This window comes from Drosophila sulfurigaster, unplaced genomic scaffold (genome assembly GCF_023558435.1).
Source record: "Drosophila sulfurigaster albostrigata strain 15112-1811.04 unplaced genomic scaffold, ASM2355843v2 ctg54_pilon, whole genome shotgun sequence".
Taxonomy (NCBI): Eukaryota; Metazoa; Arthropoda; class Insecta; order Diptera; family Drosophilidae; genus Drosophila; species Drosophila sulfurigaster.
The window spans coordinates 45-72,133 of NW_026909719.1; the positions used below are offsets into that span (position 1 = coordinate 45).

General features: G+C 37.2%; 4 protein-coding genes and 1 long non-coding RNA gene across 9 annotated transcripts; all 5 read right to left on the reverse strand.

Moving 5' to 3' along the window:
• Positions 1 to 30,050: 30,050 nt before the first annotated feature.
• On the reverse strand, positions 30,051 to 30,745 carry LOC133849955 (uncharacterized). The gene is made up of 2 exons (XM_062285945.1): positions 30,407 to 30,745; positions 30,051 to 30,333 (listed from the first exon to the last, which is right to left on the reverse strand). The coding sequence occupies exons 1-2, from the start codon at positions 30,736 to 30,738 to the stop codon at positions 30,063 to 30,065; spliced, it is 603 nt and encodes a 200-aa protein (XP_062141929.1). The 5' UTR covers positions 30,739 to 30,745; the 3' UTR covers positions 30,051 to 30,062.
• Positions 30,746 to 30,754: 9 nt separating this feature from the next.
• Positions 30,755 to 32,178, reverse strand: LOC133849958 (uncharacterized). The gene is made up of 3 exons (XM_062285947.1): positions 31,921 to 32,178; positions 31,681 to 31,751; positions 30,755 to 30,785 (listed from the first exon to the last, which is right to left on the reverse strand). The coding sequence occupies exons 1-3, from the start codon at positions 32,176 to 32,178 to the stop codon at positions 30,755 to 30,757; spliced, it is 360 nt and encodes a 119-aa protein (XP_062141931.1).
• LOC133849953 (uncharacterized) lies at positions 31,992 to 33,859 on the reverse strand. 4 transcript variants are annotated; one of them, XR_009895538.1, is made up of 5 exons: positions 33,685 to 33,859; positions 33,347 to 33,431; positions 33,142 to 33,281; positions 32,846 to 33,054; positions 31,992 to 32,717 (listed from the first exon to the last, which is right to left on the reverse strand). XR_009895538.1 is itself a non-coding variant. In XM_062285944.1 (5 exons), the coding sequence occupies exons 1-5, from the start codon at positions 33,835 to 33,837 to the stop codon at positions 32,694 to 32,696; spliced, it is 618 nt and encodes a 205-aa protein (XP_062141928.1). In that variant the 5' UTR covers positions 33,838 to 33,859; the 3' UTR covers positions 31,992 to 32,693. The 4 variants fall into 4 exon arrangements, 3 of the variants coding, with proteins under 3 accessions (XP_062141928.1, XP_062141927.1, XP_062141926.1); XM_062285944.1 differs by having other exon boundaries at positions 31,992 to 32,732; positions 32,873 to 33,073; XM_062285943.1 differs by having other exon boundaries at positions 32,846 to 33,073.
• Positions 33,860 to 34,010: 151 nt separating this feature from the next.
• On the reverse strand, positions 34,011 to 34,910 carry LOC133849956 (uncharacterized). Of its 2 annotated transcripts, none has more exons than XR_009895539.1 (4): positions 34,797 to 34,910; positions 34,345 to 34,500; positions 34,142 to 34,273; positions 34,011 to 34,090 (listed from the first exon to the last, which is right to left on the reverse strand). It is a non-coding gene; the product is annotated as an uncharacterized LOC133849956 (long non-coding RNA). The 2 variants fall into 2 exon arrangements; XR_009895540.1 differs by having other exon boundaries at positions 34,345 to 34,491; positions 34,810 to 34,908.
• A 6,342-nt stretch (positions 34,911 to 41,252) lies between these two features.
• Positions 41,253 to 56,248, reverse strand: LOC133849959 (uncharacterized). The gene is made up of 7 exons (XM_062285948.1): positions 56,124 to 56,248; positions 50,556 to 50,718; positions 50,190 to 50,469; positions 43,390 to 43,652; positions 41,859 to 43,264; positions 41,645 to 41,805; positions 41,253 to 41,554 (listed from the first exon to the last, which is right to left on the reverse strand). The coding sequence occupies exons 1-7, from the start codon at positions 56,150 to 56,152 to the stop codon at positions 41,253 to 41,255; spliced, it is 2,604 nt and encodes an 867-aa protein (XP_062141932.1). The 5' UTR covers positions 56,153 to 56,248.
• Between the last annotated feature and the right edge of the window lie 15,841 nt (positions 56,249 to 72,089).

Genomic DNA, 72,089 nt, shown 5'->3' on the forward strand with positions numbered 1-72,089 from the left:
CACAATATACCAGATTGTCGGCCAAAGCAACTAAGACCCCTAGTAAGTAGGCGTTTTGCCCACACAAAAGTATTTCTTTAATAACTTGCACAATTTTTATCTGATCGCAAACTACATTTTCAGGAATCATTAATACTATTGTTTTTATTGCTTTAAAATTACGCTTGTTATTCAATTTTTGTTGATTTGAGGAGCGGAAGTGGACGTGGCAAAAATTTGAAACAAACTTGATTTGCGTGCAAATATAACAAATGCTGTCGAAAAATTATAGTCTATCTCTTATAGTCTCTGAGATTTATATTAATTGATTGCCAACGTTCGTTGCTACGTTTGTGAATGTTACGAATATATTTACACTAAGATTAATCAAATGAACCTTTTACTGTTTATTGCTGTGTACCTAAGGTCTGTTGTGAGTTTCCCGAATTATTCTGGGTAGTTCTCATATCTTTTGTATTAGCACGGCCTCTAGAGATTCCTCAATATTGGCCTCTATTATTATTGTTGCATTATTTTTATAATTATTATTTTATCTATTACTATTGTTTTGGTAATTTCAAGGTTATACACTCGATTGGGTAATTTCTTTTGTTGCTGCGCAACATATAGGACTGTATTTGAATGTCCTACTGCGTCTGTAATACTAATAATGGGCATAACGTGCTGAAATTTATAACAAAAATATAAATAATTTGTCTAAGCATATAGCAACAAAAATTGGACATATCGAACGTCTATATCCTATAGCTCCTATAGGAACAATCGATACATAATTATAAAACATATTTGTTTAATCTAATTTATTAAGATTTTGTTATTTATATAGATAAAAGTAATATATTAAGAAATAATGGAAGATATTTTTCGTAGTTATACATATTCTTAAAAACAAAAATAAAAATCAACAAAAATTAATAAAACAAAAAATTATAAAGCATCATCAAGTAATTCATAGCCAGATGTAAGCAAACTCGACCTATCTTTTTAAGAAGTTGCCTCTGTTCTGTTGAAAATGGATCTGAACGCAATAATAAATAGTTCATGACACCTGTGTTTGTTAAAGTACGAGAGACTTTCCGACTGTGTTGAAGTCTACATTTTTTATTTCCTTGTTATTGACTCTGCAGCTTCCTCTGAAAGCTCTCCAATCGACTCTAATACATGCTCTATTACAGCTGAACCATAAAATAAGACTTTATGGACGGTAGTCAGTAAATAGTAGTAGTAGTAATAGTAGTAGATATTTGGCTGAATCCAGCGCGTGATTTTCAAATTTCTCCACATTGATTTTGAATCCCGATACCATGGCTTGCAATAATGTTGCACATCTGTGAATCAAAGATGCATCGATTCTTGTTATTTCGGATAATCTGCATAACAAAAAGAATTCCCTTGCGATATTTCCGTCGTTTGGAAGATCCTCTCCTCCATCTCTAGGTTTGTCCACTAGTATTCCTATTTTTTCGCGAAATTCCTCCTGAATGTGTTTTTTCCTGTTCAATACTTGAATCTTCTTTTCTTCATCGCGTACTTGCCACATTTTGACCTCTATATTATATGAAATATGTAAAAAGTATATATAAGTAAAAGTAAAAGTATATATAAGTATATATATATTGCCGAGGATAATTCGCTGATTGCGTTGCACACATTTCCATCAACCACTATAAGATGAAAGCTATGCGTAATAAGATCTTTTTATTAGAGACGCTTGATTCCTTTGGCTTTAATTGTTTAATTTTTGCGTAAAAATATTGTGCTTCGTCTTTCGACACTTTCGCGGTCTCTTTCTTAAATTGAAATATTATTGGTCGACAGTAACGAGTCGATGATGGCCGGGGGTTTTTCCAAATTATTGTGTTATCTATTTGAGTAACCAGTTAGAGTACCTCTCTCGTCCAAATCACCGTTTGAAAACTTTTGCTTATACTCGCTATGCACTGTACTTCCATCAAAGCACCATTTTCCAACTAAAGTTAAATTCTTAACTATATTTTCAGGCATAGTTTCAATGATGTTGTTTTGAAGCTATGGTTTGTTCGTTATTCATTAAATTTTGAACATGGCCTTTGAATCTAGTTTTTATTAGGCTGACTGCTATAATTTCATGTGATCCTTTTTGAAGTGAATCCACTAAACTCCGAGCATCAGCGATACTTTGTGGATTCTCAGACTTTCCGCCAAACTTTGGTATCAGTGAAGAGGCTAGCTTAAGAATTTCTACTTGTGACATGGCCATCTTTGATTTTTATACCAGGTAGAAGGGTATTATAGATTTGTGCCGGCAGGAAATGTATGAGTTGATGCGAGCGCATTGCTATGTGAGTGGCACACCTCCGCTCCGCCGACCGAAAACCACTCAAAGCTTTTCCGCTCACTAGCAATGCGCTCAATGCGTAAGAATGCACTCAAGCTCCAGTGCTCTCAGCTTCTCTCTCCCACAACTCACCACCGCTGAGCCGCGCTCAGAATAGATCGACGAAATGCCGTCGGCATTTTCTCTATTGTCAGTTCAAAACCACGTCTCACTTACATCGGTACAATTACCCCCCCAATTGTGCGTTTTCAACAACCCGAAAAGTTTGCAATAAATACATATTTATTATAAGAAAAAACCGCGAGTGTTTTTTATTTCGGAAAAGGAAGAACTTGGAACTTTTCAGCGCCCCTACGTTATCAGTATGTAACAGGTAGAAGGAGGCATCTTCGACCCTATAAAGTATATATATATAAATATATATATATATATATATATATATATATATATATAAAAAAAATAAAAAAGCATTCAACAGAGCCGCAAAGCAGCTGAAAGATGAGCTTTTGAAGCTCGGGCAGAGCTCGTTCGAGGAGTTATTGGCCATTGCCTGGAGACCCCATTCGAAGAGTCGTAATGCTTGACGTGAAGCAAGCCTTCGACAGAGTCTGGCACCCAGGGCTGCTCAAACTTAAGAGAAGGCTGTCTCAACCCCACTACGTATTGCTGCAATCTTACCTTGGCAACAGATGCTTTTACGTTACATGCGGAGATGCGCGATCCACCACGAAAGGATTCCAAGCCGGGGTACTACAAGACAGCGTTCTAGGCCCTCTCCTGTACACGTTGTAAGTAGTTGGAATATTATATACAAATCTAATTATTGTACAAGGAAGTTAATTAGGGTCACCTGTCATTAATGTCAATTTAGGGGTAATTAAAATTCAATTTAATTAGGGTCACCTATTGAAATGTCAAGTGTGAGGTAATAAAGATGCAATTTAATTAGGGTTACCTATTGAAATGTCAAGTGTGAGGTAATAAAGATGCAATTTAATTAGGGTCACCTGTGGAAATGACAAGTGTGGGATTTGTGTGACGAATCGAACGCGACCCGAGACGGGGCGATGAAAGGATCGGGATCGGGGTCGGGGGCGTTTCGTCACACAAATCCTTCGGAGTCGCGGTCGGGGTCGGGGTTGGGGTCGAGGTCGCTTGTCCCGAGACGCCCTCGGGGTCGGGGTCGAGATCGCTTGTCCCGACACGCCCTCGGGGTCGGGGTCGCACTCGGTCTCGCACTCGGGGTCGCAATCGAAAACGATTCGTAGATCGAGGGCGAAAACGTGTGACGAACACGTGCTACGATACGCTCTCGAGGTCGAGACGAGACGGTGAGGGGACCGGGGTCGGGGTCGCAGTCGAAAACGATTCGTAGATCGAGGGCGAAAACGTGTAACGAACACGTGCTACGATACGCTCTCGAGGTCGTGTGTCCCGAGACGAGACGGTGAGGGGATCGGGGTCGCAGTCGATTCGTAGATCGTACTCGAAAACGTGAGACGAAGTCGTCCTACGAAAACGTGATACGCTCTTTAACGAACGTAGCGTATGAACCCGCGAACACCCACCTCGAAAACGTAGGTCGTGGGGCAACGCATCATACTAGATCGAAACGTTACGAAACGAATGGACGGAAACGTGACGCAGCGCCACATCCAAGACGATCGAATACGTGAACGTCTAACACGAATCAACGTTACGAAACGTGACGAAATATGCTCGGAAGCCCAACGCTACCTGAAAAACGGTCGAAGGCGCCTTGCACGTGACGCATCGCTACCTGTAAAACGATCGTAGGCGCCACGCTACCTGTAAAACGAATGAAGGTGTGACGCCCACTTGTCTCGTCAATTCGAATGTATTCGAAATCGGAGCGGAGGAAGGAAGACGTGATGAACGTTAAAAAGGATGGGAACGTGATGTAATTCAGACGAGAGTACAACACAATTTCCAAGACACTTGAAGATAAAATAGAAAATCTGAAAGAAAAACCGAATAGTGCTGTAAAAATTCCATTTCCCTTAAAGATATAGTATTCTTCTTTGCATGTTCTGTATGTAACATAATTTTATTTCCAAATACATTGTTTAAAGTCAATTCTCTAAACTAACATACATTTTTATAATTTGTTATATCGATAAAGTACCACATTCAAAATATACCATAGACGGCACAATATACCAGATTGTCGGCCAAAGCAACTAAGACCCCTAGTAAGTAGGCGTTTTTGCCCACACAAAAGTATTTCTTTAATAACTTGCACAATTTTTATCTGATCGCAACCACATTTTCAGGAATCATTAATACTATTGTTTTTATTGCTTTAAAATTACGCTTGTTATTCAATTTTTGTTGATTTGAGGAGCGGAAGTGGACGTGGCAAAAATTTGAAACAAACTTGATCTGCGTGCAAATATAACAAATGCTGTCGAAAAATTATAGTCTATCTCTTATAGTCTCTGAGATTTATATTAATTGATTGCCAACGTTCGTTGCTACGTTTGTGAATGTTACGAATATATTTACACTAAGATTAATCAAATGAACCTTTTACTGTTTATTGCTGTGTACCTAAGGTCTGTTGTGAGTTTCCCGAATTATTCTGGGTAGTTCTCATATCTTTGTATTAGCACGGCCTCTAGAGATTCCTCAATATTGGCCTCTATTATTATTGTTGCATTATTTTTATAATTATTATTTTATCTATTACTATTGTTTTGGTAATTTCAAGGTTATACACTCGATTGTAAATTTCTTTGTTGCTGCGCAACATATAGGACTGTATTTGAATGTCCTACTGCGTCTGTAATACTAATAATGGGCATAACGTGCTGAAATTTATAACAAAAATATAAATAATTTGTCTAAGCATATAGCAACAAAAATTGGACATATCGAACGTCTATATCCTATAGCTCCCATAGGAACAATCGATACATAATTATAAAAACATATTTGTTTAATCTAATTTATTAAGATTTTGTTATTTATATAGATAAAAGTAATATATTAAGAAATAATGGAAGATATTTTTCGTAGTTATACATATTCTTAAAAAACAAAAATAAAAATCAACAAAAATTAATAAAACAAAAAATTATAAAGCATCATCAAGTAATTCATAGCCAGATGTAAGCAAACTCGACCTATCTTTTTAAGAAGTTGCCTCTGTTCTGTTGAAAATGGATCTGAACGCAATAATAAATAGTTCATGACACCTGTGTTTGTTAAAGTACGAGAGACTTTCCGACTGTGTTGAAGTCTACATTTTTTTATTTCCTTGTTATTGGACTCTGCAGCTTCCTCTGAAAGCTCTCCAATCGACTCTAATACATGCTCTATTACAGCTGAACCATAAAATAAGACTTTATGGACGGTAGTCAGTAAATAGTAGTAGTAGTAATAGTAGTAGATATTTGGCTGAATCCAGCGCGTGATTTTCAAATTTCTCCACATTGATTTTGAATCCCGATACCATGGCTTGCAATAATGTTGCACATCTGTGAATCAAAGATGCATCGATTCTTGTTATTTCGGATAATCTGCATAACAAAAGAATTCCCTTGCGATATTTCCGTCGTTTGAAGATCCTCTCCTCCATCTCTAGGTTTGTCCACTAGTATTCCTATTTTTCGCGAAATTCCTCCTGAATGTGTTTTTCCTGTTCAATACTTGAATCTTCTTTTCTTCATCGCGTACTTGCCACATTTTGACCTCTATATTATATGAAATATGTAAAAAGAGTATATAAGTAAAAAGTAAAAAGTATATATAAGTATATATATATTGCCGAGGATAATTCGCTGATTGCGTTGCACACATTTCCATCAACCACTATAAGATGAAAGCTATGCGTAATAAGATCTTTTTATTAGAGACGCTTGATTCCTTTGGCTTTAATTGTTTAATTTTGCGTAAAAATATTGTGCTTCGTCTTTCGACACTTTCGCGGTCTCTTTCTTAAATTGAAATATTATTGGTCGACAGTAACGAGTCGATGATGGCCGGGGGTTTTTCCAAATTATTGTGTTATCTATTTGAGTAACCAGTTAGAGTACCTCTCTCGTCCAAATCACCGTTTGAAAACTTTTGCTTATACTCGCTATGCACTGTACTTCCATCAAAGCACCATTTTCCAACTAAAGTTAAATTCTTAACTATATTTTCAGGCATAGTTTCAATGATGTTGTTTTGAAGCTATGGTTTGTTCGTTATTCATTAAATTTTGAACATGGCCTTTGAATATAGTTTTTATTAGGCTGACTGCTATAATTTCATGTGATCCTTTTAGTGAATCCACTAAACTCCGAGCATCAGCGATACTTTGTGGATTCTCAGACTTTCCGCCAAACTTTGGTATCAGTGAAGAGGCTAGCTTAAGAATTTCTACTTGTGACATGGCCATCTTTGGATTTTTATACCAGGTAGAAGGGTATTATAGATTTGTGCCGGCAGGAAATGTATGAGTTGATGCGAGCGCATTGCTATGTGAGTGGCACACCTCCGCTCCGCCGACCGAAAACCACTCAAAGCTTTTCCGCTCACTAGCAATGCGCTCAATGCGTAAGAATGCACTCAAGCTCCAGTGCTCTCAGCTTCTCTCCCACAACTCACCACCGCTGAGCCGCGCTCAGAATAGATCGACGAAATGCCGTCGGCATTTTTCTATTGTCAGTTCAAAACCACGTCTCACTTACATCGGTACAATTACCCCCCCAATTGTGCGTTTTCAACAACCCGAAAAGTTTGCAATAAATACATATTTATTATAAGAAAAAACCGCGAGTGTTTTTTATTTCGGAAAAGGAAGAACTTGGAACTTTTCAGCGCCCCTACGTTATCAGTATGTAACAGGTAGAAGGAGGCATCTTCGACCCTATAAAGTATATATATATAAATATATATATATATATATATATATATATATATATATATATAAAAAAATAAAAAAGTATTCAACAGAGCCGCAAAGCAGCTGAAAGATGAGCTTTTGAAGCTCGGGCAGAGCTCGTTCGAGGAGTTATTGGCCATTGCCTGAGACCCCATTCGAAGAGTCGTAATGCTTGACGTGAAGCAAGCCTTCGACAGAGTCTGGCACCCAGGGCTACTGCTCAAACTTAAGAGAAGGCTGTCTCAACCCCACTACGTATTGCTGCAATCTTACCTTGGCAACAGATGCTTTTACGTTACATGCGGAGATGCGCGATCCACCACGAAAGGAATCCAAGCCGGGGTACTACAAGACAGCGTTCTAGGCCCTCTCCTGTACACGTTGTAAGTAGTTGGAATATTATATACAAATCTAATTATTGTACAAGGAAGTTAATTAGGGTCACCTGTCATTAATGTCAATTTAGGGGTAATTAAAATTCAATTTAATTAGGGTCACCTATTGAAATGTCAAGTGTGAGGTAATAAAGATGCAATTTAATTAGGGTTACCTATTGAAATGTCAAGTGTGAGGTAATAAAGATGCAATTTAATTAGGGTCACCTGTGGAAATGACAAGTGTGGGATTTGTGTGACGAATCGTACGCGACCCGAGACGGGGCGATGAAAGGATCGGGATCGGGGTCGGGGGCGTTTCGTCACACAAATCCTTCGGAGTCGCGGTCGGGGTCGGGGTTGGGGTCGAGGTCGCTTGTCCCGAGACGCCCTCGGGGTCGGGGTCGAGATCGCTTGTCCCGACACGCCCTCGGGGTCGGGTCGCACTCGGTCTCGCACTCGGGGTCGCAATCGAAAACGATTCGTAGATCGAGGGCGAAAACGTGTGACGAACACGTGCTACGATACGCTCTCGAGGTCGAGACGAGACGGTGAGGGACCGGGGTCGGGGTCGCAGTCGAAAACGATTCGTAGATCGAGGGCGAAAACGTGTAACGAACACGTGCTACGATACGCTCTCGAGGTCGTGTGTCCCGAGACGAGACGGTGAGGGATCGGGGTCGCAGTCGATTCGTAGATCGTACTCGAAAACGTGAGACGAAGTCGTCCTACGAAAACGTGATACGCTCTTTAACGAACGTAGCGTATGAACCCGCGAACACCCACCTCGAAAACGTAGGTCGTGGGGCAACGCATCATACTAGATCGAAACGTTACGAAACGAATGGACGGAAACGTGACGCAGCGCCACATCCAAGACGATCGAATACGTGAACGTCTAACACGAATCAACGTTACGAAACGTGACGAAATATGCTCGGAAGCCCAACGCTACCTGAAAACGGTCGAAGGCGCCTTGCACGTGACGCATCGCTACCTGTAAAACGATCGTAGGCGCCACGCTACCTGTAAAACGAATGAAGGTGTGACGCCCACTTGTCTCGTCAATTCGAATGTATTCGAAATCGGAGCGGAGGAAGGAAGACGTGATGAACGTTAAAAGGATGGGAACGTGATGTAATTCAGACGAGAGTACAAACACAATTTCCAAGACACTTGAAGATAAAATAGAAAATCTGAAAGAAAAACCGAATAGTGCTGTAAAAATTCCATTTCCCTTAAAGATATAGTATTCTTCTTTGCATGTTCTGTATGTAACATAATTTTATTTCCAAATACATTGTTTAAAGTCAATTCTCTAAACTAACATACATTTTATAATTTTTTTATTTTTGTGAGCGAACAGTATAGAAATGACAGGCACATGTGTCGACTCCATCCTCCACATCGTTATGAGCCCAACAGCAGGATGCGAAATGTTGACCATGAACATTAGAAACCAATGGTCCATCACATATTCTATTATTAAAATATTTCAATGATTCTGATAAATATTCCATGTGTTCAGGAAAAATTTTATCGTTAAACATTTTCATAAAATTATTTATTCCAGTTATAAGTTGTTGTATCGAAATATGAGTTGTGGAGTTGGTCTTGTTTTCAATCAATATCATTTTAAATTTCTTTCGATCCGTTGACGTCTACTCGTAATGATTTCCAAAAGGTGAATGAAGAAATATTTTGAGAAAAAATTATACGATACGTTGAACTAGTCCGGTCAGTGGGGTATATTCAACTAGACGATCGTGAATGAGAAGGCAATATACCTTTGTATTCAACTCACTTGGTACTCTTAATTCAGTTGAAATTTTAACATCAATTGGCCCTGATTTGACCGACTCGTTTTAATATGAAAGATCAACAAAAACAATAGGAGCCTTTGACTTGAAGTCTAGTGGTGATAAAAGTGGACGAGGCTCACGGTTGTAGTAACTCTCTTGGAATTTCACGTAGATATCATACAAGGCAGCAAACCGATTTTCATTGAATTTTACATTTAAATCTTCATATGGATAGACTTCAGAATCTAAATACACTTTTGCATTTCTCAAATTGTTTGTAATTAGATTGCCATTTAATGTAAACGCAATGACTGCAAACCGTGGACATTCTCTATTTGCAGCTAGCTTAACGTTCCATACATGATGAGTCCCAACAATCCCAGCTGCGGAATGAAAGTGGAAGTGTAGCTCCACTTTTGACTACATTGAACATTTTAATTTTAGTAGTATCGCTTGGAACAATGTGGGTACTTTCCAACTAATGTTCTGTATAGCAATTTTATATTCAACACCTCCGACTGTTTTTTCAAACATATCATTCATATTTTTAGCTAGCAAGAGAATGAGTTCATGTTTACAATTTAATATAACTTTTTTATGATCTTCAGCGAATCCCATTAGCATTTTTAGTGGTATTGAAAAGCTGAAATGACCTCCGGAAGATATACTCTCCTCCACTCCACCCGGCATTACGATAACATAGAGACTCCTGTCGACCAATGGAAAGAAAGTTTTTCAGAGTAGATGTGATTCCAGTAAACCGTGTTCTATCCAGTTTGCATCTGTTCAATTCATATCTTATTTCATCCAAAAAATAGGCCATGCAATTATTTTTAAGCAAGCCGGCAACATCATTTGTTGTACTTGTGCCCGAATTTTGGTTAGTAATTTTACAGTGTCCCTTCAAAGTGGAGGAAACTTTCAGACGGCAACACATATAAAGCTTGGTTTTGATTGTAATACGAACTTCATCATTTGTTTTGAAGTTCTGCTGATATGGGTAATAAGTGTGATATTCTTTTTTCGTGATACTCTCATCATTGTGAGGTTTATCTTGCACAAAAAAAATTTCATTCATTTGAAATGAAGGTAGTAATTTTACTGAATATTAAATCCAAGTGATTTTAAAATCAGTTTATTTTTTAATGATACCGCAGGTCGTGGATATGATGGTCCTCGAGATGATAATGATGATGGTGTTTTCACTTCACCTTTACATTTAGTAATGGGAGTTGTGAGGTGATGTGACGACCTTTTATTATAAATAATCATTCTGTTGCTCGTAAATGAAGACGAATTGATATAGTTTCCCCTCGAAAATTGATTAATTCCCCCTCCTGATCAGTTATCCGTACTTCGAGCGTGCTTATTTCTCTAGTGTTGATAGGTAAATAAATCAAGTTTCGTGGTGTAATACTCATTTTATATCCCGGAGGAACATTGATTCCAAATTCATGAAGCACATGATTTGGTCAATTACCTACATATGAGCCACTGATAATGTTGCATTCCAATCTAATTGTATTTACTTTTAAAATATTCACAGGGTTATCTGAAACATAAATTTCAGTATTGTGCGGTTTTAGAATACGTGCACCAAATCCAAATAGCTTTCCAATACTTCATTCACGATTAAAATATACTGTTTCTTTTTTAGTGGTAACTTGAACTTTCAGCGTATTATTGTTGGTTTCTATTTTTAACACATCATAAGAACCACACCCCTTTAGGACATCAATAATATATGTTGCAATCTCTTCGAGTTCATACGATCCAACAGGTATTTCTATACATTTATTTCCAATATGAAATAGATTGTTCCCTCTATCTACGTTTGGTATAGAATTGTATGTGTGAAAGTCAATGAGAGCACACTCATAATTTCTATTTAATTCAATTTGTGGGAAAAAATTTTCGGTTATAACTGATGTGTTTCCATTTAATGCAAATGTTAGTGATGTAGACATTTTGAAGTCTGAGTTTGGACTGTTGTTTAATCATCATATCATTAGTTTTATATTCATATTTTTATAGTATAATAAATTGATCAAAGCCTTTTCTGTATCGCCCATTTTTCATATCATCATCTTTAGAGATTAGTAGAAATCCAAATTTCTCCTCCCAGCATTTTCGTGAAATTTCCATAAATTATTCATAGTCCATATCACTGTTTACGTGATCTCGATATATATGACGCATGTTCAAATCATCTTGTTTAAACATGATAATAAAATTAGCATTGTCACGTATTAAATGCTTCGGTATATGTGTGTATGTTTGACATAAATAGAATGAATCAATATTCTTATGTCTTCCCATACAAAAATAGTTTCAGATATTATCCTGCTTTTCACATGCCACATCATCGAATATCATAATGGAATTATTTTTAGCTTCGTGCGGTGATAACACTGCATCGTTTCCGGAGAATGTAAAATATCCCATTCCTTGAATTGGTTTGATAAGTTTTTCCAAATATTCATATTTGGGTTGGTATAAACTCTTTGAAAATACATAAATATTTTCAAATTTGAGACCATTGGGACTCTCTATAAGACTAAGCATCACATTGGTTTTCCACAATTTGATGGTCCAACAATTAATGCTCTAATTGTATTGGGTAGCAAAACACTATGTCGAGGTTGTTGATTATTCTCTCCATGTCCACCACCCTCAATGTTTCGTACTAGTATGCTTTTCTTATGTCTTAAAAAACGCATGTTAGGGAGAGAAGTACTTCATTCAATGGGAAACGTTTGTTGATTGAGGTTGCTATAAAATGGCCAAACGTTTTATAATTTAATTAGTTCAAAATCAAAATTCAAACAAGGTAGTGGTCTTGTAAACAATATAATAGACTCTCTACCTTTGAGGCTCATATACCTGGATACAATTACTGTGGGCCTGGAACAAAGTTAGAGAAACGATTAGCACGTGGTGATCGTGGAATTAATGGTTTGATGAAGCATGTAGAGAGCATGATATTGCATATTCAAACAGTAAAGAGTTGAGTGAACGTCATAAAGCTGACTCAGTTTTAATTGAAAAGGCTTGGAATCGTGTAAAAGCGTTAGACAGTAGTATTGAGAGAGAGCAGCAGCATACTTTGTAACAAACATGATGAAGACGAAGAAAAAATTTGGAATGGGATCAAATCAGGAGAGAAAGAAAAGAGTGAAAACACATTGACTACAATAATCAAAAAGGCTACAAAGGAATTGAAAAAAAATAAACCGCTTGATATCTTGAGTGCAATAAAAGTTGCACGTAAAGCAGTATCGAACTCGATGGGATGTAGGAAAAATGTTGTTATTCCACGTATTATAAATGTACCCAAGATAGGTGGGTTTCTACCACTTGTCCCAATTTTAACAGCTCTGAGCGCTGTGGGTAGTTTGGCGTCAGGTAGTGCAGCAATAGTAAAATCTATTAACAGTGCAAAGATGGCTAAACAACATCTAGAGGAAAACAAGAGGCATAATAAAAAAATGGAAACGGTTGCATTGGGAGCTGGCTTGTATTTACAACCATACAAAAATGGATATGGTATATCATTTGCTAGAAATAATCAAAGTCAAAAACGCATTCAAAAAAACTAATAGGTAAGCTACACAAGAGAGCATTATCAAACTTTGATATAATGAAGTTTGCCTCATTTTCGAGGTGTTTATATGAAGGATCAATTACCCAAATTTCCACATCATTTCGAGTGTGGAATAATAAATTTAGCAGACTCAATATCGAATGGAACGCATTGGGTATTACAAGAGAAGATCTGATTCTTATTATTTCGATAGTTTTGGGAATTTACAGCCACCATTAGAAGTAGTCAAATATTTAGGAAAAAACATTAAGTACAATTATGAACGTTTTCAAAATTTTGGGACTGTAAACTGTGGACATTTGTGTTTAGAATTTTTAATGTGGTGTATGTCGGTTGAAGGGTAGGGAGACACTTATCACTGGGATGGTTGTCCTTCTCTAGCACTTGAGAAGTCCTACAGCTAGCAACAGGTAGAAAGTCAACCAATCAAAGGAAAACGTCCTTAGGTAATGAAAACCTTTGAAAACAACAGTGGAAGGGGAAAGTGACAAGTATAAAATCAGCTAGCCACTCGAAGGAAAATATCATTCGGTCATCAGCACTCATCACTCAACAACACCAGCAGCAGTATCATCACCGCCAGGAGCACACACGATCAACACTGAAGAGCAGGAGCAGTAGCAGCAGCAGTACTAGACACACACACACACACAGACACCAAATAATCAGGATGAATCCATCGTTTGAGGTTAGCAACGGAGAGGAGATTGACTTCACCGAAGTTAATCTTCCTCTTATTACTCCTCTTGCTGAGGACATTCAATTCCTCGCCAATGATATGGAGATTGAATCAACATTGAATTATTTGAATGCAATCAAGAAGAAAAGAAGTTCCCTTTCCAGGCTCTACCAAGGAATACGGAATTCAGAATATATGGAGCGTCTAAGGTTCCTAGTAAATTTAATAGCAATTCCCTAAAATTAACATTGAAAAGTATTTAATTTACCTCCCGGCACGCTATGATGAAGTTAAATCTGTATACATTAAAGAATTAAATACTGGTAATTATACTATAACACAACAGGATGATGGAGAAATTGTATTCAAATTGAAAATGTAATTGAAAAAAAATATATATATATGCAAAACAATAAATTATATTAACAAAATAAAATAAAAAATTTTTTAAATGAGGACTGGTAAATTTGGGGAATTTCAGCCTTCTTTTTCAGCTTTTTTCCAGCTTTATTAGGTCTGATACTTATTATAAATAAATGGTATTGAAATATAAATTCGAAATTTTCATTAGGGAATGGGAAATTGGGGAATTTTCAGCTTTCTTTTCAGCCACTTTTCTCCTTTTACATTGTGTGAATAAATGTAATTGAAAATTTAATTTCATAATTTTAGATGGGGATATGGGAAATTGAAACAGATCTGTTAACAGAAACAGGTCCGTTATCAGAACCGGATACCTGATCTGTACAACAGGTCTGTTTAAAAGAACAGCTAGCTGTTCGATAAAACCAGGTACCTGATCTCTACAACCAGGTATGTTTTAAAGAACAGTTACCTGGTCGATACAACCAGGTACCTGATCTGTACAACCTGGTCTGTTTAAAAGAATAGCTAGCTGGTCTATTTAACAGTCTGATAGCTGATCTGTACAACCAACTCTCTTCATAAAACATGCTAATGTATCTGTTTATTGGTTATATATGATTATGTTTCGTAAAATAGATCACAGTACACTAATGACCACAAGACTGAAATAATCATTAATCCACTAACAGTTGAATGAGATAAATTTGAAAGAAAATGAATCAAAAAGTTTTAACTCAATTAACTAAAAGCCGAAATGCTCTAAAAAAAAATTTTCTGATCTTAAACAACTCAAAAGTCAGAACAGTATTGGTCTGGAGGAAACATTTAAACCTATAACTGAACCACTACATGAACTTGTGAATAATAACAAAAAATTTCAGACATTGATACCATCAGAGTTTAATAATGTTGAGACTGGAAAAAAACTATGCAAAACTACTCCAATCGACCGAGAGAGAAACACACCACCTAACAAGAAAAAGAAACTCACATTTCACAGTGCTAAGAGTCAATTCTCAAAACCTAAATATGATATTGAGAAGGCATTGGACTGGGGAATGGATAGTGTTAATGCTCAAGATGATGATAATGATGATCAATTCTATTCTCAACCAGCTATAGAAGACACATCGTTCGAAGGCTTACCTCATACCTCGAAATCGTTAGCGAGAGAAGGTTCTCCTTATTCATCAACTAAGTTTATGAAACAAATATACCCCCACACTTCGCTTCCATTACCGGTTCAAGACTCACCCCATTCATCATTGCCGTTAACGAGTCAAGAGCCCTCTCATTCATCGAACGTGTTATCAAATGAAACAGCTATACATTCAACGCCTTCGATAACGAGTCAATCAATCCAACATGAAGACAACTCAAAAAATTTGAATATCAGTGAACTGGCACGGGAAGATCTTTTGGATAAGACATATGGTCCATACAAAATGCAAGTGGACAATTAATGTTGGGGAATTCACACATTAATGTGACTCACAAAAAAATTGAATTGGATGATGGAAAAAACTGGCGTCTTACAAGTGGATTATATTCATCAATATTCCACCGCCTACCTCAAAATTATAATTCAAATAATCTAGAAATATATAATGAAATTTTATTGATAACTAATGTGCACCGGAGAAATTTTAATTCCGATGGACAGATCAGAGGAACAAGGGCAAAGAAATATACAAAAATTATTAAACCACTCTTAACAAAATCATGTACTGCTGAGTCTACACCTAAATTCTCAAAATCAATTGTTTCTGGGACTGGATTCATGTCACTCGCGACGAATAAACCCAATTATGTATATTGGGACGATCCAAATGAGTTGGTTGAACGATTACAAATCTTAATTGCCTCTCAAACAGCTGGAAATACGAATCATACTAATGAAATTACGTCAATAATTGAAGAATTGAGAGAGGCTCAAATTATGCACTAAATTCATATATAATTGATTGATAATATTGAAATGAAATTATAATCATCATGTCTGTTGACAAGTTTGGACGTTATGTAAATGATAAGCAGATCTCTATTCATTTAAAAGGACGTGACAAAATACCAGGACTCTACATTGATAATGATGGAAGTTACAATATACAAGGAAGACGTTTAAAAAATGGTCGCTTACCAATTGAGAATGCCGACTTGGCGATAAAAGAATATGTTGACCAAGTTGTAAACGATCTGAGAAATTTTCTAACATCAATGATTTCAAGTCATCTAGAAAGGAATGAGAGATTATTATCCGATAAATTGACTACAGTTGATCAGCGAATAATCAAGACTGAGAAAACTACATTAGATATTCTTGATAAAATTGTACGCTCTCATATTCGAAAGTAATAAATATGTCTAGACGGGGAATAATTAATGAAATACATGCTCTTTCACGTAAGCATTTTCTTAGACGTAGAGTCATAACAAAAGGGATAAACGAATTATGGCAAGCTGACTTGGTTGAAATGGGGAAGTATGCACACTCAAACAATGGGTATCGCTACATGCTAACAGTGATAGACACATTCTTAAAATTTGGATGGGGGAAGCAATAAAGTCTAAAAATGCAAAAAGACGTTGCTGAGGCCATGGAGAAAATATTTCAATCAGGGAGAGGATTCCCCAAAATCTTCAAACAGACGATGGAAAAGAGTTCTTTAACACCCTATTTAAGATATTAATGAAACGATATGGAATCAACCACTATTCAACATTTAGTAGTCTAAAGGCCTTAATTGTTGAACGATTTAATAGATCATTAAAAGACCTAATGTGGCGTGAATTCAGTTTCAATGGGACATACAAGTGGGTTGATATATTCAAATCACTAATTTCCGTTTACAACAATAGACATCATAGAACTATACGAATGCCACCCGTTAATGTAAACACTAAAAACATATTTTGAAAACTGTCTACAACAACATTAAAATGTTTATGGGTAGCAAATTGAAAATGGGTGATTATGTACGCATCAGCAAGTACAAACACGTATTTGAAAAAGGCTATACTCCTAATTGGACAACTGAAATTTTTAAAATAAGCAAAGTACAAAATACTTACCCAACAACATACTTACTACAAGACTTCAATGGGAATCCAATTCGAGGTGGTTTCTACAAAGAGGAACTGAAAAAAACAAGTTTTCCTAACACTTATCTAGTTGAAAAAGTGTTAAAAAGAAAGGCAATAGAGCTCTAGTGCGCTGGTTGGGTTTCCCCAAAACCGAAGACAGCTGGATTCATAAGAATGAAATTTTGTAATAATATAAGATTGAAAACAATTTTGTGTTTTGTATTTTTTTCTTTTTATTTCATCTTCAAGTTATTTATAATTTTTTATTTTTCTTAATTTACTAATATGTACACTTAATTTTAAACATTTTTTATTTTATATTTTATACATTTTAATTTTCAATAAAGTATTGTTTTATTATTCTAAACATCTAGTTTTCTTTTTTTCAACCTATCCATTAACATGAAATGTAATACTAATTGTCCTTCGTAAATGTTGATCGCACTTTCATTATTATCCAACTTATTTTTAAGATTATTTATTTTGTTCACACTAGTTTGATTACTGTGTGAGTTCTATAGCGCAACCATTTGGCTGCGCCAAACAAACAAACTTATCTAAGCCAGAGTCAAATGCACACTTTATGTAGTATGCAAATGCTACTGGCACATGCTTATTAATAATTTTTGTGTTTGCACTTACATCTAATGTTACTGGTTCCAATATGCATTCAAAGTCTGCATACACGACGAACGAAGGTGATTGTGATATTTTCAAATTTAATGAATGTACTTACGATGAAATATTTTTAATCCACACATAGTGTCCATGAATACCCGCCGTTGGTCCGTCGACGAATAATAAATTAATGTGGATTCTCATTTCCACTCCATCGCAGTAAAGCGGTCCAATTATTTTGTCAGATTCCTCATCATACCCGAAAACATTTAAACTTATGTGAGGGTTTCGTTGAGTGAACTCTTTTATTTTTCGAATTTCCATCGGGAATGCTACTCCATTGAAGTCAATCTTTATGTTGTTCACCTCAATTATTGGGGACGTGATCTCAACACCATAACTATTGCAATGGTATGATCTACTTATTGGTTTGAGGGCCGATATAATTGCCCACTTAAAACAGAAGGCATCTTTGTTATGTACATTAACAACTGCCTTTCTATTTTTAATTTAAGCGGAAGCTCAAAATGGTTAGATCCTTTTGTCGGATCACATTTGTAAACATTAAGCTCCAGCCTAATAATTCGTGTCAAGGTCCATCCACTATCCTTTTCCTGAAACTCACTCATTTTTGCGTCTATCACATTTTTATGCGATTCAAAGAAGCGGGTGAAGTCGGATCCAGTCGTAACCTGAGACATTGTGCTCTGGAACGATTTTATTTCTTGTTGAATATCATACTCTTTTATTAGCATGTACTCAGCAAACAACTCAAAATTGCATTTGGATGATAGGTGGGTAGTCATCACGCATTCCAAGTGAGGGATCAGTGCTAATCCAGCCTCATTTAGGAATTCAATAGGCTTCCTTACATCCGCTCCCTCATTCTCAAACATGTATTGGAGAATACGTCCCTTGTATCCATTCACAATCTGCTTGATTCTTCCGTCCACCGGACGGATAGACTTGTATTTATGTATCTCGGTGCGAGCGTGGAAATGCCATTGCATACCTGCAGGTAGGTAATGCTGGCAGGAATAGCAATACTCCCCATTGATGGTGTTGGTGGTGATGTTAAAGTTGTTGGTGTTCTCGGGATTCATGTTGATGTTTTTGTTTATTTTTTTTATTTTGTTGGTTGAATGTAATAAAGTTTATTTTATTTGTAGTATTGTTTTTAAAGTATTTGATTATGTATTGTAAAATTGATTTTTATAATGTTGATTAAGAATAATTTTTGAATTTTACAATTTGTTTAAACAAACTTTCCAAAGTTATTATCAATTTTCACTGCACAATTAAAATTTGTTTTCGACGAGGGTTTTATTGTTAATATTGAAGGTTTAAACAATTTTCACTACAAAATTATTCAATTCTTAAATATTGTTAACTTTGGAGAATCCGGATTCGATGTGTATCTTCGAGTCACAAACTAGAAGTGATTTTAAGGATTTTAGGTTTTTGGATGAAAACCGAGGAAAATTGAATAGTGGGCGAATATCGATGGGTATTCATGGTGTGCTACTCTCATTGCATCTTGGTTATAATATTCGGCTTTTCTTTTAGATTTTCTATTTTATTTTCGCGTCTTGGAAATGGTGTTGTACTCTCGTCTAAATTACATCACGTTCCCATCCTTTTTAACGTTCATCACGTCTTCCTTCCTCCGCTCCGATTTCGAATACATTCGAATTCGACGAGACAAGTGGGCGTCACACCTTCATTCCTTTTACAGGTAGCGTGGCGCCTACGATCGTTTTACAGGTAGCGATGCGTCACGTGTAAGGCGCCTTCGATCGTTTTTCAGGTAGCGTTGGGCTTCCGAGCATATTTCGTCACGTTTCGTAACGTTGATTCGTGTTAGACGTTCACGTATTCGATCGTCTTGGATGTGGCGCTGCGTCACGTTTCCGTCCTTTCGTTTCGTAACGTTTCGATCTAGTATGATGCGTTGCCCCACGAGCTACGTTTTCGAGGTGGGTGTTCGCGCGTTCGTACGCTACGTTCGTTAAAGAGCGTATCACGTTTTCGTAGGACGACTTCGTCTCACGTTTTCGAGTACGATCTACGAATCGACTGCGACCCCGATCCCCTCACCGTGTCGTCTCGGGACACACGACCTCGAGAGCGTATCGTAGCACGTGTTCGTCACACGTTTTCGCCCTCGATCTACGAATCGTTTTCGATTGCGACCCCGAGTGCGAGACCGAGTGCGACCCCGACCCCGAGGGCGTGTCGGGACAAGCGATCTCGACCCCGACCCCGAGGGCGTCTCGGGACAAGCGACCTCGACCCCAACCCCGACCCCGACCCCGACTCCGAAGGATTTGTGTGACGAAACGCCCCCAACCCCGATCCCGATCCTTTCATCGCCCCGTCTCGGGTCGCGTACGTTTCGTCACACAAATCCCACACTTGTCATTTCCACAGGTGACCCTAATTAAATTGCATCTTTATTACCTCACACTTGACATTTCAACAGGTAACCCTAATTAAATTGCATCTTTATTACCTCACACTTGACATTTCAATAGGTGACCCTAATTAAATTGCATTTTTATTACCCCTAAATTGACATTAATGACAGGTGACCCTAATTAACTTCTTTGTACAATAATTAGATTTGTATAGTAACTTGATATTTCAACTACTGTTGTACACAGCGGATATGCCTACAATTCTCAAACACCATCGAGCCCTGGCTACGGAGGTGGAACGTCTCGGTAAACCCCGAGAAATCCACGCAAACTACATTCGCAGTCCGCAACGGTAACTGTCAGCCTTGATAACATTCCCGAAAATTCCATGTCAAAATACCTGGGCATGACGCTCGACAGGCGGTTAATATGGCGCACACCTATCCTACGGAAGAGAAAGCAGGCTGAAGCAATTCCAATGGCTCATCGGAAGACGCTCCAAACCTAGAAGCAATAAACTGCTCGTTTATAAAACACCATCGAGCACCCTGGCTACGGAGGTGGAACGTCTCGGTAAACCCCGAGAAATCCACGCAAACTACATTCGCAAACTGTCAGGAGACAAAAATTGTGGTACATTTTGCTAAAATTGGTGCATTTTTTCAAAATTTTGGAACGAAAGGATTGAAATCGAGATAAAACAATACCTCTGTTTGGTGACAAGTGCATATATTTTTTATGATTTTATTGTTTTTTAAGTAAAGAAATTCAAAAAATTCCAAAAGGTTTAACAAGTACAATAGGGTATTTGCATATTTGTTTAATTTTCATAAATATTCATATAAATATATTCATAATTTCTACCCAATGGGTAGCTGGTATAAAAAATATTAGCACTATATTTTGCCTTTATTCAAAATGGGTCTAAGAGTCGAGCACACTTGACTGTAACTTTCTTGATTTTTTATGTTCTTGAATGATCAGCATAAAAGTATGCAATAATTCGTTCTCAAATTGCAAATTTGTATGGCATAATTGCAGGTTTGTTAACATAAATAAATACCACTAACCATACAATACATAGCTGCGTCAAGTCATACATCCAAAAAACAGTATTATTGCAGCCCCAGTCGGGCTGTGCGCTGCGATTCGAACACCGAGCCTCTTCGGCTCATTCGAAAATTCGAAGTTCTAACACAGCGCGCAGATTCCTTGCAACTGGAGACAGTTTTAGTACAATTGGACACAGCCATAAAATATATGTATGAACACTACACAACTGTTTCATTGTACAAAAACTGAACTTGATTTGATAAACCAATATAATTACAACTTTCTTCCAGCTCCAATCCAATTTCGTCCCATATCTTGTTCCTTTTTGTTACGTTTTTATAGTCCGCGTCCGCAGAATCATATAAAATTATATTTTTCGACTAATTCGATGAGTCGCTCCACTTACGACATTGTTGCTGTTTTGTCCGAAAATTGTTTTTTTACGCATTCAATATGCAGCTCCACTTTTGCCCTTGCTTACATTAGTAAACGTGTGAATGGCAAAAGACATAGCGGCAGAGGCGCGAATAAATCGCAAAGGGAACAGCGTGAATTAATCGTAGCGGCGTTGTAGCTTAAGAGATTTAATCATCTCTCACACCATAGCGAATAAATCGCAGCGGCAGCGGCAGGAATATATAATTATATTGCGTCTTATGATCGTATGTATGCACTAGAGGTCTGCATGACAGTCATGACAGACATACAGTCAAAACAGCATTTGGTACTCTCACTCAAAGTTCTGACTGAGTGAGACATTGTATAAAACGAATTTGGCAAATGTGGTGAAGGCATGAGTAGAAAATTTACCGTATCCATAGCTTGCAAATAACTGTCGACCGTTATTTTTCTTGTGCTCTCGTTGCGAGCACAACCGAAAAGTTCACTCTCTCGCTCTGAGCAAGAGAGTTTTGCTGTCTTCATTTCTGTTTTCTGTTGAGCGCTTTTCGTTGAGCACTTTTTATTTCGGTCGTTCAATGAGCAGTGCGTAAAGAGCGGAACGAGAAACGCTCGCACAAAGAGAGTCAGTAAAAGACCGATTGACCGAAAAACTCAACGCAAACGGTCTTCACATTTACTTACGTTGTTGTTGCAATTAATATATTTCGTATGCAAAACGAACGCTTGTGAATGTATACCAATACATATGCAAAGAAATAATACAATTTGATTAATAGAACAATTTAATTTTATTTTCAAATATTTTTGTTAACAAGTTTCATTTAGATTCCATATTCCATATAACAAAATGCTTTTAAAAAGAACAAAAAATTTCAGACAATGTTGTTTTTAAATTTTTTTTTGTATTATTATATATATATTTTTTGTAACATATTATGTATTAAGCTTTACAACTAGTAAGGAGTTTAGATTTTCTGCACTAATCGAACTTCTTCGTTCACTTAATATAAAGTGTAGGGCTGAGAATGCCCGTTCGACGGACAGTGCACTTATATGCGGAATCTTAAGTTGCAAATCAATAAAAAAAATCCAATATATTTGAATTTAATGGCAAGCGACCAAATGTTACGTCGAAGTTTTCGATGTCAGCATAAATTTTGGCAAGTTTTGTAGAAACAGGATCTTTTTTGCTTTCTGAAACTGTCTGCAAATCGTCCAAAAATGCGAGAACAGCGACTTCTCTTCAGATGAGGATGCGGTTGAAAGCACTGACGAGACAGGGGAAGCAAACATCTCTTCATGCACAGGAGTCTCGAGCGCTGGAACATTTCGTGTTTGTGCCTTAAATAATAAAGCGATAATAAGTATAAAATGTTTTTTGAATTTTAGTTTAGTACAAGTATTAGTTTTGACGAAGAAAATTTTTATTAGTTTCTCAAAACTACAACATAAACAAAACAGGACCCAAATTTCACACATTCTACGACATACAGCTTACTTCTTTCAACTCATATAAACGAAACGCTGTTTTTTCAAATTTGCCTTTGCTAACGATTTCTGATAGTTCGACAACATACAATTTACCCGAGGATCCATGTAAATCGCTGCCAACAATGCATCATTTTCTAACAATTTTGTCTCTCTTATTTTTATCTGTGCCGATAGTTTTTTTTAATTAAATTGTAGCTATTCTCGCATTTCAATTTAAGTTCCATCCATACTACGAAGAACTCACTATAAACTAAATCTTTGTCTTGTAGCTTTAAAGTTGCCTGGTATGTGTCACTGAAAGCGTCAATGTACGTCTCGATCCAATCCCAATCGGCCTCTACACAAATATTAGACTGCGTTGCCAGGAAATCCTTTAAGTCCAATAATTTCTTTAGCATTAAATACGTAGAATTCCACCTTGTAGCAACGTCGAGCGATGGTATGTTTTTTTCATTTTCAATTAAGACACGTCTGCATAGATTTTATAAATTATATATATATATATATATATATATATATATATATATATTTATATATATTAATATATATATATAATTAGATGTTCGCGGTGCACGAACAGTAAAAAAAATAAAACACAAGGATTTATTTTTGTTTACTTAATAGACTACTTTATTTTTATTTATAAGCTCGCAGGCTACGCGTCTTAAGTGAGGAAAGTGTCTTTAAAAACTGAACTCACAATATGCTGAGCTCTAACATGAAAGTTATTATTACGACTTAGGGCTAACATACGTGTGATGTTTTGTGTTTGTGTTAGTGCAGTAATGCTGAGTCCTCAAGTTGCAAATGGAAAATTTTAATGGACTTTGGATTTTTTGGAAGTGGCACGATCGCCAATGTAATAGGATCTTTTTGTTTGTGACAGTTGGTGCCGTCGCGACAAATGTTTATGTTTATGATATGATTTGTGGGAAAGAATTTGGAAGATAGGGGAATAATTATGAGTGTTTGTCATGTACGAGAAATTATTCTGGTGGTGGATATATTACTCCCCCAACCTATAGAGGTTAGCTTGCCCTCAAGCGTTTAGATCGGGGTACATAAGTGGGACTGGAATTTCAATATTATCGGTTTCAGCATTAGCACTTATGTCTGTGTCATGTGTTCTTACAAATTTTTGTGTTATTATGTTGAATAGTGTTTTAATTTTCTTATTCACTAAGTTGTATATAACAATGAGGATTAAAATTAATACAATCATAATTATTGGATATTTATAATTATTGTTTCTCTATTGTTATACATAATCATTTCTTTTATTTCAATGTGTGATAGTGGTTCTATTTTAGTTACATTGTATTCTGTAAACATAATAGTTGTAAATTGTTGCGCTCTATTTGAAATTTTAACATTTTTTAATTCAATGGTACAATTAAATATTTTTATTATTTTATCTTTTTCGATGTATATTTCTAAATCATTACAATTTTGATTTAGTTTGGTTCTGGTTAAGTTCCAGGTTATTATGATGTTTGGTTCTACTATTTGTATAAATTCTTGTTTACGATATTTATTAAAGGTGCAAACTGGAGTTTCATGTTTTATTATATTAGTTATGCATTGGTCATTTATGATCTTTTTAGAGATTGAATTCGAAACAAAGTTATTGTGTAAATAAAATTTTCCTTCAACACTTTCATTGATGATTTGTCCATTCTTATCTGGGTAAGGGATTACTTGGAAAGTTTTGGTTTCAAGATTACTCAATGGAATATGGGACATGATGAAAATTTAATTTGTAAGTGTACTGAACCAAGCAGAAGTTTTAATATTCATCAACTTTTCGTGATTAATGTGATCTATTTGATCGTGTTTAAGTAATTTTGGATTAAATATTCCTAAGCGAGTTAATTGTAGGCTTAGTTCGATGTCTTCTATATATTCGGTAAAATGTTCAATGTTAAAAATTAATGAATTTAATTGTTTTTCTTCTTCCAAAATTTTACTTTGATTATTTATAATATTAATACCTTGATTAAATGTATTTGTAAAATCATTAAGATTATTTGTCTGAATTGAATTATGGGCAATAATGTTAATTTGGTTTTCAAATTGTTTCTTATCTTCTTCATCTAACGTGCCAAAAAAGGAATTTAAGTGATGATCCTATGAATTCGAATAAACCTCGTTTAGTACGACTTGTTATTCTGATACCTGCCATTTGCTTTTCTAATTTATTCATTAAATATTTTATGTGGGGGGTACTTGTTAAAGATATGGCTTTGAGTTAATAATAAATCAAAAGAGTTCTCTATTTGTGTTACGTTTATAGTTAAGCAATGATGTTCGAAGGATATTGGTAAATTAATTTTTCCTGACTCAAATAGGATAAATTCTTGATCATTTTGAATGGGATTTACTTCGACTTGTTGAGTGTTTACAGTTGTACAAATAGTTGACAATATGAGTAACATCAGCAATTTAGGATGTTTCATCATTCGGGCTGGAATTAATATATTTACTTTTGTTAATTATTTTCTTCTTTTTAAACTTCGATCTATAGTGTGTAACTTTTCTACCTCTATTAGTTTCTTCGTAATGTTTTTCATCAAGCTTTTTAATATTACCTGTCTTTTTGAAAGGATTTGTTGTTTTTGATTTAACCAATGGAGCTTGTCTAAATCGTGTATCTACTTCAAAATCACTTCTGTTTTATTGAGGTTATTTATTTGATTTACTTTATTCTCTTGTGAGTTATATTCAGGGTTCCTGCATAAATAAAAATATCTGCTGGAGTTCTATTAGTTGCCTTATGTTTTGTTTTATAATTGTAAGTATTGTTTCAAACTTTGTTATTTTATTCTCTATATTATCGTCGCTTCATATTATTCTTAACTTTTCATTTATAGTTTTATGAAACCTTTCTATATCTGATATTCCTGTTTTACTTGTTGTTATGTTAATTTTTATGCCTTCTTCTTGTAACCGAATTTGCAAAGCCGCACTGATGAATGCTGAATCTTTGTCTGCTTTTATCTCTATGGGTTTTCCCATTTCATTGAAAACTTTTAGTAAAGCTCTTTTAGCTTCTAACCAATCTCTACTTTGAACTTCAACTAATGTTGTGAATTTAGAATAAACATCTATACAAGAAAGAAATTGTTTCTTATCTATCATATAAAAATCTATAACATATTTATCCCTAACATTAAGTACTTCGGGTGTTATCTCGAACGTGAGTTTTGTATCTCTATGTTCGGTTTTAGCTTTGTTGCAATTTCACATTCATTAATTAGATTTTGTATTAGTTTTTGGTAATCAGGGTAATTATATTTTTCCTTAAACCAATTTATTTTTTTTTCTATACCTGGATGTAACAATTTTTTATGTGTTTTTAAAATTAATTCTTTAAACTCTGCAAAAGTTTGTAAGTCAATTAATTTTAAGCTTGTTTTCATTATTTTAGTTATATTACTTGGAATTATTATTTCTAAATAAGCTCTTTGGAAAATTGGAAAATCTATTTCATTGTGAAAATAGACAATACTCTTTTTCGAGCATATCTTTAGCATATTGATTATTCATTTCCTTATAAGAAATTTTTATGTTAAGTTTATGAAAATAGTGGTTTGTTTCAACTTTATTATCGTCACTTTTTATGAATTCTATTTGCCTGTTAGAGTAGTTTAAATGTCTTTCGGTTATTGGTATGTGATATTGACTGTCCTCTTGAGCGCTATGTATAGTTGCTCCTGTGCTAATTGCATCTTCTCCTAAGAAATTCTCTTCTAGTTTTATACGTGAAAGTGCGTCTGCTACGTTATTTTCTTTTCCTGGCAAATACTTGATTTGATAATCGTATTCGTTTAATCGAATTTTCCATCTTTGTAATTTGGTTCTTTAATGTTACTGAGCCAAACTAGTGGTTTGTGATCGCTTAAGATCTGGAATTTTCTACTAATAGTTCTTTCTCTATAGCTGAATAGTTTGATTCGTGTTCATTTAAAGTTCGACTTGCATAGCAAATGGGTTTGTGTTCCTGTGATAGAACGGCGCCTATAGCGAAGTTGCTAGCATCTGTAGTCAATGAGAATGGTTTCTCGAAATTTGGATAAACTAGTATCGGATCGGTCGTTATTAAAACTTTGAATTTTTCAAATGCTGACACATAAGTGGGATCTTTTATGTTTATGGTGGCGTTTTTCTTCAACTTTGTTGTCATGGGTTTTGCAATATTTGCGAAATTGGGTATAAATTTGCGATAAAATCCGCATAAACCTAGGAATGATTTGATTTCTTTTGGTGTCTTTGGTATTGGGAATTCAACAATTGCCTTAATTTTGTTTGGATTTGGTTTTATACCTTGCGTGGTGATTACATGCCAGAGGCAATCAGTTTCCTTCTTCATGAATTCGCATTTGTCTAATTGTAATTTCAAATTTGCTTCCCGAAGTTTTGAGAAGACTTTCGAAATGGATGATATGTGCTCTTCCAATGAAGTCCAGTAGATAATAATATCATCTAAGTAAACTAGACAATCCTTAAAGATCAGATCTTCAAGTAGGTTATTCATACAGCGCTGGAAAGTCGCTGGAGCATTTTTAAGCCCAAAGGGCATATGAGTAAATTCGTAGTGACCATGCTTGGTTGAAAAGGCAGTTTTTGCAATTAAATCGGGATCCATTTGGATTTGATGGAAACCCTTTGCAAGATCGATCGTAGTGAAGTATTGGCATTTGCCTAACTTGTCTAGGATCTCATCCATATTTGGTATGGGGAATTTGTCGTCAATGGTTATTTCATTGAGGTTTCGGTAGTCAATGACTAACCGGAATTTTTGTTTTCCTGAAGCGTCCATTTTTTTTGGAACAATCCAGATGGGTGAACAATAAGGGGATTTTGATTTTTTAATTATGCCCTGCTCTATCATTTCGTTGATTTGTTTACTTGACTTCTTGATCGTAAACCTGTGGGTATTTATAGGGTCTTTTATATAATGGGTCTTCGTGTTTCGTTTGAATTGAATGCTTAATCGTACTAGTGAAAGTCAAATTTTCACCTTCCCGGTACTGAATATCGCGAAATTCATGTAAAACCTTTTTTAGTTTTTCTACTTCTTCTGTGTTAAGATGTTCAAGTCTGAACTCATTACACTCTTTTAATTCATCTTCGATTGCGAAGTTGAATGGCCTATCTTCGGTCAAGGGTGGATTTGCACAATCTTCTTTGTAAGTTTCTTCAGAATTTTCTTCTTCGTTTTGAAATGTAAATGTATGTTCTCCTAATGTAACTGTGCCATTTTCGTAATCAATTTGGGATTTACTGGCTTTTAAGTATTCTCTTCCTAATAGCATATCATAATTTTCAGAGAAATTATGAATGTAAAATTTTTGTTTTGTAGGGCAAAGTCTGCTGGAATCAAAAAGTATACTTTCTGATAATTCGGTAGTGCCATTAATTGTTTGAACATTGATTGGATTTTTATGAATTGGAAAACTAAAAATATTTTGTTTTAAAAGGTTTATTGAAGAACCTGTATCAATGATACATTTTAGGTTTACTTCATTCATTTTGATTCTTATGTATGGTGTGTTTGCTCTGCATTTAGTTCCGAGGCACTTTGTTTAGTTATAAGGGTTTTGTGTTTGAGCTTCTTTTAGTTTTTATTGAATTCTTGGTGAAGATTTTGATTATTCTGATTTGAATTTGAGTAATTGATTTATGGTTTTGAATTGGACGAATCATCTGAATGAGAATTGTTTGAATAGTTTGTAATAGTTAGTAATTTTCTGGTTATTACATTTTTTGTAGTAATTTTTAGTGCATTTCTGTATATTATTGCTGTGCTACCGTCAGTGTCTAGTGCTAACTTATTGCTAACAATATAGGATTTTCTCTCGAGCTCTTCGACGAACTTACGTAGACTTCCATTCCAGTTGGTGTTGTATAGTCTTCTTAGTAACTCTTCATAAGGTGTCTGTGTCCTGAATTCCTCGATTAGGGACGATCTCAGCGACATCCAATTGTTGGATTGCGTAATCTGGGATGTACGCAAGGCTTCTCCATCCAGTTGTCGTTCAATAGCACCGAAGATTACGCTGCTTTGGCGTACATCAGTTGTTGGGTATAGAGACAGAATAAAATCTATTCTCTTTATAAATGCCGACAAATTTTCTGCTCCGTTATCAAACGCTGGCACGTGTTTGATTTGATTTATACACTGGTTTAAGTGTGCTTCTGTTAGTTCGGTTGCCATTTTTGATTTGTTATTAATTTGCACACGTGGTTCGGGTTTTTTTGAGTTTTTTATTATGACGGATTTTTTACAAGGTTTTTTGTATTACCGTTTTAATAACGCACTCACGCACGTAGATGTTTTTCGCGGATACGTTTTGTATAGTTCACAACTAGGACGCGTTCACCCAGGACAATGTTAAAGTCCTTCTAGCGGTTCAACACTGCTTTGTTGATTCAGAAACTAGTACGACGTATCCTACCGGCTGCGCCAATTAGATGTTCGCGGTGCACGAACAGTAAAAAAAATAAAACACAAGGATTTATTTTTGTTTACTTAATAGACTACTTTATTTTTATGTATAAGCTCGCGGGCTACGCGTCTTAAGTGAGGAAAGTGTCTTTAAAAACTGAACTCACAATATGCTGAGCTCTAACATGAAAGTTATTATTACGACTTAGGGCTAACATACGTGTGATGTTTTGTGTTTGTGTTAGTGCAGTAATGCTGAGTCCTCAAGTTGCAAATGGAAAATTTTAATGGACTTTGGATTTTTTGGAAGTGGCACGATCGCCAATGTAATAGGATCTTTTTGTTTGTGACAGTTGGTGCCGTCGCGACAAATGTTTATGTTTATGATATGATTTGTGGGAAAGAATTTGGAAGATAGGGAATAATTATGAGTGTTTGTCATGTACGAGAAATTATTCTGGTGGATATATTACTATATATATAAAAAGAAATTTTTATATATGTATAACTTATATATTACCTATATGTTTCTGTGCGCAGCGATTTGCATAATGTGCGACAGGCACTTATTTTATCGGCGATCTCCTTTGTTCTATTTACATCAAATACGCACAGTTGCAGAGTGTGTGCTGCACATCTCACTAGGTGTATATTAGCCAGTTCAATAGAATCCAGTTCATTCAGAAGATTCTCACTTTCTATGTCTTCTTCATAAATGGATTCCTCTGTCGCATCATTTAATACCTGGACGGCTTTTATCATGTTTCGCCCATTATCAGACGTAATGCTGTGTACATGAATATGAAATTTAAAAAAAAAAAATCACATATTTTCAAAATTGTATGTAATTCAATCTTTACCTGTAGATCTGATCAAGTGTTATGCCATAATCATCTAAGACTTCTAGAATTTTATTCTTTATATATATTCCAGTATGAGATTCCCCGAGCTCAGTCATGCCCAAGGTCTTCACAACAATCTCGGTTTTAGCCAGGCTTGCGTGGATCATTTGCAAATTGATTCCCAGTATAGCTTTATCCATTCTGGTGGCAACATCGATCAGCGACACCAGCTTTCCCTTTGCAAGTGCCCTTATATTTTTCTTGACAAACTGCTCTTTGACTGACACAAAATTCATTATATTTCTCGACGTTACAGAGTTCATGCCAAGTGCATTATATATTGGATCCATTATTTCGTTGAACCCTTCACACTCTAGAAATTTGAATGGTTTTCCGTCTGTGGTTACAATTATGATCAAAGAAGAAACAATTGATTTTTCACTCGTTTGATATGATATTCTTCGTTTTTCTTCGCATTGTGTTAACTTTGTATATCCAGAATAATTCCACTCATTGAAAATGTCCATATGCTTAGTTGTTAAGTGCCGTCTTAAATTTGTGGAATGATTACCGGACAATTTAATACCGCAAACATTACAAATTGATTTGTTCTCGTCCAAATTTAATTTAAAGAATTGGTACACATTTTTATTCATATCTCTTCCCATTTTACAATAACAATTATTTCGCAACTTCACACACTCAATTCACGATCGCAATTAAACGTTTAACGATTTGCTTGCCTATGCGTGTGAATGTATACCAATACTTTCGCAAAAGACTTTTATTTTCACTGAATACGACAAAACGGTCTTGGAACAACCGAAACAAAACGGAATAGAAAAAAACGGTTTCGCTCTGAGCGCGAGCGAGCCCATTCGAGAACCCACGAAACGGTTGCTCTCTGAGTCTTTTCGTAAAGAGACAGAGAGAGACACATATTTGCGAACAACGAGAAACGGTCGACAGTAATTTGCAAGCTCTGACCGTATCCGAACGGCGAAGCAATGCAAGAATGAGTTTCGCGACCGAGTACTCGGATAGTTGTGCGCAGCATTGGCGATGCCAAATTTTTTTCGTATTTGTTTTTATACCCGCTACCCATAGAATAGAAGGGTATTATAATTTTGTGCCGACAGGAAATGTATGTAACAGGTAGAGGGAGGCATCTCCGACCCTATGAAGCATATATATTTTTGATCAGCGTCAACAGCCGAGACGATCTAGCCATGTCCGTCTGTCCGTTTGGTTGTCTGTCCGTCCGTCCGTATGAACACCTAGACGCATATGACGCCTCCAGAAATCCTTCATTTTTAGAACAGGCTTCTTCTGGTACGTTATCATTTGCAGGGCGCACTAAGTCCTGTAAATAAATGGTATTCTAATTTAGTTTCAAAAGTTTTTAATAAAAATAAAAATATATTGTTAAAGTAAACTATTTTAGGTTTCGTATTATTTTATAAAACATTAAAGAGTTACTAAGAAGTATTTCATAACAGTGTTAATGTGTGTTAAAACTTAATTTTACGTACTTCTTCAATATTTTTGTTCTCAGACATTTCGTAAGCAATGTCCTTGAGAGCTTCAAGGGCTGTGAGAGGAGAAAGATAAACTTTCTTAAATCTCGGATCCAACAAAGTCGATTTGACAAGAATTTTGTTGTTCTGCAAAAACTTAAAACGTTTATCTGCTTCCTTCAATAAAGCTTCCTTAGTTAAAATTCCTTCGGCCGACTCTAGTTGTATTTTGCGAATTTTGTCCATCAACAGTGATATAAGTGGGATTACCATGCTCACGGTAACTTTCGCCACTTATTTTTTCTGTCGCATCTTTAAAAGGCTTAAGTAGATCACAGAAATCTTGACAAATTCGCAATTCTGAAGCCGTTAGCATCTCGGGCAATCCTTTTACAGTTGTTGATCTATTAATTAGGACTATCGCTACTTTATTCGAAATACTTAAGAACGAAATAAACATGTCCAGGCAGGAGTTCCACCTTGTGTCCACACTTTGTACGAGAGTTTTAATGTGACCTTCAGCTGTTCCTTCGTCGGCCTGTAGTTTCCGCAACATGTCCATCGCAGCTGGACTGTGCTTGAAATGAGTAACAATTTTCTTCACTATATCCAAAACGTGTGAAAAAGATGATATGCCCTTTACTACGTCGTCGACTACCAAATGAATCGTATGTGCGAAACATGAAATGTGTTTGCCACTTCCCAAAAATAAATTTGAGGCCGCCTTCATGTTGTTTGCGTTATCTGTAGTTAAACTACGCTACTTCGAGCACTCGATATCAAATTCGTTACACACCTTCTTCAGTAAGACACTCGCTAGTATGTGACTGCATTAAATGAAAAGTAATATTTAAATTAATTTTTCTTTCCCCTGACACTTTTTTGTATATAGAAAACACAAACACATAGACACTTGACGAACCACAACATAAGTACAAACCCTTAAGATATTTTTAAAAACGCTTACCTGTGTCATTCTAACTGCTTGCAAGCAAACCGATTGTAGGCAATTATCTTTGATGAAGTGAGCAGTTACTGTTAGGTACGATCGAGTTGAATTTGTGATTGTTACTCCGTCACAGGTGAACGCAAAGTCTTTAACATCTTTAAGAATGGTCCTCATCATAGCTACACAGCTGTCGTATTTTGCTTCGATCAGATTTGTTACCTGTAAAAATGATGTTAACGGTAAAATAAATATCAAATACAAATTATATGCAATTCGAAAACATTTACCTTGAACCGGCTTGGAATCTTGTAAGTCGGAACACATTTTTTCATCAAATTGGTAAATCCTTCTTTTTCCACGCTCTGGACAGGCAAATTGTATTTGCAGATCATAAACACAATCGCCTCCGTGATATCATCATGTTTTCCTTAAACGTTAAAAAATTGTTTTTAATCAATTAATAATAAAAGTATAAGATACAACAATACTTACTGTTAACAGTGGACGAAAACTTAAACGCGTTCTCTAACGACATTTTCTCAATGCTTTTGTTGAGCTGGTCAACTTTTGTCGATTTCTGAAAATGTAATAAAAGTAGAATTATATATATGTATAATAAATATATAATTATATTTTTTTGTGTATATCAACATATGCATCTGCATAAAAACATATAAAATCCTGATTTTATTTCGCCTATTAAATCTCTTACACGGAATACACAAATTCCCCAGAAAAACATCAGACACACGCATGTGTGTATTTCCCTGAAATTGTGAAATACGGGAATCGGCGAAATACATACATGACACTTTTTATGATTTAATTACCTTTGTACACTTTAGATATGCGTCCCGATGTCTGTTTTTAAGGTGAGACAGCAAGTTCGACGAGTTGCCGCTCGTTTTCACAATTCTACTGCAAATGTTGCAGGTTGCAGAATGATTTATAATTTCAGAAAAATAACTTTTTGCCGCGCTCATACTTACCGGAAGTTAAGTCAAATCAAAGTGACCAATTATGAAATATCAAAAATATATAACAAAAAAATCGGGATATTCGATATATCAGGGGAAAAAATATCACGATCAAAATATTTATTTTTATAAAAAAAATATCGATATATTGATATTTTGATATATTATCAACAACCCTACTCTTAACACCTTATTAGCAGCTTCGCGATTAAAGTCGTCGGGGGGTTTTTTGAATGGCACACTCCATCGATATTTGTGACTAAAATTAATTATTATAGATACTATTGACAATTTTGTTAATAATATGTACATGTCTATGATTTTCTATCGATGCCTTTATAATCCCCTCATAATGTTGCACTATTGCCTCAGTCTGGGCAAGTTTTTGTTCCATCATGATACATTCCTTGACTTTTGCATAATAGTTGTTCTTCAGCTCAACCTTCAAGACATGATTAAAATTAGTATTGAATGAATTTATTAACATCGGAATGTATTAAGCTTTATTCGTACCAGCTTGACTTCTTTGGCCTAATTATTTGTTTTCAGCTGCATGTTTTCCAGCTCAAGCTGGGTCACTTTCATTTTACTTTCATTTAATTCACCATTCTTCCGGTTCATTATTTCTGTCCATGTAGCCGTCATTTTGTCAATTTCGTTCTGCTCCAGCTAAGTAATTAGAGGAAACAACAAAAAATATATATAAGTGAGTATTAAATGTATACAAAATACTAGCTTTATTAAAATCAAAAGATAAGATATTTACAAACATATAAATACTATATAAGGCAGGGGTGCTCAAATTCATCTTATGACAGACACCAGAAAACGTGCACATACACATGTATGTAGCGGCGCACTACCCATAAGCACAGGGCATCTACAAAAACAAAAGTGCACTCAGTGTATAGGCGTTGAACAGTGCTCAATGAGCACCCCTTATATAAGGATACCGATGTATTTACCTGAGTCAACAACATCCCATTGCCTCCATTGTTGTTGGTCTCCACTGTTCTATCCCCGTTCCTGTTGTCTTCAGGAGAACCCGCATCTAGCCGGATCTGCGGCTGATTACGCCGCTGCTGCTTGGCTTTTTTTGATTTTGGCATTATTTGTTCTCAACTGCAGTACAAAATTCAGGTACGGTAATTATTGCTGTAATTAGGTAGTAGATGACCCTTTTTCACAATGATGGCAGTTCTCGATCTACTTACCAATGTCGGGACGTATAAATTGTAGTTAGGCGACTTCAGCCAGGCAACCGTGTTGCCCGAGCGCCCGCTCGCCCTGCACAACTATAGGGAACAGGACTTTCGCCTTCGGCATGGACGGAATATTATTCCTGTCCACCACGTCCAGCTTTGTCCCTCCCACAGTCTGTCCAGTTTGGGTACGGTCGCTTGCAGCCACTGCAATGTTGGGTCGTCCTTGCATGTCAGGATCAGGATCATTCATCCAGCCAGTGCCTTCGAAAGTAGGCTTTGGACTATCAGGGACATTCTCCATCCTGACAAACAGTGCGTCGACCAGCTTACTATGGGTCAACCGCCACCGCTCTGCAGACATTTTTCCGTTAGGGTCCCCTCTGTCCATGAGAGCAACGGCGAGATGCCGCCTGGCAGTTTCAGCAACAGTTGCTCTCTGTCTCGTTCTGTTCGAGTCCGTATTAGTGGAGCCAGGTGCTCGCAGACTCTTGCTTACTGGGGCGCCTTGCTTGGGACTCACAGCGGACCGTTGGCGCTAGCTTGCCATGTATTCCACCTTCTTGTTGGCAGGGCCGGTAGAACTGGTCTGCACTTTAATGTCTTTTGGAAGGGGCTAATTTGGTTTTCACGCATCCACGTGTTGGCCCAGGCAAGCCTCTCCTGATCCTTGACGTCAGGTTTGCTACGCCACTGAGTCTTGCGTGAATGCGGGTCGCCGCCTTATTTTTGGCCTTCTCCTTCAGCCCCCCGTGCCCCGCTGCGCAACCATGGAGGTGCTGGCGATAGGCCGAGGTGACCGAAGAGGAACCCGTTCCCCCTCCACCGTATTGTTGCAACTGATTCGGCCTGCTCCCACCGCATCAGAGGTATGACCGCTGGCGACTCGCATAGAGGATGTCTCCCATCCGTGCCCGCCGGTGGTAGCAGTCACGCCTTCCACCGACGTTTGAGCTGACATCCCAGCTCGAGTTGATTTATTTATGTGCTCCATGCTGAGACATAATTTGGCTAATTTTATTCATGGGAGCCCCCCATAGCGTTTTCAGTCTGACCGCCAGACACCTCGTACCACGGAATCTGCTACTTATCTCCAGACAGATGCCCGAAAGATAAGGAACAGAGTCCTCAACTAGGATCTGCAGTACCTGAAACGTCGACGTATAGTAGAGATCTGCTACCAGTTGACAATGAGGTAATACAGATCCTACCCAGCCACCACCCTCGGGAGGGTTCAGTAGAGGATTTTTGCCAGTCGGTATATACAATAACAACAATAGTAATTGTCATCCCCGATTTGGTTGCGATCAGATTGTGGAAGTTATTAAAGAAACACTTTCGAATGGACAACAACGCCTAGTCCCTAGGGTCTTAGTTGCTTTGGCCGACAATCTGATATATTGTGCCCCTATGGTATTTTTTGAATGTGGTATTATATCGATATACCAAATACGCAATTTGGTATATCTTTAGTATTTTCGGTATATTTTGAAAATAATACCGGAATATTTTGCTTTTATTCAAAATGGGTAGCGGGTATCTCACAGTCGAGCACACTCGACTGTAGCTTTCTAACTTGTTTATGTTATTGGCATCAGAGAGCTGCAACGAGTATGACATTTTTGCTCATACTCGAGTACTGATTCAGTACTCTGTTTGATTTAATGCGTTTGCTTCGGGTATACGTATTGAACTTTTCGTTTCCAACTCAATGCCGACGAACAAGTTTCAATCACGAGTAATCGGCCCATACATGATTTTTGTATGAACGATACCAATACCCGAAGCTCAATCATACTCAATCATGATTGATGTATTTGCTAACCGGTGTTCGGTCAAATTGTGTTCATTTACTCGTACACTCTCTTCGGGTACACATATGTATGTATGTATTTGTAGAAAGTTGTTTTGTTTTCTGCCGAGTAGCACGTGTTTCGTACGCTTCACAAATTAATTAAAATATTATAAATAATGGAGGAGAACAATAAAATTGTGTTACAAAAATTAATTGCGGTGATTATAGTCTTTCTGGTCAACGTAAAGGACGCACTTCTCTGTGGAACATTCTATCAGAAATAAAAATGAACTTGACCAAATTGTGCCCGCCTTTGTGTTTTGCCGTACTTGTTCGGTTGTGTTAAAATACAAAAACGGACAAACGTCGAACTTGCAAAGGCACAATTGCTGCAAGGAAATAAATAAAAAAATTGTGCTAAAACAAGTGTCTGCTGAAACCAAAACGGAAGCAACCAAAGTTTGTTCTGACAGGATTGTTGAAGATTGCCGACCATTTTCTGCTGTTAAAGGTGATTTATATTCAAATAAGTAATACAATTTTTTATTTTACAATTATTACTTACATATATTAAAGGTACTGGATTTATGAAAATGGTGCAGTTTTTTGTTAAACTCGGCGCACTATATGGTGAAAATGTTGATTTGGAGGACGTCATTCCTGATCCAACAACAATATCGAGGAATGTGCAAAAAGCAGCAGAGGAGAAGAAAAAAGAGCTGCGAGGAGAAATATCGGAAATTGTACGCAGTGGTGGAGCATCAGCCACAATTGACATGTGGACTGACAATTATGTCCACCGCAATTTCTTAGGTGTTACATTGCACTACACGGTGGACCACACAATAAATAATATTGTCATAGGCATGAAGTCTATGAATTTCGAAAGGTCAACTAGTGACAATATTATAAAAAAGCTAAACAGCATTTTTTTGGAGTTTGGAGTGGAGAATATAGAGCCAATTAAGTTTTTCACTGATAGGGGTGCAAATATAATTAAAGCTTTGGAAAATAATATTCGCAGCAACTGCAGCAGCCATTTGCTGTCAAATGTTTTGGAAAAATCTTTATCACTTACGAACGAATTATCGGAGACAATAGAGGCTTGCAAGAAATTAACAAAATACTTTAAAAGGCAAATTTGCAGCACTATCTGCCAACGTCATTAAACAAACCAATGCCCAACGCGATGGAAATCGCATTATAGGATGCTGAAATCTATTAATGACAATTGGGCAGATATCAATGGAGTTTTGGCATTTCATGACGAAAGTCTACGCTTATTTAACATCAACATAGGCGTAGTAAAGTCATTAGTAGACGTTTGCGAACACATTGAAATCATTTTTAAGAAACTTCAGACGACAAACTCACCATCATTATGCTTTGTCATTCCGTCAATTTTGAAAATCAAGCAAAATTTGTGTCCAAAACCAAATGATTTAACTGCAATCATTAAATTCAAAAAAAATATTTTAGAAAATATTGATAAGGTATGGGTGGAAAACCTTTGTTTGTGGCATAAAGTAGCATTTTTTTTGTACCCTCCTGCTATTGCAATGCAAACAGCTGATTTGGACGTAGTAAAAGAGTTTTGCATATCCTTAATTTCTGATAAACAAATAAAATATAGTACTTCCACACCCTCAACCCCATCAGAAACTTCCATATTTTCATTTGACAGCCTAACCTCCAATTACAATAATGAATCTTTAGATCCCTCAATAGATACCTCAAGCGATGCCTATTTCTTTTTACAATTAATTAATACATCAGCATTTAAGGCAGAAGAAACACCCACCGAAGAAGTTGATAGATATGCTACAGAAATTGTCGAAATGAATAACAATTTCAATTTAATTGATTGGTGGAAAATGAATAAAAGCAAATTTCCTAAATTATATAAGGTTGCTATGAATTTACACTCCATACCAGCTAGTAGTGCAGCAGCAGAGAGATCTTTTTCATTAGCTGGTAATGTTATAACAGAAAAACGTAATAGACTTGCACCTGGCTCTGTTGACAGCATTATATTTTTAAATTCAATTTTTAAAAATAAAAATAAATTAGATGAATGTATTAATGTATAATGTATTAAATATAATATAAAATGACAATTATTATTATAATAATTACTACTTTTCCTTTGTTTTATTCAAAAATAATTTTTAACACACATGTGTAGAAAGGCAGACAAAGCACATACTTTTGATGTGCATTTCAAACATTTCTATCACACGCATCATAACCTAATCACTCGAGTAAACGACAGATGATTAAAATCAACACAATTATACTCGAGTAAAAATGCCTTGGATTCTGACTTAGCAACAGTCCAACCCAATGAATCGTTAGCAACAATCGCATCAAAGGGTTTGATGCAAGCCGAAGCAGCCAATACTTGTACTTGATTGTGATTGCCGAGCGAAAATCGGTTCGAGTAAAATCAAATCAGCTGACGCTGGAAGTACTTGAGTTGAATCGAACTCGTTGCGACTAATGGTTTGATTTGATTTGATTGCAATTTGGGTATGAGTTTTCGCTCATACTTAATCATACTCGTTGCAGTTCTCTGATTGGCATGATCATCTTAAAAGAATGCAATATTTCGTTCCCCAACTACAAATTTGTATTGCATAATTCCAGGTTTCTTTATATAAATTAACAAGTAGAAAGCTACAGTCGAGTGTACTGACTGTGAGATACCCGCTACCCATTTTAAATAAAAACAATATATTTTGCGGTATTTTTCACAAAATATACCAAATATACTACAAAATACTGAAAATATACCAAATGGTATATTTGGTATATCGACATAGTACCGCATTCAAAATATACCATAAACGGCACAAAATACCAGATTGTCAGCAAAACAACTCAGACCCCTAGTAAGTAGGCGTTTTGCCCATACAAAAGTATTTCTTTAATAACTTCGACAATTTTATCTGATCGCAAACCAAATTTTCAGGAATCATAACTACTATAGTAGTTATTATATATATCAAATTTCGCAACTCTAGCTTTAAAATTACGCTTGTTATTCGTTTTTTGATTTGCGGGGCGGAAGTGGGCGTGGCAAAAATTTGAAACAAACTTGATCTGCGTGCAAACATAACAAATGCTGTCGAAAAAAATTATTGCTCTATCTCTTATAGTTTCTGAGATCTAGGTGTTCATACGGACGGACGGACAGACACACAGACGGACAGACGGACAGACGGACAGACGGACATGGCTATATCGTCTCGGCTGTTGACGCTGATCAAGAATATATATACTTTATAGGGTCGGAGATGCCTCCTTCTACCTGTTACATACATTTCCTGTCGGCACAAAGTTATAATACCCTTCTACCCTATGGGTAGCGGGTATAAAAACGTAAATAGTAAATTTTACTTATTCGTCTGTTGCAATTCTCAAGTGGTTCTAGTATGGTGTTGACAAGGACTCATCCGTCAGCCGGCAGAGGGCTGGTGGAAATTTTTATTGTTTCTTCCTCTTATAGTAATACAATATGTTTCGGCTAGGTAATATTGTACGAGGGCTGTCTGATAAATAACCGTCCTAACCATAATGCACGCGACTTTTGAAATTTTTTTCTACATAGTCTCCTTGTATGTGCGTCAAGATAGCTCCGCAACTTTAGCGTCACATATCGATAAAAAAAATATCGGCTAAAAAAACTTTATATTTTCGTCTTTTTACTTGATATTTAAACTTAAATTAAAAAAGTTAAAATACAAAACAATAGAAAATTAAATTATCTTTCTATTAAATCCATGTTTGTTAAATTTCATGCAGTATTTATGCACTAAAATCGTAAATGAAAATTGGGGTAGCAATCTCGGCTTTGACGAGTTCTCGGCCAAATCGGCTTATGACAAGTTATAGAGTATTGTTTCATAAATATACCCTCAAAATGCATAAATTTATCCTTATTTGTTTATGAGATATTTCAGGAAAAGTACGATAACCTCAGCTCCAGCCCCATACAAAATGAGCACAAAAATCAATGTTGCCGATTAATGACCGTAACTTTTTTCGACCTTCTTGTGGACCATAGCGCACATTATACTTTCGTAGATACAACTATAAGGAAGATATATAGCAATTTTGGTTGAAATCCTACTAGCTGTTTTGAGAAAATTGACCTTTTCCTAGCCCGCAAAAAGGTCATTTCGCATTTGCATCAAATCACTGGAACCAGCGTGGAACCAGTCAGTGTTAAATAACACCATTTGACTTTGGCGGGACTTCAAATACTTGCAGAAAATAACTAAATGAAACAAATATTATTATTATTATTAGGTGGCACTACAACCCATTTCGGGTTTTGGCCGACCTCAGCGTCTCCCTCCAGGCGCCTCTGCTCTTCGCGCGCCTCCTCCAATTAGAAATTCCCAGCAGATTAAGGTCCTGCTCTACTTGGTCCTTCCATCGAAGATTTGGTCGTCCCTTCGTCGTCGCCCGTAGTCGACTCTCGCTTCGAATACCTTCTGAGCTGGAGATTCTTCATCCATACGCACAACGTGGCCGAGCCAGCGCAGACGTTGTATCGTGATGCGCCGGACCACGTCCACGTCGTCGTACAACTCGTACAGCTCGTGGTTCATCCGAATGCGAAAGTCGTCCCCAATCCGAACGGGACCGAAGATCTTGCGAAGAATTTTCCTCTCGAACACTCCAAGCGCTACTGCATCTGTCATTGACACTACCCATGCTTCTGCGCCATATAAGAGCACGGGTAGGATAAGTGTCTTGTAGAGTGCTAATTTTGTTCGGCGAGAGAGGTCCCTATTGCACATTTGCCTACTCAGACCAAAGTAGCACCTATTGGCAAGTGTGATTCTTCGTTTGATCTCCAGGCTGACGTCATTTTTGGTATTAATGGCAGTGCCAAGGTATGTGAACTCCTTGACCACTTCGAACGTATAGTTGTCTGCTACCACCTGGGAGTCTAGACGCCGCGTCTCCCTGCTTGTCGACAGCATATACTTCGTCTTGCCCTCGTTTACCGCCAAACCCACTTTTGCTGACTCTTTTCGATAGCGGAAAATGCAGCAGTGACATCACGCTTGCTGCGGCCAATGATGTCAATATCATCCGCGTAAGCAAGGAGCTGGACACTTTTATAAAATATAGTACCAGCACGATGCACACCGGCTTTCCGCAAGACCCCTTCCATCACAAAGTTGAAGAGGTTGCACGACAGGGGGTCGCCTTGTCTGAAACCTCGAACGGTATTGAAAGGTTCGGAGAGGTTCGTTCCTACCTTGACAGAGCTGATGGTGCTGCTCAATGTCATCCTGCAAAGACGTATCAGCTTTGCAGGAATACCGAACTCAGACATGGTGGCATATAGGCGTTCTCGTGTCGGACTATCGAATGCAGCTTTGTAATCGACAAAGAGATGATGTGTGTCAATTCCATTTTCTTGGGTTTTCTCCAGGATTTGGCGCAATGTGAAGATCTGGTCTATGGTGGATTTGCCAGGTCTGAAGCCGCACTGATAAGGTCCGATCAGTGTGCTGGTATACGGCTTCAGTCGTTCACATATTACGCTCGATAGGACCTTATATGAGATGGCAATCAGGCTAATTCCCCGGTAGTTGGTGCATATCGTCGGGTCGCCTTTCTTCAGCACAGGACAAAGGACGCTGAGATTCCAATCGTTAGGCATGCTTTCCTCTAGCCATATTCTGCAGAAGAGCTGATGCATGCACCTTATCAGCTCTTCGCCGCCGGCCTTAAACAACTCTGCAGGCAGTCCATCAGCACCGGCTGCTTTGTTGTTTTTGAGTCGCATAATAGCAACTCGGACCTCGTCATGGCTAGGTAGTGGTATATCCACATTGTCGTTGATTGGTGGTATCGGGTTGCTTCCTCCAATGGCGGAATTGGTGCCGTCATCGCCTGCTAGTAGCTTGGAGAAATGCGCCCTCCATAACCTCAGCGTGCACTGCGTATCTGTAACCAGAATCCCGTTTTCATCTCGACAGTTAGATGCTCCGGTCTTGAAACCATGTGTCAGACGGTTGACTTGTTGGTAAAATTTTCGAGCATCATTTCTGTCCTGCAACACCTCGAGTTCCTCGCACTCTCGCTTTTCTTTCTCCCGTTTTTTCCGTCTAAAAAGCCGCCTCTCTTCCTTCCTTTTCTCCCTGTAACGTTCACACGTAGCTCGCGTTGCGCCAGACTGCAGCGTTCTTCTGTAGGCGGCGTTTTTTGCCGCAGCTGCGACGCGACACTCCTCGTCATACCATTGGTTCCGTGTGGGTGGGCGCTTGAACCCAATGGCTGTTTCAGCGGCAGCTCGCATGGAGTGGGATATGTGCGCCCAGAGTCCGCCGGCGTCAACAGGAAGAGGGTTGGTTGGTGGAGCAGTTCCGAGAGGTGAGTGGAGTAGGCTGTTGCTGTCCGTTGTGATCGCAGCCTAGTGACGTCAAGCTTTCGTTGCGTGATGGGGCGTACGTTTTTCGCTCGGCTTAGCCGCATGCGTATCTTGGCTGCGACAAGATAGTGGTCCGAGTCTATGTTGACTCCACGGAACGTACGCACGTCCATCACGCTTGAGGCATGCCTTCCGTCTATCACAACATGATCAATCTGGTTGCGCGTTTTCTGATCAGGGGACAGCCATGTGGCCTTGTGGATGTCGAGGTGCCGAAATCTGGTGCTACTCACTACCATGTTTCGCGCCGCGGCGAAGTCAATCAGCCTGAAACCGTTGTTCGAGGTGGTCTCGTGGAGGCTGAATTTACCGACGGTGCGGTCAAAGATGCGTTCGCGCCCAACCTTTGCGTTGAAGTCCCGAGGATGATCTTCACGTCGTGGTTTGGGCAGCGGTCGTATGTGTCCTCGAGTCTCGCGTAGAATGCATCCTTAGCAGCATCATCCTTCTCCTCCGTCGGGCGTGCGCGCAAATTATGCTAAGATTAAAAATCTAGCTTTGACGCGGATTGTAGCCAGCCGTTCACTCACTGGGGTGAAATTGGAGACGTGGTGGCGAAGTCTCCGGCTTACTACAAATCCGCATCCAAATTCGCGCGCTCTCCGCATGGCAGCTGTAATAAATATCACAGTTTGCTCGCTTGGAACAACCTTGTCCTGTCCATCTCATTTCCTGGATGGCGGTAATGTCAGCCTTTAATTTCTCGAGGGCATCCGCCAGTTGGATAGAGGCACCTTCCCCATTAAGGGTTCGGACATTCCAGGTGCATATCCCAAATCGTAGTCCTTTTCATTTTGCGGTGGTCGTCAACATAAGGGGGATCCTTTCCGAGGCTTTCGCTTTGGTTTTCCTTGGGCTTTTTCCGAGGCGGGTTCCAAACCCTGCGCTCAACCATTTACCGTCCGGATGACTCGCTGCACACATTAGCTCGCTATCTAGCGGATGCTAAGATAGCTACCCAGGAGGTGCCACGAGGAGGCTGTGTGTCAACTTGCAATCATTCGTAGACAGAGATCGCACTGGCGGCCACCAAGTTGACCGCAATCAGAAACTTTACTCTGTACGAATGAAAGCCATCCCATCCCGGATTAACAAATATTAACAAATATTAATATAATTTAAAATTACATTTAAATACTCTATTTACATATATATTGCTTTGTTATAATTAATAAATATACGCAATTTTATATTCTTATTTAAATCGTAATTTTGCAGTTTACTTAACCACTGTTAGCGGCAAAACGTTATGTTAACGCTATCATCAAATTTTTTCTTCATATTTGCAGAACTTGTAGGTTATGTCGCGCTATTTCATTCTATTCGAATCAAATAGACGAATATTTTGCTTTTGTTTTTATTCAAATTCGTAAATCCGTTTTCGGGAAAATTCAATTTTTGTGATTATTGCGAAAATTACAAATAAATTTCAAGTTGGCATGGCAACGCTTAACATCTGCGAAGCTAGTACAAAGTTAGCGTCGAATTTTTGTTTTGCAGATTTATTTTGACTATGTACATAATTGCTCAATACTTTAAAAATAGATAATTAACATATGTATCATTCCCCAATATATACTACATAGCAAATTATCAAAGTTTCCGAGAAAATTCAAAATAACATTTACATTTTTTCGATTATACGCCCTCCTAGACTTTGTGAGAAGGCGCGCATTGCTATAATATAAACATAAAAATTCGAATGCTTTTGCAATTTGTTTTATTCAAATCGTGCTATGCGTTTTCGAGAAAATCGAATTTTAGTAGAATAGCACAAATTACAATTACATGCCAAATAGGCATTAGCATAGTGCGGCCTATTTGGGAGGGGACCACGCAGGTACCTTATACCTCTTCGTGAAGAGGATAAGGTCCGTTTTGTCCGCGTTAATGCTAAGCCCGGCTGATTCGGCCCATGCTTTATCTTCCCGCAAAGTAAGTTCCATTACGGAACTAAGGGTGGTTGGGCATTTCCCAGTTATCAAAATGCTTATGTCGTCAGCATAGGCAATTAACTTGGAGGCCCGTCTAGTAAATTTTAGAAGAAGGCTATTTACGACCAAATTCCAAAGGAGAGGCGAGAGAACCCCACCTTGGGAGTGCCACCTCGCACTACCTTGTAATGGCCGCATCGCCTCCACGTAGCACCACCAGCCTGTCACAAAGAAGGCGGTTGACCCACCTGTGGATCGCTGGTGCCGTGTTAACTGAGGTAAGGCCCTTCATAATAGCGTCAGTGGTGACGTTATTGAAGGCGCCTGAAATGTCAAGAAATGCACCCAAGGCATATTCTTTATAGTGGTCTGCTTTTTCGATGGAGGCTACTAGAGCATGGAGAGCAGTCTCAATGGACTTGCCCTTTGTGTACTCATGCTGATTTGGGGACAACAGATGCATTGTGTTGCTTCTGATGTGCAAATCAAGTAGCTTTTCCAATGTTTTTAGCAGGAAAGAGGTTAGGCTGATAGGCCGGAAGTCATTAGGAACCACATGACTGCATTTGCCCGCCTTGGGCAGAAAAATGACTTTCGAGGTCCTCCAAAGAGTAGGGATATGACCCCATGCGAGGCACGCCGAATAGATACCCGATAGCCACGGAACAATCGTGGGCTTGTTGGCTTGCAGCATTGCTGGCGAAAGTCCATCGAGACCAGGCGACCTGACCTTCGCAAAGGAGTCGATAGCCCAAATTATTTTGTTATCTGTAATTAGACCGGCAGGGGGTCTCATAACTGGGAGACTAGGAAAGAGCTGCCAGTCACTGTTCTCTATTCCAATACATCCCGAAATGAGTTGAGAGCAGTGCTTCAAGAGTTTTAGCACTACTCTCCGTCCACGCTCCATCGCCCGACTTGAGCTGACTAGACTGGAAGCCTGCTTGGACAGCAGCTTCCTCACTCTGGAGGTGTCTTTGATATTATCCAGGTCCGAGCAAAAGGTTCTCCATGAAGACCTTTTGGATGATCGGATCATCTTCTCGTACGACTTCAGGTGGTGGACCAAGAGACTTTGAAACAAGGCTAGAGAATTTCGCCCAGTTCGTGTTACGGGGATTTCTGAACAGCTGAGCCGCAGGTACCCTGTTAAAAGGAATGGTGAATTGAATGTACTTGTGATCCGAGAAGGAGGGTCTATCCAGGACCCTCCACTCTTCTACATTGGTACACTCAGTCGCAATCGTTAAGTCCAGCACATTACTAGAGGTGGGACCTACATAGGTAGATACCTCACCTCTGTTGGCTAGTCTAAGCTTATGGTTAAGGATAAAATCAAGAACTGACTCACCCCTGTCGTTAATGTCGGAACTTCCCCAGACGCTATGGTGGCGTTGGCGTCCGTTCCGATTATAATATGCTTATTGGAGGAGCAGACCATGTCCACCAGCCTCCGCAGCTCGTCAGGTGGAGCCGGCTTGTCGTGGGCCGTATAACAGGATGCCAGCAGCAAACATCCTTCACGGCTTCCAGCACCACCACGGTTAGATCGTCATTGCTGTAATTAGGTAGTAGATGAGCTTTTAGCCCCTTCTTTACAAGGATGGTTCTCGATCTACTTACCAATGTCGTGACGTACAAATCATAGTTAGGCGACTTCAGCCCAGCCACCGTGTTGCCCGACGCTATCCACGGTTCTTGGACCAAAGCCGCGTAGGCGGACACTTCCTCCAGGGCAAGGAGTAGCTCCACCGAAGCCGTTTTGGATTTATGGAGGTTGAGTTGCAGCACACTCATTAGAGGTTAGCAAACTCGCGGGGCCCGTCTGCATGGACAGTTCCTTCCCCACCTCCTCCGTCTTGTCAGTTAAGCTGAGGTGCTGGGTGGCGTCGGTCACGCTCTCAAGACCGAGATCTGCTTCAACCTCCCTGATCTCAGCGTGTGTGTGTCATTGTCGTTGGGATGACGTTTTTTGAGGCGAAGCTACACGCTCCCTAAGCCCCACGCCATCTTCCCATTGCGCTTGTATAGCAGATCCTCGGCCTCCTTGTTGATCTGAATGATCACGTGCTGCCCACCACTGGGTAAAGGTTCATCAACCTTCAGCACGGACCAATCACTCGTCGGTATGGCCGGGTTCTGCTTTTTAAGCAGCTGAAGCGCCCGCTCGCCCTGAACAACTATTGGGAAAAGGACTTTCGCCTTCGGCATGGACGGAATATTATTCCTGTCCACCACGTCCAGCTTGGCCCCCTCCCACAGTCCGTCCAGCTTGGGTACGGTCGCTTGCAGCCACTGCAATGTTGGGTCGTCCTTGCATGTCAGGATCTTGACACCATTCATCCAGCCAGTGCCTTCGAATGTAGGCATTGGACTGTCTGGGACATTCTCCATCCTGACAAACAGTGCGTCGACCAGCTTACTATGGGTCAACCGCCACCGCTCTGCAGACATTTTCCGGTTAAGGGTCCCCTCTGTCTATGAGAGCAACGGCGAGATGCCGCCAGGCAGTTTCAGCAACCGTTGCTCTCTGTCTCGTCTTGTTCGAGTCCGTGTTGGTGGAGCCAGGTGCTCGCAGCCTCTTGCTCACTGGGGCCCCTTGCTTGGGACTCTCAGCGGACCGTTGGCGCTTGTTTGCCATGGACTCCACCTTCTTGTTGGCAGGGCCGGTAGAACCGGTCTGCACTTTAGTGTCTTTTGAAAAGGGGCTAAGTTGCTTTTCCCGCATCCACGTGTTGGCCCAGGCAAGCCTCTCCTGGTCCTTGACGGATAGGTTTGCTACGCCACTAAGTCTTGCGTGAATGCGGGTCGCCGCCTTATTTTTGCCTTCTCCTTCAGCCCCCCGTGCCCCGCTGCGCAACCTTGGAGGTGCTGGCGATAGGCAGGGGTGACTGAAGAGGAAGACGTTCCCTCTACCGTAGAGTTGGCGCAGCGCTCTTTGGTCTGTGTCGGTTAAGACAACAGCACCCGCGCGCACCAACCTCGAATTTTTGGTGGCAGTGTTGTTACAACTGATACGGCCTGCTCCCGCCGCCTCAGAGGTGTGACCGCTGGCGACACGCAGAGAGGATCTCTCCCCCGTGCCCCCGGTGGTAGCAGTCACGCGTTCCACCGACGTTTGGGCTGACATCCCAGCCCGGGTTGAATTGTGCCATTTTTGGCTAATTTTGTTCTTGGGAGCCCCCATAGCGTTTTCAGTCTGACCGCCAGACACCTCGTACCATGGATTCTGCTACTTATCTTCAGACAGATGCCCGAAAGATAAGGAACAGAGTCCTCAGCTAGGATCTGCAGTTCCTGAAATATCGACGTATAGTAGAGATCTGCTACCTGTTGACAATGAGGTAATACAGATCATACCCAGCCAGCAACCTCGGGAGGGTTCAGCAGAGGATTTTTGCCATCCAATCTTTGCCTTTAGAGTCATGGAATTTTTCCAAAGTGGAAAAATCATTTTTAAACATTCCCACTTTAAGCTTCTTCAAAGCTGGCTTTTGCCATCTTTCAATATGTCGAGAGCTTTCGCTTATCAGCCATTTCATTTAAATATTTACTTTCGTTAATTCTAAGTTTATTATTTTTGGTCTAATGATAGTTACGTTAGTTAGTTGGTCGTGTGAAGAGAGAGAAAGTTGAAGCTGCTTCATGACGGAAACAGAGCATTCCTCCATTTTCCGAATAAAGCGGCCCAATTTTATCCACTTCTTATTATTCGGTTTAATAATACTATGCTAAACTACTTTAAAAAACTATTCAATTTGCCCATTGCTTGGTCTTTTGCCAGATGAATCAATAAATATTCCAATAATATTAGTCCAGAAGGGAACATATACAATATACTCTTTTAAAATGAACTCTAACATTTTCGGACAGTAAAAAATATTGTTCGCTTAAGATGTATTAAATTTATTTAAATTATTAATGACTTCAATGTAAATGGTTTCAAATTTTTACGAAACGGACTTGCCAAAATTATTGAATTTAGTGTTATATCAGTTACTTTATCATTTAATGGTGTTTGGGCAAAAAATTGTTCATTAAAATTTAAAAAAAAATGTATCGTTACGGTAATTTATAAAATAAGCTTTGGCGTTATCAACTATCTTATTAATACATGGAGAAAGAAGAATGTTTGCAAGATTCTTGAACCATTTTTCTAATTCTAGCACGTTGTCAATCGAATAGGCGTAACCTAAGCAATTTCTTAAAAATGTTCTTAATTCAATGTTGTGCAAACCAACTATTTCATCAATATTACGGCACATAATTTTGCAAAAGTAACTTGTACAAAACGGAACACAAACATTAGGAAAAGTTGAACTATTATTATATACATAATTAAAACAAATTGCATTATAATTTACAATCTCAAGATTATTAAACTCTTTTAAAATGGCCCCAATAATAGCAAAACTAACATCAGTTATTATTCTACTGCAAATAGGCCATTTGAATCGATTTTTTAAACAAGACTCCCGTAACTCGCACAAAAATCTTCCAATGTCGTACGATGTATGATTCGGAAAGTATTGCATGAGCTACTGGGAATACAATATGGAGGGATATGGGCTACTAATGAATACAAAAATATTCTCTTCTTTACAAAGTGCAAAGGCTGCACTACATTTCCTGTGGCATCCATATGTAAAAATATATTTTTATATTTAATTTGTTTATTTTTTAACTCTATATTCAAACGCAGTACAGTTTTTATGGAGACTCTTTCCATAAATCTGTTCACAGCCCTGCACTGCGTTTGTTTTTTTAAATACTTATTATGTGTTATTTTAAGACTACTTGTTAAAACTTTAACCACCCCATCAAAAGACCCTTTAAATATAAAGCTATTGCAAGATGGATCCTTACAATAACCATACGCTACAAAATTTAACTTATTAATTATAAGCTTCTTAAAGTATAAAACACACGCATTATTATGAGAGCTGTAAACTTTCTATTCATGTGCTCTATACTTTTTGAAGCAGAGAAATGGTTAGTTAATAATGAATATATATTTTTAAAATCGATCACCTTAAATTTACAGTCCTCATAATTGCATTTTGAAAACATTGCACGTGGGCTATTCAAATTGTCAACTAGGAGGACCGATCGATTCAAACTTTCATTTCCACTGTGGCACTCTTTTCGAAAACATTTCAAATTGGCTTCTATCAATGTTTCGTCTGCCGGCTCAATGGAAATGTCAGTAGACTCATAGACTCCATCAGTGACATCATTGGATTTTGCCTGGAACTATATAAAAATTCAAATTAGAATTGAAATAATCTGCAAATATTTACATTAGTATAGTATATTAAATTCAAATTTTTAATACTTACACGTTGGAAGCACTTTAGCAAGGTATAACGAGTTTTGCTAGTGTTGCCAAATGGAACCACTCGCTTCTGATTGGCATTCAGTTTGTCCAACAATATTTGGTAATCCAACGTCGAAAGTCCCTCGGAAAGTGCCTCCTGTACAGCATCCTTATATCCATAGTTGCTATAAATGCAAAGGAAACATTGAAATTATTTATTTATTTACATGTTACTTATTATACAAAATAATAAAAGAAGGAAATACTAGCTACTAAGGCCATCGACTCTGAAATTATTACTTGTATTAAATACAGGGATGCTTTAAGTACAGGGACTTTTCAGATATTAAGAAAAATGTGTTGCAAAAGTGAATAATAATAATTTTATATCTATATATACATATGTATATGTAGAAGCATCAATTGCTTCATCGTTTGTTGGTTGCGTCTGTGGGTTTATTTCCGCCATCTTTTTATTATTATCGCTAAAATAGTGAAGCGAGGCTCAGCGTGTGTTGATCTCTTACTATTTCACAATCCAACTGAACGATTTCAGTTCTCTGCACTACCACACTCACACCCATACGGGTTCTATTGTGGTCTCATTCTATCAACCTTACACTGAGACACACTGACAACCGCATATGCTGTCGTCTCACTTTTTCTAGTGTTGTACAGTATACAAAGGCTCTCGTCTTTTGCAACACTACACAATTCGCCTCAGGACTCAGGCGTGCAATTCTAGACTTAGGCGCGCAATTCAAATTACTGAACTTGCTCCGACACGGCTATCCTGACAACTTACACGTCCTCGTGTAATATCAAAGAGAAGCAAGCCATCATTCGATTCAAACTTTATTTAACAAACTTAAATTCTTTATCAATTATAAATTTTCATTTCTCTTAAGGCAAAATCTTACACATCTTCGTTCTTAACTTGAAATTCTTTCTCTCTTTTCCTTCAACTTTTTCTTTACGTAACATTTTCTCCTTTTTCATTTCTTAACCTCCGCCAGGTACCACCACGTAGCATTGACAACACATTATAATACACCAGTGCCACACTGGTCTTCCATTCCACTAGTGCCACACTAGCCAATACAGTCTGTTTCAACTGATTTTTTACCAGTGCCACACTGGTCTTACATTTCACTAGTGCCACACTAGTTTCTACGGTCTGTTTCGCCCGTTGCACTCTCACCAATGCCACATTGGTCTTCAACCGCTTCATCAGATGAACTCACTTCATCCCCATCTATATCTAGCTCGCTTGGTACCTGCCCTTCCGCCATTTTGCGTAAACTCTCGTGGGGATACTTGTACTGTCTCTTACTTGTAATAGACCGTAAGTTGTACCGATCGCCGTCTAAAACTTCTGTCACAATAAAGGGTCCACGAAACTTTGATCTAACTTCGTTTGTTGTCGCTCATTATTTTTGAGTAAGACATAATCCCCTTCACTAAACTTGACTACTTTTGCTTTGCCCTTATCGAATCTTATTTTGTCATATTGTGCTGCACTTTGCATATTCTTTACAGCTTCTGTTCTTTGTTTGTCTAAATCTACCTCGCTCTCCTCGTCACAAATAGGAACCAGACCCAGTGGTCGTGAGCACTTGCCAATTAATAGTTCTAAAGGACTTGATTTCGTAACTCGATTTACTGTACAATTCAATGATAATTGCACTTCTCCCAAAGAGTCCTGCCATGACCGTTCACTAGATTCCACAACTGTCAACAAATCTTTCAAAGTACTCATCACCCTTTCCACCTGACCATTGGCGCGACTAGCACCAGTTGCTATTAAATGAAGCTGTATTTTTTGAGAGCTACAGAACTCTACAAACTTCACTTCGGTAAAGCTTATGCCTTGGTCAGCCACTACACGAGTAGGCACACCAAACAAAGCAATTGATGATTTCAACGCGTCTATACAATTGTTTACATCTAGTTTGAATGTGTGATACAAATGAACATATTTTGTAAAGCCATCAATCTGAACTATGATGTATTCTTTACGGTCATTTTTGCCGCTTAGTTTTCCGGTTACATCCATATGCAACGTGTGCCACGGTATACTGACTTTTGGTATTGAATGTAATTCAGCTTGAATTTTTCCTGACGCTGATTTTGTCACCCTACAGGTTATACAATTATCAACAAATTTTCTTACGTACTTTGACATTCCAACAAACCAATAATGCTCATAAACCTTATCAAGGGTTCCAAGGGTTTCCCAGCCTAAGTGCAAAATAGACTCATGAACCTGATTGATAATTGACCACCTAAACGCTCGAGGAACAACTGGCAGGCAACGAGTTCTAGAATGTCTTTGAATTTTTCTGTATAACACGTTTGCCCTCATCTCGTAGGTTGCAGCTAAATCGTCGGTTAGTCCACCTTCCTTCAATTTTTACTATAGACAAAGTTTCCTGATCACGCTGCTGTTCTGCTTGAATCCAGCTTTCTGTAATGGTCATCAGTTCTACACGCTTTTCAACAACCTTGTTTTGTCGTTGTTTATTCATGTTAGGCAAAGGATTTCTTGACAGAAAATCTACATGAGCCATGCGCTTCCCTTCTCGATACAGTATGTCAAAGTCAAAAGCTTGAAGAAATGCCCACCAACGGTATACTCTAGCAGATAATTCAATTTGTGTTCTGGACGCCTTCAACGAATTACAGTCTGTAAAAAGAACAAACCTTCTTCCATGCGGATAATGTTTAAAGTGTTTAACGGCATTGATAACCGCGAGAGTTTCTAACTCATACGATGTGTACTTTGACTCACAAAGACTAGTAGTCTTACTGAAGTATTCTCCTACAACATATGGTTTGTTTTCTATTCGATGCAGAGTATGGCTCCATAACCGATGGCACTTTGCATCCGTATGGAGTTCTATAGGGTATTGTGGATCGAATATCGATAAAACTGGCTTACTTGTGAGAATGCTAATAATTTGTTTACGTATTACCTCATGTTCATTTTTCCAGACAAATTTATTTTTCTCAGAAGTGAGAGAATAACTCACCTAAAGCTTTCATTATGGCTCTTTGAAAAACCGAAGGCGCATTTTTTAAACCTACCGGCATTGACAGAAACTCAAACTGGCCGTCTGGAGTCACAAAAGCCGTGTATTCGATGGAGTCAGTGTGTAATGGAACCTGATAATATCCGCACGCCATGTCCAAACAAGTGAAATACTTTGCTCCTTTCAATCTACTTATCTGATCAGATATTAGAGGTAATGGAAACTTATCAGCGATTGTGTTTCTATTTAATTCACGATAATATACACAGAGCCTAACAGATCCATTCTTCTTTTTGACTAACAATGCGGGACTGGCATAAGGTGAACAACTAACTCTAATTACATTATTCTCAATCAACTCTTGAACTTTTGCTCTTAATAATTCTCTTTCATTGGGGCTGAATCGGTACGGGCGTCTTTGGACCGTCTTGGTCGGGTCACTAAGACGAATAGTCATTTCTCCAGTACTTATTCGAGTAAGAGGGGTTCCCCGAATAAACGACTTTGAGTACTTTTCAATAACTGTATTAATTGGTCTTTCTTTGCATCATACAAATCGGTTTCTACTTTATCAAAGTCAAATTCTTTGTCAGTTACTGCACAAACGTTAATTGTTTTGTCTTTAACAAACTCTACTCCTTGACTTGATACTACTGCTGAATATCCCTGGGCTAAGGTTTCACGCCCGATTACAATATCGTTTTTCATACAATCGTCGTTAACTACATGAAACATTACTTCAATACAATTTCCATTAATCATTACATTACTTAAAATTTGTATAGTACTCACTAAATTAGCATTACCTATACCACTTAACGATACGACATTATTAATTCTTTTTCCGGTCAACTTATGCGATGTGCTCTCTTTAGCCAAAGAGCATTCTGCTCCGGAATCAAAAGTAATCGGAAACTTCTCACCTCGTTGCATCATGAATGCTTTTGGTTCTTCCACCACACACATCTCAACTCGCTTATGTGTGCGCGATCCAGATTCTTTTCTAGCAGTTCTCTTTGGACATTGAGTAGAAATATGTCCCGGTTCGTTGCAACGGTAGCATATTATGGTGGTCTTGGCACGATGTGACATCCCTCGATTATCTCCATAATTCTCCCCAGTAGATGACTGCTTCCTCACTCTGCATTCTGCCTTTTTGTGACCAAACTGACCACAGGAGTGGCAATTAACTGCAGATGATTTAAAACGCTTAGCACTCGGCTCCTCGTGCGAGAAGTTGGATCGCTTTTTGTCTAATGAAAACACTTGCAGCTCAGACTGCAGCTCGCGTTTGGTGTGAATACTTGCTGTGTATGCTACGCGCTGCAATCTATGGTCATGATGTGCTAGATGCCCCAGTACCACAGATGCGGCAATTTCTTCTTTTTCCATATCACGCCATTTTGTGACAAGTAACGTCATTTTCGGCTCGCATAAACGGCAAGACTCTCGCCAGCATTTGGTTGGCTACCCAACAGGTTGAGAATTGCGGCCGCCGGTGTCTCAGTATTTTCATACCGCTGCTCGAACAACTGCATAAACTGCTGCCATGTGATTCCAGGGTAGCAGATCTGCGATAGCCACTGTGAAGCGCTTCCTTCAAGAGACTGCGTTAATGCCATTATTAATGCACTGCCTTCCAACGGTTTTCGCTCAAAATGATGTCCACAGTCGCGCACCACTGAATTGCATCTGCTCCAGAGACGTCCGAATTAAATTTCAGCAAAACGATGCCGTTACTTTGAAGAGGCTCTCGAAACGCCGTAACGTGTTTTGCTAGTAGCATAAAACTTCGATTTTGCTGTTCCATCAAGGCACGAAACTGATCCGCAAATACTGTAGATCCGGGTTACATCCCACTTCTGATGTAGAAGCATCAATTGCTTCATCGTTTGTTGGTTGCGTCTTGTAGAAGCATCAATTGCTTCATCGTTTGTTGGTTGCGTCTGTGGGTTTATTTCAGCCATCTTTTTATTATTATCGCTAAAATAGTGAAGCGAGGCTCAGCGTGTGTTGATCTCTTACTATTTCACAATCCAACTGAACGATTTCAGTTCTCTGTACTACCACACTCACACCCATACGGGTTCTATTGTGGTCTCATTCTATCAACCTTACACTGAGACACACTGACAACCGCATATGCTGTCGTCTCACTTTTTCTAGTGTTGTACAGTATACAAAGGCTCTCGCCTTTTGCAACACTACAACAATTCGCCTCAGGACTCAGACGTGCAATTCTAGACTTAGGCGCGCAATTCAAATTACTGAACTTGCTCTGACATATATGTGTATATATATTTACAATACTTTAACACTTCGAATATATATTTATGACATTGAAAATGTAAAACAATATTATTCACTTTGAACACACACTTTTCCAATCAATTTATATTTTCCCGGAATGGCCGCTGCATTGTCACAAAATCGCATATTCATATATATACATGCATATATATACATGCATATACATATATACATATATGTATGTATGCTACTGCACTTAAAGTGCGCACCGGATGTACATATTATACATATGTACTGTATGTACTTACGATTTGGTGGACATCAATTTAGGTGGCATTTTTAATATTTTGTTTACTCTCACTTTATAAACTTTTAACTTTATAAATCACTTGTGCAGAACTTGTTGTTTAGTAGAACATACAGCACTATTCCGTTATGTTCCAGAGTTGCCACCAAGTTCATAAAGGGTGTGTTGCCACCATGGTAATATTAGTTTGGCAATAATCACAAAATTGAATTTTCCCGAAAACGGCTTAACCGATTTGAATAAAACAAAAAGCAAAATATTTGTCTATTTGATTCTAATAGAATGAAATAGCGCGACATGGCCTACAAGTTCTGCAAATATGAAGAATAATTTGATGATAGCGTTAACATAACGTTTTGCCACTAACAGTGATTAAAATGGGCTTCGCTCTTTAAAAAAACCCTAAAGGCAGCAAAAACATCTGACTTGTAAGTTAACAAATATGCTACACAGTAATGTGTATATTGAGCTATACAAACAACATAGTAATTCCTTTTATTTATTGTGGGAGGAGTTTTCGGACCACAGGAATGTACTTCGGAATGTACTTCGAATAATGGCCTATCTATGTGATCTTTATATTTCAAAATGAAGCCTAGTTTGTTTTCCTTTTATGCAGGCTTCGCATAAATCATTACCTGGATTAACATTAGTTAGTATATTAGTATCTTAAAATAAATTATGGTTTTTAATTTCAAGAAATTTTCCCAGACTTGCCCTAACCTCTCATGCCATATGTTATAATTTTTTTATTTAAAACAAATGCCTTTTTAGGTATTGTGAACCTTACAGAAGGAACATTATCACTAAAATATGCGTTCATAATATTTATTTTATTTTTATTCACAACCACACCTCCTGGATGAAATGCAATTGTAAAATCTGCATCTTGCATCTTTTTAACAGAGATAAGGTTTTGTGATACATCCAGACAAAATAATACATCGTTTAGGTTGATGTTGGTCAAAGTATCGGTTAACAATTCCATTGATCCTCTTTAGTTGCAATTATAAATTCGTCTGACTTTGCTACAGCAATTTTGATAGGTGATTCAAGATGGCGAATGTTTGAGAGTAGATTTTCATTGTTGGTCAAGTGATCAGATGCACCCGAATCCAATAGGAAAGAAATATGCCTATCGCCAATATTATTGTGACGTTATTTGACGTTTGCAAAACCAGATCTTTCTTTTTCATTTTGCCCTTGAGGCAATTGTGCCTTTTTTACTTTATTTTTCTCATTTTCTTTCTCTCTCTTACACTTATAGCAATCCTTCTTTCTTGCCACAGTGAAAATATTTTGATTTATTATTGTTAAATTTGAACTTTGATTTGAACTGTGCTTTATCATGAAACTTATTATTTTTGAATTGAAATTGTTTATTATGTTGAAATTGTTTATTTTTATTTTGAAAATTCTTTAATTTATTCACAGCTTGCAAAACTTTTAACTTTGTATCTTTAGATTTCTGCTTTAATTTAATTTCGTGATCAAGTAATCTGTTTTTTGCGTAAGCTAAAGTCAAATTGTTCTCTACAAGTGTTTCGATGGCAGTAATGACACCATTATACGATAGAAGCAGAAAAAAAAAAGATGGCTGATTTTGTCCATATCATCTAATTTTGACCCAGATGCAGATAGTTCGGTTATTAAATCGTCAAAAATATTAAAATCATCCGTATTTTCAGTATGTGTATGCATGTGAAGTTTTGCAACTTGCAGTTGCCCTACTGACAAGCAGCTTGCTCACGTCAATTTTGTTTTGCCGCGACGAAAGTCTCGAAGATGAAGTCGACTGTTCGTGCCTTCGACTCTTCGTGTCTATATACTGGCAATTTACCGCCACCGAAAATCAAAGTGCGTTGGCTTTACTCGTAATGTGTTGGCGGGTGTGGAAAAGTGATTGGGTTCAAATCCCGTCTTTTTTTATTTATATTTTATTTTCATTTTTTATTTATATTTTCATTTTTTTTTTCATTTTTTACAAATAAAAAATTTAAATATTCATTTATATATTCTTTATTTTTTTTATTAAAGCTTTTGATTCAATTTTTTACTAACTAAAATATTACAAAATAGAAAAATAAAAACAATATTTTTTCAGAAAATATATTATTAGTCGATGAAAAACAATTATTATTTATTTCAGAAATATTATCTAATTCTAAATGCCAAACTGTCTAGAATTGGGGTGGGTTGTATGCGTGTGTAGCTTGCCCGTGTGCATGTGTATACACATTGCAAGAGTTGTTGTTGCAACTACAAGTGATTGGCACGCGCCAATTGTTATTTTTGTTTGTCGACAGTTCAATCTGTTTTGTTTTGATTTGACAAATTTTCTTTTCTATCATTTTGACCGCGCTTTTCTTGTTCTTATTAATTTACCATAAGCTTGTGCAACATGCATATGTGTATATGCAAATATGTACATACATACATATGTACATACATACATATATAGAAAGCAAAGTGATTGGCACGCGCAAATTTTTTGTTGTTTTTTTTGTCTATTTTCCTTTGCATTATTCAACCGCGCTTTTCTTGTTCTATCTAATTTGTCTGCGTGTGGTAAGACTTGCGTCGATTTTTAGAGAGATAATTTGCTTGCGATTTTTTGATTTATAAAATATTAAAATGGCTAATTTAATAAAAAAAGATGTCAGGAGAAGTGGGTTTACTTGCAGCATTGATTCATGCCAGCGAAGCTATAGGGATAGCTCAGAGCCCTTTCCTGTCCGTTTGTTCCGCTTCCCGAAAAATGAAACTCTCCGTCGCGAATGGGTTTCGAAATGTAAATTACAGAAGGGAGTCAATATTGCCAGGGCGGTAATATGTAACATACATTTTGAGTCGAAGTATTTAGGGGGTTAAAAATTAAAAGCAGGGGCTTTGCCGACTCTGCGATTAGTAGATGAGCCGAAGCTAAATTTAAATACATGTTTGTTCACAGAGAACACTGATGTGTTTTCGTTTTGCGAAGAGATAGAACCAATTTATATTTTTCAAAGTGCACATAAGCCACTGGAGCCCACAAGCATTGATTGTGTGGAAATGGCAGAGAGCCCAATATATGAAAACAAAAGCTCCGTAAGCAAAGTTGATGTAGATATACCAACTAATAATAATAATAATAACTTTTGCGACAATTGCCTAAGAAAAGAGCAAAACGAAATGCATTATAGGAACAAATACTGGTCAACTATTGAAAAACTGAATAAAGAGAAAAGAAAGAATAATATGTATACGAAAAAATAAGGCTGCTACAAATGAAATTAAGAAATGAAAAAGTAAGAAAACTGAAATATTTAAAATATAAAAAAATTACAGCAATCTATTTGGAATTCTTGACAAGAAAGGTCTATCAGAGAATTCAAACACATTATGCAAGATGTTGATAAAGAGCAATACAAATAAGTGGCAAGATAAAGAAAGACTAATAGCTCAAAGTATTAATTTTTATTCAGCTAAGGCATATTAATTTATGAGGGATGATCTTGAATTGAATCTCCCATCGAAATCATCGTTACTGAGATGGGCGCCAATCAAAAATATGACTCTGGGTCTGAATGACCACTTAATAAATGCATTGAAAGAAATATTTTCAAAAATGGATGACAACAATAAGAATGCCGTATTATTTTTTGATGAGATGTCAATACGGAAAGGGCTACAATATAATTCCCACCATGACGAAGTGGCTATGAAAAATCAGGAGAACTATGCAAGCAGATTTGCGTTTTTATGGTGCGAGGCCTTTATGCCAATTGGAAATTTGTTTTAAGCTATTTTGCTACATCCACTGGACTGTCAGCCATCAAATTAAAAGAACTCATTAACAAAAATATAATTGTCGCACAAAACATAGGCCTAACTATCAGAGCAGTGGTATGTGATCAAAGCCCGAATAACAGAGGAGCCTTAACCAAATATGGGGTGAATGACGAAACACCATACTTTTTTGTTAATGAGCAGAAAATTCACACAATTTATGATGTCCCCCATTTATTCAAATCCCTTCGCAATATTTTAATGCGTAATTCGATTAAGACCCAAGATGGCCAGGTCTCATGGCAAATTGTTGTTAAATTGTTTCAGATTGACACAAACAACAGTTCAGCTCGATTATGCCCTAAGCTATTAAGGAAGCAAGTATATCCTAATTCCTTAGAAAAAATGAAAGTTAAATATGCCACACAGGTATTTAGCCACACAGTAGCATCAGCCATTTATACTTTAATTAAAAATGGAACATTCATTGATTGTGAAGATGTAGCACTTTCCACAGCCAAGTTTATTGAAAGGATTAATAAGCTGTTTGATTGCCTTAATAGCAACAATTTATATGATAAAAATCCACATAGGTTTGCTGCTCAACAAAATAGTGACACGGAAAATTATATGATGGAAATGAAAGACTATTTAATGAAATGTCAATACTCTAACAAAGTTTATTGCATAGATGGACTGATACTATCAATAAATTCGATTTTAATGCTGGCACAAGATGTATGGAGTGAACGTGATGCATGATGTACTTTTTAATATTGTCAAGACTAAATCAGGATCCACTGGAACATTTATTTTATTTAATACGAAGTAGAGGCGCTACTAATAATAATCCAATGCTGTTTGAATTCAATGCAATAATTTCCAAGATGTTGCCAATGAAAATCATCACGTCAAGAAAAACAACTGGAAATTGTGAGCCAGATGATGATATGTTATTAAATGTTATAGAAGAAACAAGGAAAGAACTGGTGGACAAAGCAAATGACCAAGATCAGATGGATAGCAAAGATTTAGAGCTAAGCATTGAAACTTATATATTTGATGTGGATAATGAAATCGAAATGGAATATGCACAACCCGCTCTCAGTTATGTTAGTGAGAATGCACTAAGATATTTTATTGGATTTTTGATATATCACAATTGAAATTTAAATGTGATATTTGCCAAATAATTTTATTAAAGGACGAACTTGCGGAATTTGGACAGAGCGAACATTTCCTTTTTAATAAAAATTTTAAAACTATTAATAATAATTTAAAATTAAAAGCCCCACAAGACGACATCTACGAATTATTAAAACTACACTATATGGTATTTCACAAATTTTTTAAAAATGTTCCATATGCCCGAAAAATAAAGGAAACAATCGTAAATGAGTGTATTGCGCAAGTGGAAAGCGTGGAAAAATACTCAAAATGGTATTCAAAATGGCATACCTGTTATGAGCACCGACTATTTATAGTAAATTATTTCATACTCGTCGTGCTTCGAAAAAACAGTATTTGGCTAACGGAAAAGCTATGTGGTGAGAAGCTGAAAAGCACCCGAAAAGTTGAAATTATAAAATCTTAAAAATAAAAATCTAAGAAGCCTTATTAATCGCAGAGTCGTCAAAGCCAAGTTTGTCAGTGGGGTATGTGGGGTAACGTAAACGAAAACAAATAATTAGATTAGGTGGGGAACATGGAGATTTACAAATAATCTCAAGTCGACTCGGAGGTCATTTGATGACCCCATTGCACTTGCAATGGTCTCCTCGTGGTGGTCCCTGGATTCCGATCAAGTAAATTTACTTACATAATTGGTAACTAATTCGAGCGGCGACAAACAAAAATACCAATTGGCGCGTGCCAATCACTTGTAGTTGCAACAACAACTCTTGCAATGTGTATACACATGCACACGGGCAAGCTACACACGCATACAACCCACCCCAATTCTAGACAGTTTCGCATTTAGAATTAGATAATATTTCTGAAATAAATAATAATTGTTTTTCATCGACTAATAATTAAAAAGAAGTATAATTTTAAATATATTTTCTGAAAAAATATTGTTTTTATTTTTCTATTTTGTAATATTTTTTTTAGTAAAAATTGAATCAAAAGTTTTAATAAAAAAAAATTAAGAATTTATAAATGAATATTTAAATTTTTTATTTGAAAAAAAAAAAAAAAATGAAAATATAAATAAAAAATGAAAAAAAATATAAATAAAACAAGTAAGAAAGTTACAGTCGAGTGTGCTCGTCTGTGAGATATCCGCTACCCATTTTTAATAAAGGCAAAATATTGCGATATCATTTCCAAAATATACCGAAAATACTAAAAAATACTAATAATATACCAAATGGTATGTTTTGTATATCGTTATAGTACACCATTCAAAATATACCATAAACGGCACAATGTGCCAGATTGTCGGCCAAAGCAACTCAGACCCCTTGTAAGTAGGCGTTTTTGCCCATACAAAAGTATTTCTTTAATAACTTCCACAATTTTTATCTGATCGCAACCAAATTTTCAGAAATCATAACTACTACAGTAGTTATTGTATATACCAAAACGGACAGACACACAGACGGACATGGCTAGATCGTCTCGGCTGTTGACGCTGATCAAGAATATATATATTTTATAGGGTCGGAAATGCCTCCTTCTACCTGTTACATACATTTCCTGTCGGCACAAAGTTATAATACCCTTCTACCCTATGGGTAGCGGGTATAAAAAGACGGATTTGAACCCAATCACTTTTCCACACCCGCCAACACATTACGTGTAAAGCCAACGCACTTTGATTTTCGGTGGCGGTAAATTGCCAGTATATAGGCACGAAGAGTCGATGGCACGCACAGTCACTCGACTTCATCTTCGAGACATTCGTCGCGGCAAAACAAAATTGACATGCGCTAGCTGCTTGTCAGTGAGGCAACTGCACGTTGCAAAACTTCACATGCATACACATACTGACATAGGCGAGCATGTAGATACATACACGCATACATAGAAGCGAGAGCAGAGCGCAACGAGCTCATCGCTCCGCATTTGATCTGCGACTGAACTCAACGCTGCGCGCTGCGTTAGAACTTCGAATTTTCGAATGAGCCGAAGAGGCTGTTCGAATCGCAGCGCACGGTCCGACTGGGGCTGCAATAATACTGTTTTTAATGATACAAAAATTTATACGGGCTGAAGCATCTATGTATTGTATGGTTAGTGATAATACTATAATTTTTTTTCATGCAGATGAAATGATCAACTCAAAAGTATGCAATGTTCTTTTGTATTTCAATGACAAATTTCGGTGGCATTAGTTCAGGTTTGTTTACATAAATGAAAAGGGTAAACAGTAGATTTTATTAATTTGAATATTGCAATTCTCAAGTGGTTCTAGATTGTCAAATAAGGAATGGCTTTAAAAGTTTTAAATTTCTTAAAAGGATTTATGTGGTGTTTAATCTGATTAAGAAAAAAATGTTAACAAAATTGGAAGCAATTAAGTTATTTAGTTATGAAACACAAAATTTAGATTTTTTGGTTAAATTTGCTGAAGTCAATGTTTATCTGGCATTTTGGCTATTGGTTAATTGGGTTAAAGTACATTGATTCATTTTAATACATTTTAATCTCATTTAGCTGTTAGCGGAGCTCTGACTATTTTAGTCTTGTGGTTATGAATGTGCTGTGATCTTTTACGAAGCATAATCATATATATGCAATAAACAGATACATCTGGGTTAACATGGTTTGATGGATAGACCTAGTTGTACACATCAGCTATCTGATTTGATTGTTAAACAGATCAGGTAGCTGTTCTTTTAAAAAGACCTGGTTGTATATATCAGGGAGCTGTTCTTTTTAACAGACCTGGTCGTACAGATCAAGTATCCGGTTCTGATAACGCTCCTGTTTCTGTTAGCAGACCTGTTTCAATTTCCCATACCCCATTTAAAAATGATGAAATTAAATTTCAAATACATTTATTCACGCAATGTAAAAAGGTGAAAAGTGCTGAAAAAAGAAAGCTGAAAAAATTGAATTAAGTATTTGAAGTAATAAAGCTGGAAAAGAAAGCTGAAAAATAAAGCTGAAAATTCCCCAATTTCCTATTCCCCATTTAAAAAATTTTTAAATTTATTTTGTTAATAGAATTTATTGTTTTGCTTATTTTTTATTCAATTACAATTTCAAATTTAATAGAATATCTCCATCATCCAGTTTTGATAGAGTATAATTACCAGTATTTAATTCTTTAATGTGCACATCACTAACTTTATCATAGCGTGCCGGGAGGTAAATAAAATTAATTTCCAATGTTAATTTTATGGAATTAGTATTAAATTTACTAGGAACCCTAGCCGCTCCATAGATTCTGAATTCCTTATTCCTTGGTAGAGCGTGGAAAGGAGCTTCTTCTTCTCTTTATTATATTCAAATAATTCGCTGTTGATTGAAACTCGATGTCATCGGAGAGGAATTGGATGTCCTCAGCAAGAGGAGTAATAAGAGGAAGTGTAATATGCACATATGTCATACATATCGGGTGTACACTGTGATTACCATTTGTATCGAGTGTACACTGTGTTTTGCACTTATGTGGCGGCAACACTTTGTGCAGCCACATACAAATCATAATAAACAATAACAAAATCAAGTGAGCGCGTAACATGATCCGCCGCTTGTGCGAATTCGGCTAAGTCAGCATATGCACGCTGACCGCCAGTGCCCTATGCATAAGTGCATAATACACTCTCTCACTCTAAAGAATTTATGTAAGACAAAAGCATGCTTGTCCATTGACATATAAGTATATACATATAAGTAATATATAATGCAGCCGCGCCGCTGCCGGTTGAACCGGCAGCGCAGTGCGCGCTGAACTTATGTACTTAGGGTAAGAGAATATTTTACTTAGAATAAATGAACATTATTAAAACCAAACCAAAACTGCACTGACGTGCATGTGTTAATTCAATTAAACTTAAAAACTAAAGAATTCTTCCACCAACTATTGTCAAATATAACATGGCGACCGTGACGTGGGTCTAGGAAAGACCAGGACTCCAGGATCTCTATCTCAAATAACGAAGACAACATAAGCAAACAACGAAACGCAACCGGCGATGCGCTAACAACAACTGGAACAAAAATTAAAGAAAATCTGAGTGAGTAGAGTGTAGTGAGTGTTATGGGTCGCAGTGGCCGGGTTAAAATTGAATAAAGAAATTGCTCACATTAAATGGCAATTATATTCACCTGAGGCCGACACCGTAGAAGGCAACAGCAAGGCTACAGACCATTCTTGACCTTTATCAGCAATAGCTGAAACAGATAAAAGAAAACCCTACACCACATATTCACTCAGTGAATATCAAAAATATCAAAGTTGTTAACGACAAATCAATAACAAATCTCAACCACCGCCAGCAAAGAAGATACCAGCCCTGATGAAGACATGCCCAAACGACTGCGAGGACCACTAAGCTCACCGCATTGTGAGTTCACCTGTGCAGCCAGCACCGGTGCCCCTACGAAGAAGTAGAAGAAATAGCAGCCTGTGCCAGCCCAGCACCGGCAACGCCACGCGCATCACGCTGGCCAACAACAATCAAAGAGAAGAAACAACAAGCGAATAGAGGAAGCAACAAGCCTGTGCCAACCCAGCACCGGCAACGCCACGCACGTCAAGCTGGCCGAGGAACCGACAGTGCCACAGAGGGCACAGAAGCTGGCAGCACTACAAAGAGTGCAGGAATCAACTAATGAATAGAATATAACATAATATAATTAATTAAGATAAAAACAATTATATAATCGTGCGAAACACCTTTTTGCTCGATAGTAGTGCAGCCCGTATAGCTGTACGAAAAATTAGGTAGGAAACTGTTAATCTAAATGAGAATTTCCAAGTAAAAGTAGAATTTTTTTATTTAAAAATTCCTAAGAAAAATTAATGTCTATAGAGACAAATAGAATAAGTAAATATTCAGAAGAAGACCCATATAAAAATATAGTTGAATTAAAAGAAATTAATAATTCAACTAGTATGGGGTTAGTAGACGTTAAGACAGTGGATTCCACTGCTAACGTGATAAACAAAGTCGAACCAAACAATGTAGATTTGGAGTTCGTCAATATTATGCTATTAATAATTGTAATAATAATGTGTGCTAATTACTTTTATAGATTGTATAAATTGCATAATAAATGTTTAAAAAAGATATGCGAGCCAAGCAAACGACTTGGACAGAATCTAAAAAGCAAAGCCCAAACAATAGCTAAATACAATAAAATGTAATAAAAAAAGGATAAAAAATCATAAATAAAAAAGAAATTATATATATATATATATGAAATATAAGATCAGAATAGAAAATAATATCGCATAACATTATGAGTAAATTAGCAAAAAGGAGTTTAAAGAACGTCTTGTTAAGAGACCCAGATTTAATCAAAAGAGTTAATTTCATCGTGTCATATAGTCCCACGTATATATGTAATTTCGAAAGTATATATATATAAGGACATATGACCTAGATTTCTCCCCATTTATTGGCCTATCTAATAAAGAAAAGGCTCAATTATTAAAGTTAATACCTGGCATAGAAATTATGACGGTATTTAACGAGAAATCTGAGAAATTAACTACGAGGTATTCAAATACTAAACCTCGTATAGGAACCACTTACTAGCCCATATTATGGAATGGTCAGAACTTTCTGAACGAATCCATAATATAAAAATCAGATTTGAAAAAGCATACAAATGCTTAACTCAGAATAGACCAACTCACAGAGACACAGTAGATAGACACGCAATAACCCTAATCGACTGCTTTAATGAAGCACGAATATTAATCTATAATCATAAAGACGTATTAACCGATCAACATTGGTCAGAAACGTCAAGGTTATTGACAAGATTAAGAAATAATCTCCAAAGTATAAAGGAGAAACATAATCTTAATCTAACTGTGCCATCTATTCTGAATACCCCAGTAAAATTTGAGGCTAGTACAGAGGAGGATATACAAGTCCAAGAACAAGACTTGGCAAATCTTACCATCCCAGCCATTCTAATGTCAACTGTAGATTCTGATTCTGATACACATTCAAGTGTAATAGAAATCAAAACAGTCACAATGGCACAATCCAATATCGAATTCATTAATACAGCATCAAAGCTTATACCATTTTTCGATGGTAAAGCGGAAAACTTAACAAGTTTTCTTGATGCGTTAAACATTGTCGATGCAATAAAAGGCGAACACGAACAATTAGCTGTGTCAATGATAAAGACCAAGCTAAAAGGTGTTGCCAGAAATTTAGTCGGAAATGAAACAACTATATCAGAAATCATTTCCGGACTACAGAGCAATGTCAAAGGCGAAACTGTAGAAGTATTATCAGCTAAACTGATGAATCTACAGCAACGCAACAAAACTGCTAACCAATACACAGCAGAGGTTGAGCAGATGACAAAAGCTTTAGAAAGTGCGTACATAACGGACGGCCTACCACTTGCGTTAGCCAGAAGTTATTCTACACAGTCTGCAGTTGAGGCAATGACAAAGAATTGCGCAATTGATAAGGTAAAACTTATCATGCAGGCTGGCACCTTCAACACCATGAATGAAGCTGTATCGAAATTTGTAAACAGTTGCACAGAAGCAACTGGACAGCAAAATACAGTCCTTTATTTTAGAAATTCTTCACAGCGTGGTGGAAACCGCGGACGTGGAGGTTTCAGAGGAAACTCGCGTAGTCGTAATTACAATTACAACAACTACAACGGTTCCAATTATAACAATAATGGACGAGGCCAAAATGGAGGAAACTCTAGAGGCCGTGGCAACTCGAATAGAGGCCACAATAATAATAATTCAAACTCTAATGTGAGGGTTGCTCAGAGTAATTCGGGAAACCCTCACCCTTCAGATATTCAAAGCCAATAAATGGCACCATAAAAAGCATCAACCTTGATCTGAGTATTTTTGTAAAAATTAATAATCAAAAAACAGGTAAAAAACTTACGCTGTTAATAGACACTGGTGCAGATATATCTATATTGAAAGAAAATATAGATATATTCGATAATGTGAACAAAGAGGTCACTACCCACATATCGGGTATAGGCGAAGGAACAATAATTTCAAAAGGCTTAGCCTTCGTAGAACTCAAACATCAAATTACATAATTCCTCATGACTTTCATTTGGTCGATAAAATTTCCCAATACCTAGTGATGGCATACTAGGCATAGATTTTATAAAAGAATACAATTGCCAAATAGATTTCAACGAAAGTGGCGACTCCCTATTTCTTCGTCCAAATAACTTAAATTATCCGATTAGACTGGAAATATTCCATACTTGTGTCAATAATGCCACAGTACTTCCAGCTCGGTCCGAAGTCGTCCGTAAAATACAAATTCCTTCAATTACTAATCACATCTTGATACCAAATCAAGAAATTGAAGAAGGAATTTATATCGCAAACTCCTTGTCCGATCATAATCATACTTATGTCCGAATTTTAAACACGACAAACTCCAATAGAATCGTTAATTTAAATAAAATCACATATGAAAAATTAAACGATTACGAAATATTAAAGAACTCTAACGAAGATAGAAGCAATTTAGTCATGAAACAGTTAATCAAAAATTTTCCACCATTGTTCAAAAGCCAATTAAAAGACCTTTGCACCAGATATACAGATATATTCGGACTAGAAACCGAATCAATTACTACAAATAATTTTTATAAACAGAGACTTAGATTAAAGGATGATGAGCCCATATATATTAAGAATTATAGAAGTCCTCATAGCCAAGTACAAGAAATACAAGCCCAAGTACAAAAATTAATAAATGATAAAATAGTTGAACCTTCAGTGTCAGAATACAATAGCCCTCTACTTTTAGTCCCGAAGAAATCTCTTCCGGGCTCAGAAAATAAAAATGGCGATTAGTAATTGACTACCGTCAAATCAATAAAAGCTATTGTCTGATAAATTTCCACTACCTAGGATAGATGATATTCTAGATCAACTAGGCAAAGCAAAGTACTTTTCATGTCTTGACTTAATGTCAGGATTTCATCAAATTGAACTTGAAAAAGTTCAAGAAACATAACGTCATTTTCAACGAGCAATGGCTCATATCGCTTCACGCGATTACCTTTTGGCTTAAAAATAGCCCCAAACTCATTCCAAAGAATGATGACAATAGCATTCTCTGGTTTACAACCATCCCAAGCATTCCTTTATATGGATGATCTAATAGTAATAGGTTGTTCCGAGAAACATATGGTCAAAAATTTAACTGATGTTTTTGACAAATGTAGAGAATACAATCTAAAGCTACATCCAGAAAAATGTTCATTTTTCATGCATGAAGTCACATTTTGGGACACAAGTGCACTGATAAAGGAATCTTGCCAGATGATAAAAAATATGAAGCCATTAAAAACTATCCTGTCCCACATGATGCGGATAGTGCAAGACGCTTCGTTGCATTTTGCAACTATTAAACGACGTTTTATTAAAAACTTTGCTGATTATTCACGTCACATAACAAGATTATGTAAAAAAGGCGTACAATTTGAATGGACATCAGAATGTCAGAATGCTTTCGATCATTTAAAAAAGGCATTGATGCATCCAACCTTGTTACAATATCCAGATTTCACTAAGGAATTCTGTATAATAACAGATGCAAGTAAGCAAGCGTGTGGAGCGGTTTTAACTCAAAACCAAAACGGACTCCAACTTCCCATTGCATACGCATCAAGATCCTTTACCAAAGGAGAAAGTAACAAGAGTACTACTGAACAAGAGCTAGCAGCTATTCACTGGGCGATAACTCATTTTCGACCATATATTTATGGTAATCATTTCACAGTAAGAACGGATCATAGACCTCTTACGTACCTATTCTCAATGATCAATCCGAGTTCTAAACTCACTCGTATGAGGCTTGAATTAGAGGAATATAATTTTACGGTTGAATATCTGAAGGGCAAAGATAATCATGTAGCGGATGCGTTATCAAGAATAACCATCCAAGAATTTAAAGACATACAAAATAAAATCCTGAAAGTCACTACCAGGTACCAAAGTAGACAGAATTTCTGCGCAGAAAATGAAAAAGTAGAATTGCCAAGGCAATCTACAGAAAAAGCTTCTCAGCCCAACGTATACAACGTCATAAACAATGACGAAATACGAAAAGTAGTGACCTTGCATATAAAAGATTCGCTATGTTTCTTTAAACATGGTAAGAAAATTATTGCAAGAATAGATATTGGTGACATATATACAAATGGAAATATTGATTTAGGTCAACTATTTCCAAGGCTCGAGAAAGAAGCCGGTATATTACAAATAAGCCAATTAAAAATAGCACCGTGGGAAAATATCTTTGAGAAAATTTCAATAGATAATTTCAAAATAATGGGCAATGAAAAATTGAATAAAGAAGAGTAGCGCTACTCAACCCGGTGACTACAATAAATACAAATAAAGAGAAAGAAGCTATACTGTCTACACTACATGACGATCCAATACAAGGAGGTCACACAGGCATTACAAAAACCTTGGCCAAGGTCAAAAGACATTATTACTGGAAAGGTATGACTCGCGATATAACACAGCACATCCAGAAATGTCAAAAATGCCAAAAATCAAAAACAGTTAAACATAATAAGACCCCGCTAACAATTACTGAAACACCAGTACAATCTTTTGACAGAGTTATAGTGGATACAATTGGTCCATTACCAAAAGTCAGAGCATGGAAATGAATATGCAGTCACGCTTATATGTGACTTGACTAAATACTTAGTAGCTATACCAGTTGCAAACAAAAGTGCAACAACAATAGCAAAAGCAATATTTGAATCTTTTATTCTCAAGTACGGTCCAATGAAGACGTTCATTTCGGACATGGGAACGGAATATAAGAATTCAATTATAAATGACTTGTGCAAATACTTAAAGATTAATAACATAACATCTACTGCACACCACCACCAGACCGTTGGAACAGTCGAAAGAAGTCACAGAACTTTCAATGAATATATACGATCTTATATATCAGCTGATAAAACTGATTGGGACGTATGGATTCAATATTTCGTATACTGTTTCAACACGACCCCCTCTATGGCACATAACTATTGTCCATATGAGTTAGTTTTTGGAAAATTGCATAATTTACCAAATGATTTTAGTACTATAAATAGAATAGATCCTTTATATAACATAGATGATTACGCTAAAGAAGTTAAGTTTAGGTTAGAATCAGCCTATAAAAGAGCGAGAATAATGCTCGACAAATACAAAACTAAGAATAAAGAAATTTATGACAAAAAGGCTGTAGATTTCGAACTACAAATAGGAGATAAAGTTATATTAAAAACGAAACTGGCCATAAATTGGACCCAGTATATTTAGGACCCTATACAGTAGTTAAAATAGAAGACAGAGATAACGTAGTAATTAAAGGCGAGAAAAATAAAACCCAAAAGGTCCATAAGGATAGGTTAAAAATTTTCAATTAAAAAAATTTAAAAAAAGAACTTGGCCTGATCAACCAAAACACAAAAAAATATATATATATAATTACTTTATTATTTACATTAAAATATATATAATCGCGTTTTAAACTAAAAATCAAATTTTATATTTCAATTTCAATTAAAAAAAAAACGATAAAGTAAAATCCTTTTAAAATTTCAATTTTAAATTTGTAAACATTTTAAAACAATAAATTAAAATAACTTCATTATATTACGTTATTTTCAAAAGGAGGAGATGTAATATGCGCATATGTCATACATATCGGGTGTACACTGTGATTACCATTTGTATCGAGTGTACACTGTGTTTGGCACTTATGTGGCGGCAACACTTTGTGCAGCCACATACAAATCATAATAAACAATAACAAAATCAAGTGAGCGCGTAACATGATCCGCCGCTTGTGCGAATTCGGCTAAGTCAGCATATGCACGCTGACCGCCAGTGCCCTATGCATAAGTGCATAATACACTCTCTCACTCTAAAGAATTTATGTAAGACAAAAGCATGCTTGTCCATTGACATATAAGTATATACATATAAGTATATATATAATGCAGCCGCGCCGCTGCCGGCCGAACCGGCAGCGCAGTG

Bases quoted from the DNA above. Each gene is read 5' to 3' on its own strand.
- LOC133849955 (XM_062285945.1), bottom strand. From the start codon at position 30,738: ATGGATCCAATATATAATGCACTTGGCATGAACTCTGTAACGTCGAGA. The intron at 30,334-30,406 runs GTAAAGATTGAA...TCATGTACACAG, and splicing joins ACACTTGATCAGATCTACAG to CATTACGTCTGATAATGGGC.
- LOC133849958 (XM_062285947.1), bottom strand. From the start codon at position 32,178: ATGGTAATCCCACTTATATCACTGTTGATGGACAAAATTCGCAAAATA. The intron at 31,752-31,920 runs GTACGTAAAATT...ATTTATTTACAG, and splicing joins AGAACAAAAATATTGAAGAA to GACTTAGTGCGCCCTGCAAA. The intron at 30,786-31,680 runs GTCATATGCGTC...TTGTAACCACAG, and splicing joins AATGAAGGATTTCTGGAGGC to ACGGAAAACCATTCAAATTT.
- LOC133849953 (XM_062285942.1), bottom strand. From the start codon at position 33,837: ATGAGCGCGGCAAAAAGTTATTTTTCTGAAATTATAAATCATTCTGCA. The intron at 33,282-33,346 runs GTAAGTATTGTT...TTAACGTTTAAG, and splicing joins GTTTTCGTCCACTGTTAACA to GAAAACATGATGATATCACG. The intron at 33,074-33,141 runs GTAAATGTTTTC...TCATTTTTACAG, and splicing joins AGATTCCAAGCCGGTTCAAG to GTAACAAATCTGATCGAAGC.
- LOC133849959 (XM_062285948.1), bottom strand. From the start codon at position 56,152: ATGCCACCTAAATTGATGTCCACCAAATC. The intron at 50,719-56,123 runs GTAAGTACATAC...TTGCATTTATAG, and splicing joins AAATTGATGTCCACCAAATC to CAACTATGGATATAAGGATG. The intron at 43,653-50,189 runs GTATAGAGCACA...CACGACGTGAAG, and splicing joins CCATTTCTCTGCTTCAAAAA to ATCATCCTCGGGACTTCAAC.